This window comes from Microtus oregoni, unplaced genomic scaffold (genome assembly GCF_018167655.1).
Source record: "Microtus oregoni isolate MIOR12 unplaced genomic scaffold, Mior012 000079F_ref0000094, whole genome shotgun sequence".
In the NCBI taxonomy this organism is placed as follows: Eukaryota; Metazoa; Chordata; class Mammalia; order Rodentia; family Cricetidae; genus Microtus; species Microtus oregoni.
The window spans coordinates 4,423,043-4,495,131 of NW_024544537.1; positions in this window are offsets into that span (position 1 = coordinate 4,423,043).

The following is a 72,089-nucleotide window of genomic DNA, read 5'->3' on the forward strand; positions in this document are numbered from 1 at the left end:
TACTGGCAAATCGAATCCTAGAACACATTAGAAAAATTATCCATTATGATCAAGTAGGCTTCATTCCTGATATGGAGGGCTGGTTCAACATACGAAAATCTATCAATGTAATCCAGCATATAAATAAACTGAAAGAAAAAAAACCATATGATCATTTCATTAGATGCTGAAAAAGCATTTGACAAAATTCAACATACATTTATGTTAAAAGTCTTGGAGTGATTAGGGATACAAGGGTCATACCTAAATATAATAAAAGCTATATACAGCAAGCAGACAGCTAACATCAAATTAAACGGAGAGAAACTCAAAGCCATCCCACTTAACTCAGGAACACGACAAGGCTGTCCACTCTCGCCATACCTCTACAATATAGTGCTTGAAGTTCTAGCAATAAGACAACATAATGGGATCAAGGGGATTTGAATTGGAAAGGAAGAAGTTAAACTTTCATTATTTGCAGATGATATGATAGTGTACATAAGCGACACCCAAAACTCCACCAAAGAACTTTTACAGCTGATAAACAGCTTTAGTAATGTGGCTGGATACAAGATCAACTCCAAAAAATCAGTCGCCCTCTTATACACAAAGGATATGGAAGCAGAGAAGGAAATCAGAGAAGCTTCACAATTCACGATAGCCACAAACAGCGTAAAATATCTTGGGGTAAATCTAACCAAGGAAGTGAAAGGTCTATTTGACAAGAACTTTATGGCATTGAAGAAAGAAATTGAAGAGGATACCAAAAAATGGATGGACCTTCCTTGCTCTTGGATTGGGAGGATCAACATAGTAAAAATGGCAATACTACCAAGGGTAATCTATAGATTCAATGCAATCCCCATCAAGGTCCCATCAAAATTCTTCACAGATCTGGAGAGGACAATAAACAACTTTATATGGAAAAACAAAAAACCCAGGATAGCCAAAACAATCCTATACAATACAGGATCTTCTGGAGGCATTACCATCCCTGACTTCAAACTCTATTACAGAGCTACAGTGATGAAAACAGTGTGGTACTGGCATAAAAACAAAGAATTCGACCAATGGAACCATATAGAAGTCCCGGATTTCATCCCACAAACCTATGAACACCTCATTTTTGATAAAGGAGCTAAAAGTATACAATGGAAGAAAGAAAGCATCTTCAACAAATGGTGCTGGCACAACTGGATGTCAACCTGTAGAAGAATGAAAATAGACCCATATCTCTCACCGTGCACAAAACTCAAGTCCAAATGGATTAAAGACCTCAATATCAGCCCGAACACACTGAAAAGGATAGAAGAGAAAGTGGGAAATACCCTACAACAGATGGGCACAGGAGATCGCTTCCTATGTATAACCCCAGAAGCACAGACATTAAGGGCAACATTGAATAAATGGGACCTACTTAAACTGAGAAGCTTCTGTAAAGCAAAGGACATTGTCACTAAGACACAAAGGCAACCTACTGACTGGGAGAAGATCTTCACCAACCCCGCAACAGACAAAGGTCTGATCTCCAAAATATATAGAGAACTCAAGAAACTAGACTTTAAAATGCTAATTAACCCAATTAAAAAATGGGGCACTGAATTGAAAAGGGAATTCTCAACAGAAGAAGTTCAAATGGCCAAAAGACACTTAAGGTCATGCTCAACTTCCTTAGCAATCAGGGAAATGCAAATCAAAACAACTTTGAGATATCATCTTACACCTGTGAGAATGGCTAAAGTCAAAAACACTAAGGATAAACTTTGCTGGAGTGGCTGTGGAGGAACGGGTACCCTCATCCATTGCTGGTGGGAATGCAATCTTGTGCAACCACTGTGGAAGTCAGTGTTTCGGTTTCTCAGGAAATTCGGGATCAACTTACCCCTGGACCCAGCAATACCACTCTTGGGAATATACCCAAGAGATGCTCTATCATATGACAAAAGCATTTGTTCAACTATGTTCATAGCAGTATTATTTGTAATAGCCAGAACCTGGAAACAACCTAGATGCCCTTCAATGGAAGAATGGATGAAGAAAGTATGGAATATATACACGCTGGAGTACTACGCTGCGGTAAAAAACAATGACTTCTCGAATTTTGTATGCAAATGGATGGAAATAGAAAACACTATCCTGAGTGAGGTGTCCCAGAACCAAAAAGATGAATATGGGATGTACTCACTCATAATTGGTTTCTAGCCATAAATAAGGGCCATGGAGTCTACAATAGGTGAACCTAAAGAAGCTAAGTAATAAGGTGAACCCAAGGAAAAACATATGGTTATCCTCTTGGCTAAGGGAAGTAGACCAAATTGCCGGGGAGAAAATGGGATCTTGGGGGTGGGGTGGGATGGGGGTAAGGGGAGATGGGGTGAGAAAAGGTAGAAGGGAAGGAGGGGGGACCTGGGGAAACAGGAGAATTGGGATAAAGGAAAGGTGGATAGGGGAGCACGGAACCACAAATCTTAGTTAAGGGAGCCACTTTAGGGTGGGCAAGAGACTTGACCCTAGAGGGGCTCCCAAGTGCCCAAGATGAGGTTCCCAGTTAGTTCCTTGGCCAGCTGAGGATTGGGAACCTGAAATGACCCTACCCTAGAGCAATACTGACGAATATCTTGCATATCATCATAGAATCTTCATGTGGTGATGGATAGAGATAGAGACAGAGACCCACACAGGAGCACTGGACTGAGCTCCCAAGGTCCCAATGAGGAGCCGAAGGAGGGAGAACATGAGCAAAGAAGTCGGGGCCACGAGGCGTGCATCCACCCACTGAGACAGTGGAGCTGATCTACAGGGAGCTCTCCAAGGCCAGCTGGACTGTGACCGGAAAAGCATGGGATAAAACCGGACTCTCTGAACATGGCGAACAATGAGGGCTGATGAGACACCAAGGACAATGGCACGGGGTTTTGATCCTACTTAATGTGCTGGCTTTGTGGGAGCCTAGCCAGTTTGGATGTTCACCTTCCTAGATATGGACGGAGTGGGGAGGACCTAGGACTTACCACAGGGCAGGGAACCCAGACTGCTCTGTGGGCTGGAGAGGGAGGGAGAGAGGAGTGGGGGGAGGGGGAGAAGGGTGGGAGGAGGGGGAGAGAAATGGGAGGCTGGTAGGAGGTGGAAACTTGTTTTTTGTTTATGTTTTTTTCTTCTTTCCTCAATAAAAAAAAATAGAAAAAAGAAAAAAAAAGAATGAATCAAAGAAACTGAAGCAGAGAGAAGGTGACAAACACCTGCTTTTAGTTGTCTTATAATAATAAAAATATATAGAATATGAAATTAAGTTTCAAGTTTTCTCTTAATTTTAGGACTTGACATTATCCTATGCTTAAAAGCAAAGTTTAATTGTTAGTTTTTGCAACAGAGAAAATCAATAAGAAATAGTGATCACTTTAAGAAAGAAAGGTTTTCGATTTTGAACTTGCTGAAATTTAATTGATTTTAATTGGTTTTATTCTAGACAAATTTTAACATGTACACAGTGAAGCGTCATATTGACAACAATTTCTCCCTTGAACTCCCCTCCCATTTAGTGCTGCCCCTTTGTTTTTGTGTGTGGAAACATCCACTGAAGAAAAAGTATTTCTGGAGGCCACATTATCTTCTTTTCCTTAGTGGCTTTGAACTTAGAGTATCTCTCTCTCTCTCTCTCTCTCTCTCTCTCTCTCTCTCTATATATATATATATATATATATATATATATATATATATATTCCCATCTTTGCCCGGATTTAGCCCTGACCTGATCTTGTATTTGTCTTTTGTTGATATCCATATTTATTAGTAGCATAGGGTTGTAATAGTCACATCATCTCCAGACATCATTTCATTGCATTTCTCTATGTATATCATATGCATTTCCATAAACCCACATGCACATGCACATGCACACATGCATATATACATACACACTTATAATATACTTTAAATTTTTATTTCTTTATGTTAGATTCTGACCATAATGTCCCCTCATTCCACACCTCCCATTTCCTCCCCTACCTCCCCTCAACTCTACCAATCCACTTCTCCTCTGACTCTAATCAGAAAGGGACAGGGCTCTGATAGGTATCAACAAAACATGGTATATCAAGATTCCCTGAGACTAAATACCTCCCCTTGTGTTTATTAAGGCTGTATGAGGAATATGTTCCCAATAGACAGGCAAAACACTGAGGAAAGCTCTTGCTCCCATTTTTAAGAACCCTACAAGTAGACCAAGATGCACAACTGTAATATATATGTAGAAGGTATGTGATGGTCCCTTGTAGGCTCTCTAGTTATTCGTTTAGACTCTATGAGTTCCTACTAGCCATATTAGTTGTTTCTGTGGATTTTTTTGTGATATCCTTTACTGTTCAGGCTCTTAAAATTATTCCTCTCTCTCCTCAGTGTGATTTCCAAAACTCAGTCTGTTTGGTTGTTGGTCTGTGTATAAGTTCCATCACTTATTGGATTATGGCTCTCTGATTAGGTCACCAATCTGATCACAGTTAAGGCTAAGTATCTGGGTCAGGTGGTGGCACACACCTTTAATCCTAGCACTCAGGATGCAGAAGCAGGCTGATCTCTGTGAGTTCAAGGCCAACCTGGTCTACAAGAGCTAGTTCCAGAACAAGTTCCAAAGCAAGACAGAGAAACTCTGTCTCAAAAAGCAAACGAACAAACAAAAGAAAAGAATAAACATCCACTATTGCTGATAGATAACCCAGACCCAGAAAGACAAACTTGGTATGTACTCACTCAAAAGTGGGTACTAACTGTTAAAAAGTAAGTGATAATCATGATTCAACCCACAGACTCAGAAGGGTAACAAATAGGGCCCAAGAGGAGAATGCATGGTGATGTGGGCATGATTTCTTATTAATGAAGAAACTGCCTAGACGCATTTGATAGGCCAACCCTTAGGTAGGCAGAGTAAACAGAACAGAATGCTGGGAGAAAGAGCTGAGTCAGGGAGTTGCCATGATTCTCCCACTCCAGACAGAGGCAGGTTAAGATCATTCCTGGTAAGCCAGCTTGTGGGCTACACAGATTAATAGAAATGGGTTAGATCAATATGTAAAAGCTTTCCAATAAGAAACTGAAACTAATGGGTCAGGCAGTGTTTAAAAGAATACAATTTCCGTGTAATAATTTCAGGTAAAGCTAGCCATGCGGGTGGCAGGGTGCCGGGGAAGCAGCCCTGCCACTCCTATTACAACAGAGTGGCGCCCAACATGATGGACTAAATCCACTTAAAAACCTGAGAAGGCTTAAAAATAGGGAGAGAGAGTTTAACACAGGTTTTTGCTGTTTGTTGGTGGCGTGCTGAAGAGAGATTTCCTGATTCCGCAACAGCAGCAGAAAAAAGCTGCGTCATTTTAAAGTGCAGCTTCCTGGGACTGTGTGGCCAGTGCAACTCTGGCTTTAAAGCATTTCAACGGCTTTTATGGGACTGGATTTTGTATTCCCACTTGGGATCAAAAGGAGAATGCTCTGAGACCATGCCAATTGCTCAGTGCTCTCCGCCTGCACCTGGGCAGACTGCAGAATCAGGCTCAGGCAGGCTACTCTGTGTGTCAGATTTGGCTGTAACTTGGATGAAAAGAATTTCTGTGCTGCACGCTCAGTCTCAGAATTAAAGTGCTGAGTGTCGCTCCTACCTGGCGGCCCCAGAGCTAGTCAAAAATGGTACGTCCTCCATTTTGAAATTTTCCTGACTCAGCAGCAGGAAAAAACTGGCTGTTTTAAAATGCCAGCTTTCTGGGCTGTGCCACCATTGCAATCTCTGTCTGGCTCCTGTGGGAGACAGAGCTTTTGAATGGAGCATTTGGAGTAATGTGCTATGTCTTGGTTGATGGCAATGTGGACTGCTGTGTGCCTGGAACTGTGTGTGGCTCAGGGGCACCAAATGGCTCTGAGGCAGGAGCTGCTCAGCTCCACCATGATGAACTGTGCTGGTCTCAGACAGGAACTACTGTAATTACCATAAAAACAGCACAGTTAAGGTTTAGACTGGGCAGGAAACAGGCTGTACCTTATTACCGTATTACCTGTACATGGTGCAACTTCAGTTTTTAAGAACTGCTTAACATTTTAAGAATGCTCCTGGATAGTAAAAAAAAAAAATTCACAATAAAACAGATTCAGACATAAAAGACCACAGTGTTGGATGAGTGTACATAGGCTTGAGAGAGAGAAGAAAAGAATATAGAGAATAAAGTTAATGGTTAAAAAAAAAGGGTAAAGTCTTTAAAGAAACAGAGTACAGATAGTTAAGAGATTAAAAGAAATAAAGAAAAATAAGCCAGGTAAAAATGGAAAATTCACAGAGAGTCTGGATTATGTACATTGTGTTTTCTTTAAAATTTTTGACTGTGAAGGAGCTAAGTACAGAGAGACATTTCATTACGTGGGCTGCCAAGCTAAACCAGAATGGATATAAGGGTATTACGATTTCAAAATTTGGGTCTAAGGATATGATGCTTTGGAGAGGGTCTTCTTTTGTTTTCACAGAGGACCAGACCCTGTGGATTGATTCTATCCCGATGTTGTATGATAGACCACACCCTCCTGAAAGGTTGCTGTGAATGCCTTCAAAAAATTACTTCACTCAATTGACGACTGAGATGAAGCTAGCACACAGGTTATACCATGAAAGACCTAATTAACGATGCCCCCATTCAGCAGGAAGCAGTTTGGAGAGAAAAAAACTGCGCCCATGTTCCCAAATATGGTTTATAAACATTCTTTCACATTTAAAGTGGGATATGATATAGATATGAATAATTTGCATTAGTATAGATTTTGCTTTATTGATAGAGATTTAAGGTCAATTTTGTTATATGTATATGCATATTTCTGCTATTGATTAAGATATTGTGATTGTGTAGTTCATTAAAAATGTAATGTATAATTAAGAAATATAGGTTAATGGATAATCATCAGTAATAGTCAAGCTTGTAGTCATGTTAGTTAGATTTTCTAGATATATAGAGATACATTTCAGTTAGATAGACATCTTCATATCTTTCAAGAACTGCAGAATATGGCATTTAATGTTTTAATAACTTAGGACTTTTCATGACAATGAGACACTCTGCTCCTGGCAGCACCAATCTACTTCAAGAAGAAGATGGGCATCAAAGAGGATCCTTATGGAGTTTGATAGCCATTTGGGCAAGAAACTGTTCTTGCCTGGACTATTGCATAAACTGGACACAAAGAACCAGCAGAGAGAGGACTACTGAACTTGCCTAAAGGTGAGATGATCTTTCAGGGTTTCTGATTCATGAAAGAGTCTGCAAGACATTCTTCAGGACAAGCAGATAGTGACTGCCTTTAAAGTTTCCTGCTTCATGGAAATGTCTGCAGGAAACTATGGGCCTGTAGGCCGAAGATAGATGCCCCAATGGTGCAGAGAAACTTTGAATGACTGTCCAGGCAGCGAGATGTCTCTATCATTTCTAGAGTTTTGGATTTCTTGTTTGCTTGGGTAATATTATATCCTTCTGGAGTCTTTGATAGAGTAAAAGAATATATAGATAGTTATAGTTTTCCTTAGTTATGAAAAAGGATAAAATAGATGTAAATACTGTAACTTTTACTTGATAACTGTTTTGTTATATGTAATTTTACTATGTTAAAGTTAACGCCTTTCTTTTTTGTTTAAACAGAAAAAGGAGAAATGATGTGGGCGTGATTTCTTATTAATAAAGAAACTGTCTAGACCCATTTGATAGGCCAACCCTTAGGTAGGCAGAGTAAACAGAACAGAATGCAGGGAGAAAGAAACTGAGTCAAGGAGTCGCCATGATTCTCCCACTCCAGAAAGATGCAGGTTAAGATCTTCCCTGGTAAGCCACCTCGTGGGCTACACAGATTATTAGATATGGGTTAGATCGATATGTAAGAGCTAGCCAATAAGAAACTGAAACTAATGGGTCAGGCAGTGTTTAAAAGAATATAGTTTCCGTGTAATTATTTCGGGTAAAGCTAGCCGTGCGGGTGGCCGGGTGCTGGGGACGCAGCCCTGCCGCTCCTTTTACAATAGCATGGAACTTCCTGCAAAGCGAAAATAGAAGCTATCTCCTGGGTGAGGGGATGGGAACTTGGGGGATCATCTTGTGTAGTAATAGTAATCGGTGGGCTCTTTCCCACTATCCAACTAGCTTAATCCCGAAATAATTACATAGAAACTGTATTTATTTAAACACTGCCTGGACCATTAGTTCTAGCCTCTTATTGGCTCACTTTCACATTTTGATTTAACCCATTTCTATTAAATCTTTGTATCACCACGATGTTGTGGCTTACTGGGAAAGATTCAGCATGTCTGAACTGGCAGCTGGCTCCATGGTGGCTCTCTGCCTGCTTCTTTCCTCCCAACATTCAGTTCAGTCTTCCACCAACCCAACCTAACTTTCTGCCTTTTAAAAAGGCTAAGGTAGTTTCTTTATTCAACAAATGAAAGCAACACATAGAAAGAAGAACCTCCTACATCAATGTTGGGTAGTAAATGGAGGATGAGAATACTGAAAGAGATACCTTGAAAGATGGAGGCATTTCAGAGTCATATAGAAACCTGATACAAGGGAAAATCCCATGAATCTGTAAGAATGACCCTATCTAAAACCTCTACTCATAACTTCCTGTCCCCTTTTTATAGGAATCCTCTGAGGCTTGGGGCAATGCTTTGACATATGTTATATTTTCAGCTAATCATTAAATCTCTTGTTGAACAGTTATGCATCTCTCATCCAAAACTGTCTCAACTAAAAAAAAAATCTCTAGTAAAAACTGAGAACATCCCAGGTCTATGGTAATAAACATAAGTATTAATGTGGTTTGACAATATGGAAATTTATAAAATAAAGAGTAACAGGTTTTACTCTACAAAACTAAGATTTCACTCTCAAAGCATGAAATTCCTTCCTATGGAGTAGTCCTCAAACTCAATTAGAAAGCTATTAGTTACCTTTAAATGATAATACTTCTATTGTACCAGTGAGCACATCTTGTCTGGAAGGTCAGTATTGCAGTATGCAGTGTCTAGCACTGTCTCTTCAACATCTTTATCTACAAAGCAAATGATAACTAAAGCTACTTTAAGATTTCATATCACAGAGTCAGAATAACCATCATCAGAGTGAAGATAAAGAGATGAGTCTCAAAACCCCGTTTCTAACAAAACAAATCCATCCATCTGTGAAATAGACTTCATGACAATTCACCTCTATACAAATCCATGTATTCAGACAACTAGAGTGAAAAAAGAAATTCAGTACTAATGTTGGAGAGGTAAATTTTTATTTTTATTAATTTATTAGATTAAAAAATACCAATCCAAATTCCCACTTCCTCCCCTCCTCCCATTCCCTCCACATATCCTTACATCCCAATCTCTTCTAATCCAGAAAGGGTAACCATGTTGTTTTGTAGAAGGTTCGAGGCACTCTCTATTATATCTAGGAATGCAAGATATATATCCAAGGAGAATAGGATCCCAGAAAGTCAGTACGTGCAGTATTGATGAAACCTGGTGTCACTGCCTGTGGCCCCTCAGTCTGCCCCAGCCATGCAACTGTCAACCACATTCAGAGGGACTAGTTTCTTCCTATGCTTGTTGCTTCCCAGTCCAGCTGGAGTTGATGAGTTCCCATTAGCTCAGGTAAGCTGTTTCAGTAGATGAATCATCATGGTCTTGACCTCTATGCTCATATTCTCATTCCTTACAATCTTTAATTAGACCTTGGGAGGTCAATCCAGTGCTCCAATGTGGGTCTCTGCCTTTGTTTCTAACTGTTGTTGGATGAAGGTTCTATGGTGATATTTAAGATAATCATCAGTGTGACTGCAGGTTAAGTCAAGATCGGGCCCCCTCTCCTTTATTGTTTAAGGTCTTAGGCAGAGTCATGCTTGTGGATTTCTGGGTATAACTCTAGGGCCAGATTTCTGCTAACCCTATAATGGCTCCCCCTATCAAGATATCTCTTTCCTTGTTCTCATATCTGTCCTTCCTCCATCTCTACTATTTCATTACCTCAAATTCTCCTCAACCATTCCCTTCTCCTCTCCTCTTTCCTTGACCACATGCTCCCAATTTTGTCAGGTGATCTTATCTGTTTCCAATTTCCAGGTGAGGTTATATGTTTTCCTTTGGGTTCACTTTATTATTTAGCTTCTCTAGGATTATGAACTGAAGACTAGATGTCCTTTATAGCTAGTATCTACTTATGAATGAGTACATACTATATTCATCTTTTTGGGTCTGGGTTATATCACTCAGGACTCAGGATAGTGTTTTCTAATTCCATCCATTTGCATGCAAAATTCAAAATGTCACTTTTTATCCTACTGAGTACTACTCTAATGTGTAATTGTGCCACATTCTCTTTATCCATTCTACAGTAGAAGGGCATATAGGTTATTTCTAGGTTCTGGATATTACCAATAATGCTGCTAAGAACATAGTAGAACAAATGCTTTTGTAGTATAATTGAGGATATTTTGAGCATATGACAAAGAGTATTATTGCTGGATCCAGAGGTAAGTTGATTCCGAATTTTCTGAGAAGCAGCCATACTGATTTCCAAAGTGGTTGTACAAGTGTACATTCCAGAATGGATGAGTGTTTCCCTTACTTCATATCCTCTCCAGCATAAGCTATCATTAGTGATTTTTATCTTAGCCATTCTGAGAGTTGTATGAGTTGTTTTGATTTGCATTTCCCTGGTAGCTAAGGATGTTGAACATTTCCTTAAGTATCATTTGGCCATTTGAGATTGTTCTTTTGAGAAGTCTCTGTTTAGTTCAGTACCCCAATTTTTAAAATTGGGTTATTTAATTTTTTAATGTCTAATTTATTGAGTTCTTTATATATTTTGGAGATCAGTCCTTTGTCTGATGTGGGATTGATGAAGATGTTTTCCTATTCAGTAGGCTGCCTTTTTGTCTTATTGACTGTATCCTTTGCTTTACAGAATCTCCTCAGTTTCAGAAGGTCTCATTTATTTATTGGTGTTCTCAGTGTCTGTGCTACTGGGGTTATAATTAGAAAGTGGTCTCGTACCCATGCATTAAAGACTACTTCCCACTTTCTCTTCTGTCAGGTTCAGTGTAGTCAGAATTGATGTAGGAGGGTCTTCTGTTTTGTGTTTATTTCATTGGTCAAATAAAGAGTCAGTTTTGGCCTTTTAATAGGACAGCAGCTTAGATAGGCGGAGTAGACTGAACAGAATGCTGGGAGAAAGAAAGCAGAGTCAGGCAGATGCAGACGCCATGGCTCTCCTCTCTGAGATGCACATAGGTTTGACTCATCCCAGTAGCCACGGTCATGTGCTGATATATAGATTATTAGAAATGGGTGAATTAAGATGTGAGAGTTAGCCAAGAAGAGGCTAGATATAATGGGCCAGGCAGTGTTTAAATGAGTACAATTTGTGTGCTGTTATTTTGGGTATAATCTAGCCAGTTGGGAGCCAGGCAGCGGGAAAGCAGCCCACCGCTCCTTTTACTACATGAATTTGTATTAAGGACTTTAAAACATTTAGATTTGAGTTTTGTGCATAGCACAAAAGGATCTACTTTTCTTCTTCTACATGTTGACATCCAGTTATGCCAGCACCATTTGTTGAAGATGCTTTCTTTTTGCCATTGTATAATTTTAGTCTCTTTGTCAAAAATCAGTTGTTCATAGGCATGTGGATTAATATCTGGCTTTTCAATTTGATTCCATTGGTGAACATCTCTGTTTTTCTGTCAATACCAAGGTGGTTTATTTACTGTAGCTCTGTAATAGACCTTGATGTCAGGGATAGTGATGCCTCTGGAAGTTCCTATATTGTACAGGATTGTTTTGGCTATCCTATATTTTGTTCATTTGTTTGTTTTCTGTTTTTCCATATGATGTTGATTATTGTTCTTTCAAGGTCTGAGAAGGGTCATGTTGGGATTTAATGGGGATTACATTGAATCTTTAGATTGCTTTTGGTAGGATTGTCATTTTTGCTACATTGATCCTTTCTATCCAAGAGCATGGAAGATCTTTCCATTTTCTGGAATCTTCTTCAATTTCTTCAAAGACTTAAAGTTCTTGTCAAATAGGTCTTTCAATTATTTGGTTAGTGCTATTCCAGGATATTTTATGTTATTTGTGGCCATTGTAAAATGTGATGTTTCTCTGATTTTTATCATTTGTGTATAGGAAGGCTACTGATTCTTTTTTTGAGTTGATCTTCTATCCTGCCACATAACTGAAGGTATTTATTATCAGCTGTAGGAGTTCTCTGGTAGAGTATTTGGGTCACTTATGTACACTACCATACCATCTGCAAATAACAAAGTTTGTCTTCTTCCTTTCCAATTTGAATCCCCTTGATCTCTTTTTGTTGTCTTGTTGTTATTGCTAGAACTTCAAGAACTATGTTGAAGAGGTATGGAGAGAGTGGGAGCCTTGTCTTGTAGCTGATTTTAGTGGAATTGTTTTGAATTTCCATTTATTTGGATGTTAGATGTTGGCTTGCTGCATGTTGCATTTATTATATTTGCATATGTTGCTTGTATCCCTGATATCTCTAAGACCTTTACCGTGAAGTGGTATTGGGCTTTGTCAAATGATTTTTTAGTATCTAATTAAATGACCATATAGTTTTTTTCTTTCAGTTTATTTATATGAAGAATTATATTCATAGATTTTCATATGTTGAAGCAGCCCTGCATCTCTGGGATGAAGCAGACTTAATCATGGTGGATGATTTTTTTGAAGTGTTCTTGGATTCAGTTTGCCAGTATTTTATTGAGAATTTTTACATTCAAGCTCATGAGTGAGTTGGTCTGTAATTCTCTTTCATGATTGAGGCTTTGTGTGGTTTTGGTGTCAGGGTAACTCCAGCCTCATAAAAAGAGTTTGGCAATGTCCCTTTTGTTTTTATTATATGGAATACTTTGAGGAGTATGGGTATTAGCACTTCTTGGAAGGTCTGGTAGAATTCTGCACTAAAACCATACAGCTCTGGCTTTTTTTTGGCTGGGAGGTTTTTGATGACAGCTTCTGTTTCCTCACAGTTTATAGGTCTATTGAAATTATTCACCTGCTCTTGACTTAATTTTGGTATATGGTATCTCAAAAAATTGTACATTTTTGTACATTTTCTTGTTGTGTAGAGTACAGGTTTTTGTAGTATTTCCTAATGATTCTCTGAATTTCCTCAGTGTCTGTTGTTATGTCACCCTTTTCATTTTTGATTTTGTTAATTTGGATGAACTCTCTCTCTCTCTCTCTCTCTCTCTCTGCCTTTTGATTACTTTGGATAAGGGTTTGTTTATCTTGTTGATTTTCTCAAAGAACCAGCTCTTTGCTTCATTGATTCTTTGAATTGCTTTCATTATTTGTATTTTGCTGATATCTGGTTTCAATTTGATTATTTCCTGTCTTCTACCCTCTTGGCTGAGTCTACTTTTTATTTTAGAGATTTCAAATGTACTGTTAAATCACCAATGTATGCTTTCTCCATTTTCTTTATGCAGGTAATTAGTGTTATGAACTTTCCTTTTAGCACTGCTTTCAAAGTGTCCCATAGGTTTAGATATGCTGTGCCTTCATTTTGTTGAATTCAAGGAAGACTTTAATTTCTTTGTTTATTTCTTCCTTGACCCATGGCTGGTTCATTAGTTGACTGTTCACTGTTCAGTTTCCATGAGTTTGTATGCCTTCTAGGAGTAGTATTGTTGTTAAATTCTAACTTTAATCCCTGGTGATCTGGTAATACACAGGGGGATACCAAGTATTGTTTTTTTTTTTTTGTATCTGTAGAGGTTTCTTCATTACTGAGAATGTGATCAATTTTAGAGAAGGTTACATGAGGTGCTGAGAAGAAGATATATTCTTTTGATTTGGGGCGGAATGTCTGTTAAGTCCATTTGATTCATGACATCTGTTTGTTCTCTTATTTTCCATTAAGTTTCTGTCTGGTTGACCTGTACATTGGTTAGAGTGGAGTGTTAAAGTCTACTCTTAGTGTGTGGGGTGTGATGTGCGATATAAGTTTTAGCAATGTTTCTTTTCCATATGTAGGTGTTCTTGTATTAGAAGCATAGATGTTAAGTATTGAGACTTCATCTTGATGAATTGTTCCTGCTATGAGTATAAAGTGTCCTTCTCCATCTCTTCTGATTTATTTTAGTTTGAAATCAATTTTCTTAGATATTAGGATAGCTACACCCACTTGTTTCTTAGGTCCATTTGATTAGAAAACCTTTTCCCAACCCTTTACTTTGATGTAGTGTCTGTCTTTGAGGTGGAGGTATGTTTCTTGTATACAGCAGAAGGCTGGATCCTTTTTCAATATCCATTCTCTTAGCCTGTGTTGTTTTAGAGGTGAATTGTGTCCATTGATATTAAGCGATATTAATGACCAGTGGTTGTTAATTCCAGATAGTTTTTGGTAATAGCATTTGTGTGTTTCCCTTCTTTGGGTTATGCTGGTGGGGAGTTTATCAGATACATGTGTTTTTGTGGGTGCAGTTAGCTTCTATGGGTTGGGGTTTTACTTCAAGTACTTTATGACTGGGTTTTTGGATATGTGTTGTTTAAATCTGTTTTTGTCATGGAATATCTTGTTTTCTCCATCAATGGTGAATGAAAACATTGCTGGATATAGTAGTCTGTGCTTGCATCCATGGTCTCTTAGTGTCTGATGCACATCTATCCAGGACCTCTGGCTTTCATGGTTTCCATTGAGACGTTGGGTCTAATTCTGATAGGCTTACCTCTATACTTTACTTGCCATTTTTCCTTTGTAGCTCTTAATATTGGTTCTTTATTCTGTATGCTTTATGTTTTGATTATTATATAGTGAGGGGATTTTTTTATCCATCCTATTTGGTGTTTTGTAAGCTTCCTGTACCTTCATAGATATATCCTTCTTTAGGTTGGGAAAGTTTTCTGCTATAAGTTTGTTGAATATATTTTCTGTGCCTTTGAGCTAGAGTTCTTCTCCCTCTTCTTCCCATAGTTTTCTTAAGTTTGGTCTGTTCATGGTGTCCCCAATTTTCTGGATGTGTTCTGTTAAGAATTTGTTGGATTTAATGTTTTCTTTGACCAATGAGTGTATTTTCTCTATGGTATGTTCAGTGCCTGAGATTCTTTCTTCTATCTCTTTTATTCTGTTGGTTATACTGTCTCTGTAGTTCCTGTTCATTTACCCAGATTTTCCATATCCAGAATTCTCTCAGTTTGTGTTTTCTTTATTACACCTATTTCAGTCTTCAAGGCTTAAACTGCTTCACTTGTTTGATAGCTTTTTCTTGGTTTTCTTGGCTTTCTTTGAGGGATTTATTATTCTCTTCCAATTTATTGTTTGTCTTCTCCTCCATTTCTCTAAAGGAATTTTTCATTTCTTCTATAAAAGTCTCCATTATTTTCATAAATTTATGTTTAAAGTCATTTTCTTCTACTTCTTCTGGGATAGGGTGATCAAGTCTTGCTGTTTTGTGACAGCTTGGTTCTGGTGTTACCATATTGTTTTTTAGGTTGTTGGAGGAATTCTTGCCTTGGCGCCTATCCATCTCTTTCTTAAAAAGAGGACTGCAGTGTCTTTGTATCTTGGTTCAATCTTTTCAGTGGCTATCTGAATGTTTGGAAGTCTTCCTTAGTCTGCTATGTACTGTCAATGTCTCAGAATATCTCTGAGGTCTCTATACACCCACTCTCTTTATCTTCTCTCCTGTTTTTTTTGTCTTGGTGTTCTCTCTTAATTCCCTCAATGTTGTAGCAAGCTCTTGATTCCCTCAGTTTTATAGCAAGCTCTCAGCTCTTAGGCTGGGAGTGGCCCTTAGCTTCTGTGGGGGTGGGGGGGCTGGGGGTTCAAGTGGATGGGTTTGGGATTTGAGGAACTCTAGTCACAGGAAACTCCCTGCTGGCTGGCTAGAAAAACTAAGGGAGATGGGGGAGGTGCCCAGTGTTTTCCCACTGGGGGTGGACTAGAGAGTGGGGTGTCCTGCAGAGTGGCTGTTCACTCATCTATTAAGTCCTCTCAGTATTGGAGTAAGCTGTGTTTTAGAGTTTCACCAAGATTACAAGATGATAGGAATGTTTGGGGACCTGGTGTGCATATTAGTTTAGATGGCTACTGGATGTGTTTGTGTTTTGGGGTAGCTTGGTTGCAGGGAACTCCCTGCTGGCTGGCTAGAAAAGCCAAGGGAGTTGCAGGAGAGGCCCAGGATTTTGTCCCACTGGTAAATATCTAGAGGGTGGGGTGTCCTGCTGTCACTCAGAGAGGTATGCTTTTAAATGGTACCATAATGTTTGGCTACAGACTATACTGAAGAACTGGTAAAGTTTCAGAATAAACTTAAAAAACAATCATAATTAATTTGCTTATGATTTGTAATTTAATATTCTTCATATTATACTATGAAATATGTGGATGAAACTAGGTACATTAAACATAACAGATGTAGAAACAAAATCATCCTGTGGGAATATAATGAGGTTAGTGTAACTGAATAAATAATTGTGATTTACATAATAATATAACATGTGTCATCAGGAGTAATAGCAAATATAAAATAAGCAGTATATTCCAGTATAATTCAACAACCTCAAAGGCTTAATTAAAAGTATGTGTTGGTATTATACACATAAGGTGAAGATACATAATTAGAGCTCAAGAAACCATGAGCATCTGATTGAGTAATTTATGTAAGCTGTAGATAACTATGTACATAATAATCAGCCATGCTTTACAATAGTAAGGTTTTTATGCTTTACATTACACATTTTAGCCAAACCATCATTCTATTTTAAACTATATAATACCATTTTGTCGATAGGTGCTCCCTAACCTGTTATTACAAACTGTAGGATTTTGAACATTAATACAGGTGCGATACTTACTTTTTAATTTTTTTTTATTATTACCATTATTGTTATTACAAATTTTCACCTCCTCCCCTTCTCCCATTTTCCTCCCACTCCCCCATCCCCCCCCTCCGTCTCCAGTCCAAAGAGAAGTCAAGGTTCCCTGCCCTGTGGAAAGTCCAAAAACTTCTCCCCTCCATCCAGGTCTAGGAAGGTGAGGATCCAAACAGACTAGGTTCCAACAAAGCCAGTACACGGAGTAGAATCAAAACCCAGTGTTATTGCCCTTGGCTTCTCAGTCAGCCCTCCTTGTCAGCCATATTCAGAGAGTCCAGTTTGATCACATGTTCCATCAGTCCCAGTCCAGCTGGCCTTGGTGAGTTCCCATTAGATCAGCTTCACCGGCACAGTGGGTGAACGGACGCCTTGCAGCCCTGAATTCCTTGCTCATGTAGGCTGTAGGCTCCTTCTTCTCCTCATTTGGACCTTGGGAGTTCAGTCCAGTGCTCCAATGTGGGTCTCTGTCTCTATCTCCAACCTTTGCCAGATGAAGGTTCTATGGTGATGAGCAAGATATTCATCAGTATGGCTATAGGATAGGGCCATTTCAGGTTCCCTCTCTTCAGCTGCCCAAGGAACTAACTGAAGACATCTCCCTGGACACCTGGGAACCCCTCTAGAGTCCAGTCTCTTGCAAATCTTTAAATGACTCCATTAATTAATTAATTATTTCCCTGCTCCCATATCCACTCCTCCATCCCAACTGTCCCATTCTCCCAAGCTCTCCCCATCCTCCCCTTCTCATTTATCTCTCCCCATCTCCTCTTATCCCCATCCTACCCCCACCCCCAAGCATTCAATTTTTGCCTGGAAATCTTGTCTACTTCCAATATCCAGGAGGATAACTACATGCTTTTTTTTGGGGGGGGGGTTCAGCTTCCTATTTAGCTTCTCTAGGATCATGAATTATAGGCTCAATGTCCTTTTGTTATGGCTAGAATCCACTAATGAGTGAGTACATACCATATTCATCTTTTTGGGTCTAGGTTACCTCACTCAGGACAGTGTTCTCTATTTCCATCTATTTGCATAAAAAATTCAAGATGTCATTGTTTTTTTTTTTCCTCTGAGTAGTACTCTAATGCATATATATTCCACACTTTCTTTATCCATTCTTCCATTGAGGGGCATCTGGGTTGTTTCCAGGTTCTGGCTATTACAAATAATGCTGCTATGAACATAGTTGAACAATCTTGGGTATATTCCTAGGAGTGGTATTCCTGGATCCTGGGGTAGGTTGATAGAGAATTTCCTGATAAACCACCACACTGATTTCCAAAGTGGTTGCACAAGTTTGCATTCCCACCAGCAATGGAGGAGCTATACTTTCTGTATATTAAAGCTTGAATTGTTAATATTTTTCATTACAGTGTTTTTGCAAAAAAGTGTATCTTCAGATATTCAGAAAATTAATTATTTACCCACAGAATTAATTGACTCTTAAAGTGTGCCAATATTTCAATTAAAGTCTTTAAGTGATTCAAATCTATTTTAAGTAGATATTGGAATAATGGGTGCAATAAATCCAAATTATGACATTGTATCATGGCAATATCTCATCTCATACATAGAAAACAATACCACACTTTTGTGTAAAGAATGCTGTGATATATTAAAATTTTTACAATTATCCTGACACCCATACAATCAAAAAACATTAACAAATGCTGAAAGGCATACATCTATGTTGGCTGACTTAAGCATTCTGCCAATTAACTACCAGAATGTTTCCTAAATGCAAAATGGACACATATTGGCATTTTGTTATTGTTTTTGTTTATTTGATACCAGGTTTGGTTGTAGATAGAGCCTTTCCTGGAACTATACAGATCAGGCTGGCCTTGAACTCACAGAGACTACCTACCCCTGCATCCTGAGTACCTGGATTCAAGACGTTTGCTCCCATTGCTTGCTGGCATTTAATTTTTTAACTAATATTTCTTCTTTGGCCAGATGTTTATGATGAAAATTTTCTTGATCTGATGTATCACTACAAACTTTTTGACTAAAGCCATTTTCTTATGTCATCTCAGTGTTGTATTATTATTACGTGACTATGAGAAAACCACTGAAATGGGAGTACTAAATGTGAAATGTCTCTTCTGTTTCTAAAAGTGCAATTTATAACTATCAATAGTTTGCATTTCTATCCTTAATCTGGCATTTCAGAAAATCAACACCACTTAACACAAAGCAGGTAAAGACTACATACACATTTTTCCTGTAGATGCGAAGTTCCTTAATTTTTACATAAAAAATGAAAGCTCTTAAGTCTGAGAATGATTTAAATATGAAATTAGATGCTGATATTGAAATGGTAGATTAAGAAACAATAAAAGTTAATAATTCATGATGGTAAATAATCCATTAAAAATATTTTGGAATATATCATACAGAAAATATTTCTAATGTTTTACTAAGAAAGAAATTTACAAGCAAATTTTGCTTTGCACCTTCTTAATGGTTGGTTTTATGCAGAAACAAATAGGCCGTGAGGGTTATCTATAAAGCAAGTTCCTGTGAGAATGATAAAAATCATGAAGAAGGAAGAAAGAGAATGACCTAGAGAAGGGAATAAATAAAAGCAATAAATAGTGTTTGTCTAAGGTGCTTAGAATTTCAATAAAGAAATGTTCATTTTCACTTATTATTTACCAAAAAAGAAAATAACAGAGAACCTAAGATTTTAAAGGTTAGTATAGATCATAAATGTCTAATACAGAACTTGTCATGCAAAGGGTGAGTAAAGATATTACAAACTTATAGTCACGGAACCATAAAAGAATTTGAGTTTCTTGATGTATATCTAATCCTCTGGAAAGAAAAAGGATACTTTTTATTCTAACACACATGGAATCAATTGTGTAACAATAGTCACTTTAGTAAAGTTTTGAGTTTGAGTTTATTCATATATACAACACTACTACAAAAATTATCATACAAAATTACTGTGAATACAAGTATATGTCAAATAAATAAAATTCAATGTATACCAAGTGAAAAGATAAATGTGTAAATCAAAGCAGTGAGACTTTTGTCTAATTAATTTTGACTTTCTTTGATATTATACTCTTATTAGTGTATGATATAAACATTAAGAGGCTTAGTCATTAGGTACATGGACATTGGCGTATATTTCCTTTGAAAAGAAAAATAAAGTGGATAATTATTTTAAATGAACATATTATTCAGTATAAATATTAAAACATATTTGAATAAATACATTTTCTTTTATGACTTTACATAAATCCTATTCCTGTATTAAAAAAAAGGACTGGTAAAACTTTAAACTAAGCCATTGAATCGCTCTTGGAACTACAAAATGCCATTTTTTCACACTTAATACTCTCTTTGATAACATTTTCTGACTTCACAGCAAATTGGTTTTAGTTTTGTCTAATAGGTCATCTTTAGGGAGTCTATTGCAGCATTAATACATATAGGCATTATTATACTTAAATAAAATCACTGCCTGCTGAGGAAACAAGCAGAACTATTCTGAGATAAGCAACAGGAAAAGTAGAAAAAAATGGAAGAATTAAAAGAAAATGGGGTATTATCTCTATGTATAATTCTTGACAATTTGATTAAAATATGCAACACAGGGTTGTTTAAGATGGTAATGAAAACTTTTAAACTGAATTTTTAACTATACCCTCTTTTGCCCATTGTATTATTTTATTACCTTAAATATTATCTATAAGTTGTAGCAATTATAGCTTTAAAATTCAAAGAAAAGATGAATGAATTAAAGGCTGATTAAAAATAATTGAAAAAAGTTATAAAAGAGACACATATAATGAGAAGAATATGGCCACTGTCCATTTCTCTAATCCCACATAACTCTGAGGTAACACATACACTAATAAATGGTGGCTTAAAATCCATGGAAAGATAAATGTGTAAATCAAAGCAGTGAGACCTTTGTTGCTTGTCATGCTCAGCTTTAGTCCATGTTTCAAATGTAGGAAATGTGGGAAGAGAGACAGATTTGGGTAAGAAGGATGAAAATAAAATTGTCTAAAGGGTAACAAATTTGGATGGCTTTAACATGTTTTGTCAGCAGCAAGATTCTAGAACTGCTGACATATAGAAATGACACTCAATCAATGTCACGGCACACTATAAAGATTTTTTTCTATGTAACTTATTTTGTTCTGGTTTGATACTGTTTTGTCTCATAGAAAATTATATCTAGTAGGAAACAGAAATTTGAAGTACAACTGCACAATTGAAATTGTCAGGTTCTTCTTGCAGTTCCTCATTTGTCAAAATGGAAGACTTCAACTGGAGACATGAGCAAGGAAGGAACCTCACCACTACTTGAAATGAACATTATATAAACTGTCACTCCCTAATCATAGGTGTGGATGATCCTGGAAAATAAGTGTGAGGATAAGGAACTTACAACAGCCATGTCACTTAGATATTCAGTCAACACTCAGATGATTACTGACATAAAAGCTAGCAGCAAATGCACTTATGGTATCAAGTAAAGTCTTTACAAGGAGCACTCGTACAACAACCAAGTGTAACTCCATTTTTTTTCCTTTAGTAAAATATGAACGTGTCCTGGATTGACACCAACTAATATTGCCAAAATTATCACCTCTAGATAAAAAGTGATAGGCACAAATATATTGAGAATATATTACTGTGATGACAGATATCAACAGTCCTAACAAGGTATAAAATTCTGGAAAGGACAATAATCATGATTTAATGAGATATGCCCAATGGTATCTGAGTGGCAAGAATGTCATGAGGTAAAACATTATGTGTGTGCTTGGACTTATGGAACACTCACTAGGAATGAATTAATATCTGGTACTGTAAATCTAGTCAGGCCACTGAAGGTGTAGATGGAGAATCTCTCATTACCATTCAGTTAGCTAACATAACACAGTATTTAATATCCTTCTCTCTACTTATATTTATAGATAAAAACTGTTCGCACACTTCATCAAAAAACATTTTTTTAGGAGGAAGAGGTCATTACAGAGAACCACGATTGGTTAAATATAATAAATGGCAAATTCTATTTTTGAATAAATTTGTAAATACCAATCTGATTTACTTTTTTCTTGGATAGAATTAATGCTACATTCATTTGGCTTATAATTTTCTCTGATTTTGAAAAATCTACATTTCAGGTTATCATAGAATTGTCTAGTTGTTCAATAATTAATTTTGGTTTGTTATTTTCTAGTTTATTGAAGGTCATGTTTCTAAATAACCATAAGTATTTTTTACAACTACATTATAACAAAATATAATACTCACAATTGCCTTGTGGTCTGTAGTATAAAGAGGAAAGAAAAGGGGAAAATGCAATTTTATCCAGCAAATATTGAGAATTGTATGTGGTATGTAAAAGCTTATTTTAAAAATGTGTTTGAATGTTTTGTCTAAATTTAAGTTCATTAAGTGTGTGCCTTGCGCCAACAGAGGCCAGCAGAGAGCACAGGATACCCTGGAACTAGAGTTATCATTAGTTATGAGCCACCATATATATATGCTGGATACTCACCTGGGTCCTTTGTAAAATCAAACAAGCAAACAAGCCCCCCCCCCAAAAAAAAACAAATGAAAACAAAAATCTCAGGAAGTTAACAACCGAGCCATCTCTCCAGCCCCACTTTAAAAATCTTCAAATTATCTATTCAAACTAGTAGTTCATAATAACAAGAATGGCTGAGGGACAGATAATAGTATCCTTTACAAATGTGTGCATAATGATCTTCTATTCCCATTTACTTAATAAGCTTGATTTTACACATTAAGAGACTTAACTCTTTAATGATCTATTTTAAATTACATGGTCAATATAGCTATCACTGGAGTAACAGAGCAGTGTAAAATCATTGCTTTCAGTATAACTTCCCTTGCACTTTTCGGTACTATGCAAAAGTTTTCACTTATAATCCCGAAGGCATAATGGTGCATTATAATATTTTTAAAAAGACAATAAAATATCAAATAGCAGTACCACTTTTTGTCTATGCTGAATAATTTATTTGTTCTTTGTCTGTTTACTTGGCTCAAATACCCTATTGAGCAATACCTTAGTTACAGAAGTACTAAAATACAGGCAATAGATATGTGGTTAAATATCTGTTTATGATTTTCTTCTAGAACAATTAATAACATTTGTTGATTCTGATTTTAATGTTGATTTGGACAGCATTAAGAATAAGACAAAGGTTTAATTTTCACAGAACATCAATATTTCCTCTAGGTGTGTCACTAATATGTTTTCAAGTAATATTAGAGAATTTTACCTACAGTAATTAGCAATCTAGTGGGTGAGACAGCATTTTAGTCCATGATATATTTGAAACACTAGTTATACTACAGTTGCTATAAATTCAACTAGCATGAGAAGTATGGTGAAACAAATTTAATTGCTTATAAAAATCTTGATATCAAAAGAACAAATAATCCAACAAAAAATGAGGTGCAGACCTAAACAGAGAACTCTCAGCAGGCAAATCTCAAATGGATGAAATATACTTAAGAAAATGCTCAGTATCCTTAGACATCAGAGAAATGAAAATGAAAACAACTCTGAGATTCCATTTTACATTGATCAGAATGGCCACGATCAAAAATATTGATGACAGCTTAAGCTGGAGAGGATGTGGAATAAAGGGAATAATCTTCTATTGCTGGTTGAAGTTCAAATTTGTACAGCCACTTTGAAAATTAGTATGGCGATTTCTCAGAAAATTAAGAGACAACCTACCTCATGACCCGGAAGAAGTACTTTTGGTCTATATACAAAGGATGTTAATCATAACACAAAGATATTTGCTCAACTATGTTCATAAAATCATTTTTCATAATAGCCAGATCCTGGAAATAACCTAGATACCTATCAGCAAAAGAATGGATATAGAAAATGTGGTACATTTACACAATGTTGTAGTACACTGTGGTAGAAAATAATCACATCTTGAAATTTGAAGCCAGATGAATGGATCTAGAAAAAGTCATATTGAGTGAGGTACCCAGACCCAGAAAGACAAATGTAATATATACACACTCATAAATGACTTCTAGACATAAAGCAAAATAAAATAAAACAGCCTATAGTCCATAATTCCTGAGATCCTAGACAACAAAGAGGACCCTAAGTCAGACATACATGGATCTACATAGGAAAGAGAAAAAGAAAAGATCTCCTGATTAAAGTGGGAGCATGGGCATCATGGGAAACAGTAGAACGGGAGAGGGTTGTGAAGGAAGGGAACGAAGAAAATTATATAGTTCAATAAAAAAGAAATTAACATAAAACACAAGTTGAATGAAATTTATAGGGTTATGATAAATTTTTCTCAGCTTTATTAAGACATTGAAATCTCTACTACAGTAAGGTACCTATGGTGGATGTCTTCCAAATAATCCTGAAAGATATATCATAATGATGGTGAAAATATTAGGTATTTAAAATTACTCTCTTATGCATCAGTTACATTCTTCCTCATACTTCCTAAAATAATTTGAGGATTTAGTCTAACATACAATTAAAATTTTATGTATAAAGCAAATTGTTAATAATATTTTATTTTTTCCTTTGCTTAGTTTACAGCTCAGGGCATTATGTGTGAATTAATATTAAGTGTAATAAAAATTTTAACTTTCTTCTCTCTTAAAATATTGCTTTAATATTCATTGAATTTCATATTAAAATCTTCCTCTAAAAATATTAATTGGTAAGACCTCTATAGTCTAAAATATAGATTTCTCATTTTTTAAATAATAAATATGGCAACTTAAAAATTCAAGATGTTACTATGGATTTTACTTTTGCAGGAGTAAGAAAACAGAAATATTTATTCATTTCAGATGTGTCATCAACAACAAATTAAAGAAATAAATTCAAACTAAAGTCTAACTTTACCATAAATAACTTATTTGGTTATTTAATGGAGTAAGAGAGGTGGCCAGTACTATGGCTGCATCATTGAAAGGTACCACTTCGGAAAGAATATTCATTGAGGGGCCGGGCGGTGGTGGCGCACGCCTTTAATCCCAGCACTCAGGAGGCAGAGGCAGGCGGATCTCTGTGAGTTCGAGACCAGCCTGGTCTACAAGAGCTAGTTCCAGGACAGGCTCCAAAACCACAGAGAAACCCTGTCTCGAAAAACCAAAAAAAAAAAAGAAAAGAATATTCTTTGAGAAAATATACCTCATTGGAGTTCTATATACAGACAGTGGGTGACTCCAGTGGGGTGTTTCTCTTTGCCTATTATTTTTTGCACATATAACAATGGAGAGTTCCATAAACTTCCCAAGACTTTTAAGCATCTCCCATCCATATATGAGGGACTGCTTCAATTAAAAAAAACACAATACCTTGTCAGGTATTCTTTATCACATTAATATAAAATTATTTAACTGTTTTTTGCATGAATCATGGAAAAATACCAATATTTTCATTGAAACATATGCACACACTTTGCGAAATGAAAAAATGAGCACATTATTATAGTTAGAAATTTTAACATATTTTATTATCAAATGTATTACATTATTTTCTATTGCCCTGTTTCTATTGTACTTTAAAGTAAAACTTTCTACGACAAGTCGCTGTGGTTGATGTCCTGATAGATCAACGCGTTCTATATTTAAAGATATACTTAAAAACTATTATAAAATATATTACATTTACCAAATGAACTGAGTGAAGAACTTATTCAGATCAAACTTTGTTGACTTAGAGGATGTTTCATATACTATTATATCACATAAATGGTAAAGTTCCATTGTCTTCATTTACAGGACCCTTAATTACTGTGAAGCATAATCATAAATATAGCTACATTGAAATAAATTAATCAGTAATCTAAATGGAAAAAATCCAGGAATAATGCTAACTACTGTGTTGATACTATCTATTGTCACCGTTAGAAAATCTGCACTAGAATAGTTCAGTTAAATAATGATTTGAATTTTTTTTATTACTTTTACCTACATGCTATAGAAACATGGGAAGAATTATATTGCTACCATTTCCTTTTTCTCTCTCTAATTGGAAAGTATTACATTTATGCTGATTACATGCATAGGTGATATCATGCATCTGCTTTTTGTATTACTTCTAGTAAAATTAAGCCTAACAAAATACTGCAATGAAATGTTGAATATAAGTTAAATTTTGCCATAAATATCACTATTATTTATATTCTAATTTTGAATTTTACATAAGAAATTGGGCATTATGCAATGCTTTTCCCCACAATTTTGTATGGATATTATTTTGCTCAGTAATATTTACAGAAGAATTTTCAACATCCATAAAATGCTGAGAAGTTTTCTGTTATTGCTCAATAATATTAAAAATTATTAAGATGAAAGACTTTTATTTTCACTGGCAAAAAAAAAATAATTGTTTTGCTTGTGCCTAAGCCTATAGTTAGTTTATCTCAATTTTTGGCCATATTGTACTTCATGGGATACTAGTCAATGCCAAGTAATTCTTTTGGTTGAGACAGCTGAGATTGCTGCTGGCACCTTGTTGGAAGATATTTTTTGAACACCTGGAAATTTACAGGATACTTCTAAGAGCAAAGAATTATCCACACTCAATTTCCAAAGTCTCCAGTCTGAGAAGTTTTCTACTCACTGTCTTCTTCCAATAATATATTCAATTGAAAAGAAAAGATTTCAAATGTTCTTTTCTAAGACCTTTTTCTTAATGAAAGAATGAAATACATTAAACATGAAATTATTAATAACTTACTTTAATTGTTTCAATGACATCTTTTGTTTCTTTGCTGTCATATCTTAGTAGGCCTACCACAGTAAAAAGAAAACATAAAGGATGTATTTTTTTTATTGAAAAAAAAATTCCGCCTCCTCCCAGCCTCCCATCTCCCTCCACCTCCTCCCACTCCTCTCCCCCTCCCCCCACTCCTCTCCCCCTCCATCTCCAGTCTGAAGAGCAGTCAGGGTTCCCTGCCCTGTGGAAAGTCCAAAGTCCTCCCCCTTCCATCCTGGTCTAGGAAGGTGAACATCCAAAATGGCTAGGCTCCCACAAAGCCAGAATATGAAGTAGGATCAAAACCCAGTGCCATTGTCCTTGGCTTCTCAGCAGCCCTCATTGTCTGCCATATTCAGAGAGTCCGGTTTTATCCCATGCTTTTTCAGTCACAGTCCAGCTGGCCTTGGTGAGCTCCCAATAGATCAGCCCCACTGTCTCCGTGGGTGGGTGCACCCCTTGTGGTCCTGACTTCTTTGTTCATGTTCTCCCTCCTTCTGCTCCTCCTTGGGACATTGGTAGCTCAATCCGGGGCTCCAGAGTGGGTCTCTGTCTCTATCTCCATCCATTGCCAGATGAAGGTTCTATGGTGATACGCAATATATTCATCAGTATGGCTATAGGGTAGGGTCATTTCAGGTTCCCTATCCTCAGCTCCTCCAGGAACTAACTGGGGACATCACCCTGGGCACCTGGGAGCCCCTCTAGGTCCAAGTCTCTTGCCAACCCTAAGATGGCTCCCTTAATTAAGATATGTGCTTCCCTGCTCCCCTAACCAACCTTCCTTTATCCCAATCATCCCATTTCCCCAAGTTCCCCCCATCCTCCCCTTCTCACTTTTCTCTTCCCATCTCCCCTTACCCTCCTCCCACCCCTCCCTCAAGATCCCAATTTTTTGCCCGGCAATCTTGTCTATTTCCCATAACCAGGAGGATAGCTGTATGTTTTTCTTTGGGTTCACCTTCTTATTTAGCTTCTTTAGGATATCAAATTATAGACTCACTGACCTTTATTTATAGCTAGAAACCAATTATGAGTGAGTACATCCCATGTTCCTCTTTTTGGGTCTGGGTTACCTCACTCAGGATAGTGTTTTCTATTTCCATCCATTTGCATGCAAAATTCAAGAAGTCATTGTTTTTTACCGCTGAGTAGTACTCTAATGTGTATATATTCCACACTTTCTTCATCCATTCTTCCATTGAAGGGCATCTAGGTTGTTTCCAGGTTCTGGCTATTACAAATAATACTGCTATGAACATAGTTGAACAAATGCCCTTGTCATATGATCGGGCATCTCTTGGGTATATTCCCAAGAGTGGCACTGCCGCAGCTTCAGCTTGTGCAGCAGGGTGTCCTGTGTTCTACTCGTCCCCGTCCTGCCCCCCAAGTCCCCCCTTTTGTCTGCAGGTCATTGGACTACCAGGCGTCCATATTTTGGTGCTGAGGAGTTCCATCTGGACGGGACGGTTCCTGCTTCTACACTGAAGAGATACACCCAGAGAGTCAGTCACAGCAAAGACTGGACCAAGACACCAGGCCTCTCCTGGCTCCATTTGAAGGAAGAGATGGGAAGGCGCCAATTCAAGAATTCCTCCAACAACCTGCAAGGCAACATGACATCACCAGAATCCAGGGATCCTGAAATAAGAAGAATTGTACACCCTACTCCAGAAGAATTAGAAGAAATCGACTCAAAAGTGAATTATATGAAAATAATAGAAGACCTTAAACAGGAGGTGAAAAACTGCCATAAACAATTAGAGATTACAAACAAAAACGTAGAGGAAATGAATAAATCGCTCAAAGATACCCAAGAAAACCAAGAGAAACAAGAAAAAGCAATCAAACAGGTAAGGGAAGTGGTTCAAGACTTGAAGAATGACATGGAAGTAATGAAGAAAACACAAACAGAGGGAAAGGTAGAGATGGAAAATCTGGGTAAACGAAGAGGAACTACAGAGACAAGTACTACCAACAGATTACAAGAGATAGAAGAAAGAATGTCAGACAGTGAAGATCCCATAGAGAAAATAAACACACCGATCAAAGAAAACAGCAAAACCAACAAATTCTCATCACAAAACATTCAGGAAATCTGGGACACAACAAAAAGACCAAACCTAAGAATAATTGGGATAGAAGAAAGAGAAGAAGTACAGCTCAACGGTCCAGAAAATATATTTAATAAAGGATATGATATTAATTTGAAGTTTCTAGTTAATCCTATGTTCTAGTTGTAGGGCTCAGAGGGAAGTAGGAAATGTGAATTTATAATAAGATATGTAAAGAAATAAGATTTTAAAAAGTGATGAAAATCAAAATTTAAAGCTACTTGGAAAAAATCATGTAAATGTACTAAATGTACATTGGTATGAGAAAATAATTCAACAATTCCACATCCAATATTTGTGATATCAAAGTTAAATTAAAAATGTCACTGTTTTTTGATGAAATTATATGGCATCATTTCATAATATATATATATATATATATGCATTTCTTTTAGTTTCTTTTTAAAAATTCAAGTTAAAGTCTCATCCTTGTTCTCAAATGCAACCCAATTATATAGCATTTTAAATGAGTAATACAAAACGAGTGCACAGTACTTTCAAAAATTAGAGCTCAATCAGGATAATACTATTGGAGACATTTTCTGAAGTTATGAAAATATTCACATGCTACTACTCAATTAGAAAAAAATATGTTCATCAATTTTAAAACTAAAAAAAAATAAAACAGAAATTTATAAAGAGGGAAATGCTTAAACCTTATGAGTAGAAAGTTGTCTTCAGACTAGTTTTCCCAGGATTTGACCATTATCTCACTTTTCTCAGGTTCCTTAAAGATGCTGTCATCCCCAGAAAACAAGAAAGAATCTTGAGAACACAAGGCCCACATTCTCAAGAAGTGGGGTGGTTGGTTTTCGGTCATTTTCTGGGCTATGGATGTTTGTCCTCAATTATGGGGAATATAAGATTATAGGATTAAAAGACAACTATTAACCTCAAATACTTTACATTGATTTGGATTTCAGTATTTTAACAAAAACTTAAATTATTTTTGTTATATTATACGTATGTTTCTACTCTTGTTTGGTGTATTATGCTCATGCAGACCTTTTAAAATATAATATATAACTAAGAAATATAGGTTAGTAGTTAGTCATTTATAATAAATAAACTTGTAATCATATTATGTATGTTTTCAAAGTTAAAATATAAATTTAAGGGGCTGGAGAGATGGTTCAGAGGTTAAGAACATTGCCTGCTCTTCTAAAGGTCCTGAGTTCAATTCCCAGCAACACATGGTGGCTCACAACCATCTGTGATGAAGTCTGTTGCCCTCTTCTGGCCTTCAGGCATACACACAGAAAGAATATTGTATACATAATAAATTAATTAATTAATTAAATAGGTGATTACCAAAAAAAAAAACTTACTTTACTTTATCTTACTCAGACATATCAGAACCCTCTACTAATTGCAAATGCAGATATTAAAATAGTCAACTATGAAGTGGCATACTATATGTATTTTGTATTCTAAATGACTTCTGGCATGTGTAACAATATTTAATTAATATTATGCTAGCCTAATATTCATCAATAGTAAGAAATACAAGTAAATAAAAATAATGTGTTTTCTTAAGTGTATTAATAACACACACATACACACACTCTACACACTACATGTTATCATGTCCTTAATTCCTCTTTAATTATCATTAAGTATGCTTGTGTGTATAGAACTTTTAATGCAGCAAAGCAATTAGTACATGTGTTTGCTAATTTGTAAGTCTTCAAATTCAGAACATTTATTTCAGATCATTGACAATATTTTTGTCTAGGTAGAGCTCATGTCAAAGACACAAAGGATGTCATTATATATCAATGATGCACTTTGGACATTTAATTTCAGGATAGTTCGAAGCAGACTTTTATAAAGCTAGATTGAATCAAAAGCCTACCATTAACATTCCACATTTCAATAACAGCCAAAATAGCTAAATGAATCAGAAGGGTGAAGGACAATGGCAGGGGTATTACAATTATTGACATCAAATTATACTACCGAGTCATAACAAAAGAGACATGAAAAAAATTATAAGAACATAAGTATCAGTGAAATAAGAGAAAATAAAAAAAAAATAAGTAAACACTCAGTGCCACACTTCCAATGCTGATTATCTATCTTGATGGGAAAGCTGTTAGAGGCTTGGTGGACACAGGTGTCCTTCAGAAATTCACCAAGTTTGAGCCTTCTAGCCCCATTTTATTGACATGGCTCTCCAATCAATACATCTGGATGAAATAGAGAGTGGCCTTCAATTGAACTCAAGTTGTCAATACTAAAGAAATCAGTTACAAAACAGTTAAAAATGGGTCACATAGAACTGAACATAATACCCTTATATTTGTTATTCCCAAGAGATCATGATGCTACTACCTCCTACAGGATCTTCACACTGTTACTTGTTAAGTGGAAAAAATGGTGTCCATGCAACCAGGCCTCCTCAACCCTAACACTATTTCTCGATATTTTTATATTTTAGTTTTGGATATTAAGAGTTGCTTTTTCAAATTCCTCTGGTGCTACAGGATCGAGACAACTTTGATTTTATATTATGGGAACTAAATATGCATAATCCTGCCCCAGACATATCTAGGGATTTTTATCCCAGGAACTGAAAAATAGATTCACAACTTACCAGTTATATGTTTTTCGGGCCTTTGTGAATATTCCCAAGGACATCCTATTAATCCATTACATGGATGGTCTCTTTCTGGCACATCTAGATATAGTCTATCTGCAAAAGACTGCTGAAAAAGTGTTAAAATGTCTCATGTCATTACAACTGAAGGTGGCACCAGATAAAGTTGAAATGGTATCCCTCTTTGCCTTTCTAGTTTTTTTCCATTGCTATGCAAGTTTGCTTCCTTTCCTTTAAATGAAAATGAAGAAACTGTACTCATTTTCAGAATTACAACAATTATGTGGCACAATTAATTCACTTAAACCCTTACAGCCCATCCATGATCAAGAAATAAGATAACTCTCTCCATTGTTGGAGGGCTTATCTGCCTGTCCATCAAGGTTAGGCTTCCTCTTGAAGCTTGAGGTCAATTCCAAAGTTTGTGACCATTCTAGCTACATCTAGCCTGCACCACCATGATCCCCAGAGGGCCTTGTTGGCAATGATCCTAGAGTCACACAAGTAGTTTTAGAAGCATTGTGGCAATCTTGGTCTTCATTATGGATACATCAACACATACTGATCTATGCAAAGTTACCACTAAGATTTATTAATCCTTTCAACTTGGCCTTACAGCATGAGTACTGGCACAGAGAACATATGGATGAGAGCCAGATTAGTTTTGTCTTCCTTTTTTCTTTAAGGAATAATCAGTTTCTCTGGGTGGATTCTATCTGACTCCAGGAAATAGTTGCAGGAAGCACAAAAGCTATTGACAATCACTTGCCAAAAATAAGACCTTAGCAGGGCTCCCTAAACTTCCAATAATAATAGAGCCCTTTATGACCCCTTCTTCCACTCCTATATGTCACATTATCCCGTGTTCTTCAGATTTCAATAAAAACAGATACAGTGTTCTTATCCAGTGTCCTGGCAAAAAGTTTTTACATATCTTATACCTAACCCTGGTTTCATTAAATTGCGAGAAATACTGACCCTCCTCAACATTCTAGTGGAGTGATGGACTGAGCCCATAAACATTTTTCCTGACAGTCATTATGCTATACAGGTAGTTTTTATGCTGATATTTTCTCAAGTCAAAGACTCACTGGCCCCCTTTGTCAGCACTATGCTGCTCATACAAGATGTCATAAATCATAGGAGTGATCCCTGGTATATGCCAGATATTAAATCTTGCTCCAAATTATACAGAATACTGACTCAAAGAAATGAGGTCACCGACTTGATGATATTAAAAGGCATTATGGATATGCTAGTGCAGGGCTCTTCACCAGCAGTTCCATCAGTCTCCATCAAATTTGCATAGACTTCTTTCAGAATTACCAGGTTAACCATGCAAACAATTGTCTTGTGCATGTGCCACTTGTGCCTCTATTGCCCTCTTAGGATCATTTAAATGTGCATGGGTTAATCCCTGGGGCTTGTTTCCTAACACCTGACAGATGGATGTTACACATTATGCACCATTTGGCAATCTTAAATATTTTCATGTGATAATAGACACCTGTTCCTCCTTTGTTTATGCTCTCACCCTTTCTGGGGAGAAAGCCATGAAAGCTATCAAGGCTGTTAAGTCAGTCATGGTAGCTATGGTAAAAGTTGGACACATAAGACTGACTATGGTCCTGCCTATTTCTCTCAACAATTCAATGACTCTCTGGGGTCCTGGCAGATTTCCCATATCACTGTCATCCCCTACAATTCTCAGGGACAAACCACTGTGGAAAGGAACAACAGATGACCAAAAATAAGGAATTATTAGCCAGGATTATCTTGACAGAGGCTAAGAGAGATCGTCATCTCTTCTTAATAGAGCTTCTATTTTTCTTTTCTTTTTTTTTTTTGATATTTTTAGGAAAATATTCTTTTTCTTTCTTTCTTTTTTTATTGAGAAAAGGAGAAAAAAAACAAGTTTCCACCTCCTCCCAGCCTCCCATTTCCCTCCCCTCCTACCACCCTTCTCCCCCTCCTCCCACCCTTCGCCCCGTCCCCCCACTCCTCTCCTCCTTCCTCTCCAGTCCAAAGAGCAGTCAGGGTCCCCTGCCCTGTGGTAAGTCCTAGGTCCTCCCCTCTCCGTCCATTCCTAGGAAGGTGAACATCCAAACTGGCTAGGCTCCCACAAAGCCAGCACATTACGTAGGATCAAAACCCCGTGCCATTGTCCTTGGCTTCTCATCAGCCCTCATTGTTCGCCATGTTCAGAGAGTCCAGTTTTATCCCATGCTTTTTCAGTCACAGTCCAGCTGGCCTTGGTGAGCTCCCAATAGATCAGCTCCACTGTCTCAGTGGGTGGGTGCACCCCTCGTGGTCCCGACTTCTTTGCTCATGTTCTCCCTCATTCTGCTCCTCATTGGGACCTTAGGAGTTCAGTCCAGTGCTCCAGTGTGGGTCTCTGTCTCTGTCTCCATCCATCACCAGATGAAGGTTCTATGATGATATGCAAAATATTCGTCAGTATTGCTATAGGATAGGGTCATTTCAGATTCCCTATCCTCAGCTGCCCAAGGAACTAACTGGGGACCTCGGCTTGGGCACCTGGGAGCCACTCTAGGTTCAAGTCTCTTGCCAACACGAAAGTGGCTCACTTAACTAAGAATTGTGCCTCTGTGCTCCCCTATCCAACCTTCCTTTATCCCAATCCTCCTTTTTCCCCAAGTTCCCCCCATCCTCCCCTTCTCACTTTTCTCTCCCCATCTCCCCTTAACCCCATTCCACCCCACCCCCAGGATCCCAATTTTCTCCCCGGCAATTTTGTCTACTTCCCATAGCCAAGAGGACAACTATATGTTTTTCCTTTGGTTCACCTTCTTACTTAGCTTCTTTAGGATCACCAATTGTAGACTCCGTGACCCTTATTTATGGCTAGAAACCAATTATGAGTGAGTACATCCCATATTCATCTTTTTGGGTCTGGGTTACATCACTCAGGAAAGTGTTTTCTATTTCCATCCATTTGCATGCAAAATTCGAGAAGTCATTGTTTTTTACCACAGCATAGTACCCTAATGTGTACATATTCCACACTTTCTTCATCCATTCTTCCATTGAAGGGCATCTAGGTTGTTTCCAGGTTCTGGCTATTACAAATAATACTGCTATGAACATAGTTGAACAAATGCTCTTGTCAGATGATACGGCATCTCTTGAGTATATTCCCAGGAGTGGTATTGCTGTGTTCAGGGGTAGGTTGATCCCGAATTTCCTGAGAAACCGAAACACAGATTTCCACAGTGGTTGCACAAGATTGCATTCCCACCAGCAATGGATGAGGGTACCCCTTCCTCCACAGCCTCTCCAGCAAAGGCTATCATTGGAATTTTTTATTTTAGCCATTCTGACAGGTGTAAGATGATATCTCAAAGTTGTTTTGATTTGCATTTCCCTGATCTCTAAGGAGGTTGAGCATGACCTTAAGTGTCTTTTGGCCATTTGAACTTCCTCTGCTGACAATTCTCTGTTCAGTTCAGTGCCCCATTTTTTAATTGGGTTAATTAGCATTTTAAAGTCTATTTTCCTGAGTTCTCTATATATTTTGGAGATCAGACCTTTGTCTGTTGCTGGGTTGTTGAAGATCTTCTCCCAGTCAGTAGGTTGCCTTTTTGTCTTGGTGACAGTGTCCTTTGCATTACAGAAGCTTCTCAGTTTTAGTAGGTCCCATTTATTCAATGTTGCCCTTAATATCTGTGCTGTTGGGATTACACATAGGAAGCGATCTCCTGTGCCCATCTGTTGTAGGGTACTTCCGAATTTCTCTTCTATCAGGTTCAATGTGTTCTGACTGATAGTGAAGTCTTTAATCCATTTGGACTTGAGTTTTTTGCATGGTGATAGATATGGGTCTATTTTCATTCTTCTACAAGTTGACATCCAGTTATGCCAGCACCATTTGTTAAAGATGCTTTCTTTCTTCCATTGTATACTTTTGGCTCCTTTATCAAAAATGAGGTGTTCATAGGTTTGTGGGTTAAAATTCGAGTCTTCTATTTGATTCCATTGGTCGACTTCTCTGTTTTTATGCCAGTACCACGCTGTTTTCATCACTGTAGCTCTGTAATAGAGTTTGAAGTCAGGGATGGTAATGCCTCCAGACAATCCTTTATTGTATAAGATTGTTTTGGCTATCCTGTGTTTTTTTGTTTTTCCATATAAAGTTGATTATTGTCCTCTCAAGATCTGTGAAGAATTTTGATGGGACCTTGATGGGGATTGCATTGAATCTATAAATATCCATTGGTAGAATTGCCATTTTTACTATGTTGATCCTCCCAAACCCAGAGCAAGGGAGGTCCTTCCATTTTCTGGTATACTCCTCAGTTTCTTTCTTCAATGCCTTAAAGTTCTTGTCAAATAGATCTTTCACTTCCTTGGTTAGATTTTCCCCAAGATATTTTATGCTGTTTGTGGCTATCGTGAAAGTTGAAGTTTCTCTGATTTCCCTCTCTGCTTCCATATCCTTTGTATATAAGAGGGCAACTGATTTTTGGAGTTGATCTTGTATCCTGCCACATTACTAAAGCTGTTTATCAGGTGTATAAGTTCTTTGGTGGAGTTTTGGGGGTCGCTTATGTACACTATCATATCATCTGCAAATAACGAAAGTTTCACTTCTTCCTTTCCAATTCGAATCCCCTTGATCCCCTTATGTTGTCTTATTGCTATTACTAGAACTTCAAGCACTATATTGAAGAGGCATGGCGAGAGTGGACAGCCTTGTCGTGTTCCTGAGTTTAGTGGGTTGGATTTGAGTTTCTCTCCATTTTATTTGATGTTAGCTGTCAGCTTGCTCTATATAGCTTTTATTATATTTAGGTACTACCATTGTATCCCTAATCTCTCCAATACTTTTATCATAAAGGGATGTTTAATTTTGTCAAATGCTTTTTCAGCACCTAATGAAATGATCATATGTTTTTTTTTCTTTCAGTTTATTTATATGATGGATTACATTGATAGATTTTCGTATGTTGAACCAGCCCTGCATCCCTGGGATGAAGCCTACTTGATCATAATGGATAATTTTTCTAATGTGTTCTTGGATTCAGTTTGCCAGTATTTTGTTGAGGATTTTTGCATCGATGTTCATGAGTGAGATTGGTCTATAATTCTCTTTCTTGGTTGAGTCTTTGTGCGGTTTTGGTATCAGAGTAATTGTAGCTTCATAAAAGGAATTTCACAATGCCTCTTCTGTTTCTATATTGTGAAATACATTAAGGAGTATAGGTATTAGGTCTTCTTGGAAGTTCTGGTAGAATTCCACAATGAAACCATCTGGTCCTGGGCTTTTTTTGGTAGGGAGGTTTTTGATAACCTCTTCTATTTCTTCGCGACTAACAGGTCTATTTATATTGTTCACCTGGTCCTGGTTTAACTTTGGTATATGGTATTTATCTAAAAAAGTGTCCATTTCCTTTACATTTTCCAGTTTTGTGGCATATAGGCTTTTGTAGTAAGATCTAATGATTCTCTGAAGATGTGGTTTAATTTGCAAATTCTCTCTCTGCCGTTTGATTAGTTTGGATAGGGGTTTGTCAATCTTGTTGATTTTCTCCAGGAACCAGCTTTTTGTTTCATTGCTTCTTTGTATTCTTTTCTGTGTTTCTATTTTGTTGATTTCAGCCCTCAGTTTGATTATTTCCAGTCTTCTACTCCTCCTAGGTGAGTCTGCTTCTTTTTTTTTCTAGAGCTTTCAGGTGGGCTGTTAAGTCTCCAATGTGAGCTTTCTCTGTTTTCTTTAAGTGGCCACTTAGTGCTATGAACTTTCCTCTTAGGACTGCTTTCATAGTGTCCCATAATTTTAAGTATGTTGTTTCTTTATTTTCATTGAATTCCAGGAAGACTTTAATTTTAATTTTTTTTTCTTAATTTCTTCCTTAATCCAGGTATGGTTCAGTAGTTGACTGTTTAGTTTGCGTGAATTTGTAGGCTTTCTGGGGGTAGCATTGTTGTTGAATTCTAACTTTAATCCATGATGATCTGATAAGACACAGGCGGGTACTAATATTTTTTTGTAACTGTGGATGTTTGCTTTGTTACCGACTATGTGGTCGATTTTTGAGAAGGTTCCATGACCTGCAGAGAAGAAGGTATATTCTTTCCTATTTGGGTGGAATGTTCTATAGATGTCTGTTAAGTCCATTTGCTTCATTACCTCCATTAATTCTCTTATTTCTCTGTTAGGTTTCTGTCTGATTGACCTGTCCATTGGTGAGAGAGGAGTGTTGAAGTCTTCTACTATTAGTGTTTGCGGTTTGATGGCTGCCTTGAGTTTTAGCAATGTTTCTTTTATGTATGTGGGTGCTTTTATATTAGGGGCATAGATATTCAGGATTGAGACTTCATCCTGATGAATTGTTCCTGTTATGAGTATAAAATATCCCTCTCTACATTTTCTGATTGATTTAAATTTGAAGTCCAGTTTGTTAGAAATTAGTATGGCCACACCTGCTTGTTTCTTGGGTCCATTTGCTTGATAAACCTTTTCCCAGCCCTTTACTCTGAGTAGGGGCCTGTCTTTGTGGTTGAGGTGTGTTTCTTGTAAACAGCAGAATGTTGGATCCTGTTTTCTTATCCAATCTCTTAGCCTGTGCCTTTTTATAGGTGGGTTGAGTCCATTGACATTAAGTGATATTAATGACCAGTGGTTGTTCAATCTGGTCACTTTTTTAGTAGTAGAGTTTGTGTGTTTCCCTTCTTTGAGTTGTGCTGGTGAAGGGTCTCTAGATTTTTGAGTTATTGTAGTCATTGTTGGACTCCTTGGTTTGTGATTTTCCTTCTATTACTTTCTGTAAGGCTGCATTTGTGGCTACGTATTGTTTAAATTTGTTTTTATCTTGGAAAATTTTGTTTTCTCCATTTATAGTGAACGAAAGCTTGGCTGGGTATAGTAATCTGGGCTTGCATCCATTGTCTCTCAGTTTCTGCAGTACATCTATCCAGGACCTTCTGGATTTCATGGTTTCCATGGAGAAGTCAGGTGTAAGTCTGATAGGTTTACCTTTATAAGTAACTTGGCCTTTTTCCTTTGCAGCTCTTAATATTCTTTCCTTATTCTGTATGCTTTGTGTTTTGATAATTATATGGCGAGGGGATTTTTTTTTTTTTGATCCAGCCTATTCGGTGTTCTGTATGCTTCTTGAACCTTCGTAGGTATATCTTTCTTTAGGTTTGGAAAGTTTTCTTCTATGATTTTATTAAATATATTTTCTGGACCATTGAGCTGCACTTCTTTTCCTTCTTCTACTCCTATTATTCTTAGGTTTGGTCTTTTTATTGTGTCCCATATTTCCTGAATGTTTTGTGATAAGAGGTTGTTGAACTTGCTGTTTTCTTTGATCAGTGTGTTTATTTTCTCTATGGTATCTTCCGAATCTGAGATTCTTTCTTCTAACTCTTGTATTCTGTTGGTTATGCTTGTTTCTGTAGACTCTGTTTGTTTACTTAAATTTTCCATGTCCAGCCCCCTCTGTTTGTGTTTTCTTCTTTGCCTCCATTTCAGTTTTCAAGTCTTGAAGTGTTTCCATTATCTGTTTGATTGTTTTTCCTTGGTTTTCTAGGGTATCATTCACTGATTTATTCAATTCTTCATACTTTCTGTTATATTTCTCATCCATTTCTATAAGGGCATTTTTTACATGCTGTTTAAGGGCATCAATCACTTTCATGAAGTCAATCTTTTCTACTTCTTCTTGATTAAGGTGTTCATGTCCTCCCATTGTGAGGTCGCTGGTTTCTGGTGGCTTCATGTTGCTTTTCAGCTTATTGGGCAAATTCTTGCCTTGGTGTCTGCCCATCTCTTCTTCCAAATGCTCCCTTATGGATCTTCTTTTACCGGATCTGGTCTCCTTGCCTACCCAACGCTGGCTCTCCCCAACGTTGGCTCTCCTGGCGCCGAGAGATCAGGCCTCCGTGCTGGTTGGGCAGGTCGCAAACAAAGCACCTACCCTGCTTGGTGCAGGCAGGCCATAGAATCAAAGGAACTCCTGCCCGCTTGGGTGCCCCGAGGATTCTGACCCAGTGCCCAGACAGGCTGGGCTGGGTGATGTTATGTGACAAAAGAGGGCGGTGGGGCCAAAGTGGGGAGGGTTCTGGATAGAATCTGGGTGGGCTAGGAAGAAAGAGGCGGTATGCAGGGAATAGAGGCCCTGCAGATAGCCCAGGAAGGATAGGGGGCCGAGGAACCTCTGAGCTCCCCTGTCCCAGGCTGTCGCCGCGGGGCCAGAAACTCACCCCAACACTTGCTCTCTTGGCACCGAGAGATCAGGCCTCCGTGATGGCTGGGCATTTCGCAAACAAAGCACCTACCCTGCTTGGTGTAGGCAGGCCATAGAAGCAAAGGAACTCCCGCCTGCTTGGGTGCCCCGAGGATTCGAACCCAGTGCCCAGACAGGCTTGGCTGGGTGATATTATGTGCCAAAAGAGGGTGGTTGGGCCGAAGTGCGGAGGGTTCTCGATGGAAGCTGGGTGGGCTAGGAAGAAAGAGGCAGTATGCAGGGAGTAGAGGCCCTGCAGAGAGCCCAAGAAGGATAGGGGGCCAAGGAACCTCTGAGCTCCCCGTCCCAGGCTGGCCGAGCTTCTATTTTTCATGAACTTTCTCAGTTTTGATGACAAGCGGCTCAGGCCAGTCTACAAGCACTGGACATCTTTGTCAAGGCATACACCCGTCTCTGGTGGAATAGAGAGATTCTATCTCCCTCCAAAGACTGTTGCCAGACCCCTTGCTGACACTTAGGAGAAGGTATGTTTGTTTTTTACTGCAGATTGCCATGGCACCAACATGGGTCCCAGTAAGAGATGTTACACCCAGCCATCATAAGCCTGATTCCGCCCAGGAGACACAATTGTGACCCTTGATTTTCCTCATTTTGTATTACACCTTTTGAGATGAGAAATGTTAATTTAGCATGATGGGAGCTGGATAAATATATTAAGGCACATGGTCAGCTAAGATTCTACATTATTCGTTGTAGCTAATACATGCAAATTTTTCAATTAGATCAGATAAGGGAAGAGGTTATTGCCCTTGACTCTTCATTTTTTTGAAAAAGTTTGGTCCAGGATAAAACATTCACTCTTGAATGTTCACATATACATTAATTTATAGGATGTTATTGTTAATCTTTATTCTTTTTAAATGTTTCCTGCAGCATATTTGACACCAGCAGGCAGCAACTGAAGTGACTCTTCAGGTGCTAATTTCTCTTTAGTATTCTTTTTGCAGTATTCTGTAGAAGGTAATGTATGCCTAATTACCTCAAATTTGATAGGCTACCATCTAGTCCCCCCTCCCTGATAGCTGTCCATGAAGGAATGTTCTTTGTGGGTTGGTAGTCAATGATGGGTAAGAGCTTGCTTGGCAGCCCAACCTAAGACAGACATAAGTCAAGCCACTGAGCCCTTCTGGGGCAGGATCAACAAGCTCCAAGCAAAGAACTCTGGGTCCCACTGAGCACCTATGTAATAAATCTGGTGCTCAGTGGGACCCAGAGTTCTTTGCTTGGGCCTTGAGGAGGTGGAAACTTGTTTTTTGTTTATGTTTTTTTCTCTCCTTTTCTCATTAAAAAACTTTTTTTTTTTAAAAAAAAAGAATGGATATATAGAAAGATAAGTCCTATAAGGCCAAGGGATTAACCAACCTGGAATTTGCCTGAGAGCCTAAAAGCATGTGTTATCAGATGTCCAGATCTTGCCTAGCCAGCAAAGGACAACCATGTGATGCTGCCCAAGGGCCTAGCAACATATGCTGTCAGATGTCCTCATAGTGACTATTCAATGAGGAGTGACCACAGTATGTTAATGGATTGAAATGCAGCCTGGGAGTTAAGAGGAGGGTATATAAGTCTCTCCCCATTGTTGAATAAAAGAGTCTGCTGATTTTCTTTTACTTGATTGCTGATGTCTATGCCATTGACATGGTACTTTCTCACCCCCTCCCCCAAGTGAGCCAATAGAACCCAGAAACATATATAAGCACAGGAAAAGACTTAAAGAAGAGAACACAGTTAATACAGGCACTATAGTTAAAAATTAATAAATGGGATGTCAAAAAACTGAAAAAAATGTGATTGTAAATTAACCAGAGAAGAATTTTGGGACAAGAGTTTAAGTCAATAGAAATTCTTATTAGTAATCTGGTAACTATGTTTGGTCTTTCAGATACCATGGAAGCCCTGATCTTTTTCCAGAATGAGATTTTAAGTTCAAAAGTCATGTTATGTGTCTACATAATTCAATTAGCAAGATCAGTTAGGCAGAATGAGAATGAGAGAATATAAAAGGCAAGGTTAATGAGTTTAGAGAATTTCCCATAACTTTGGACTTTGAAGCATTAGGGCATTGTTTTCGTCTTGGCATGTGATGATGTCTACATGATGAGTTTTACACCCTTAATAATACCATGGATTGTCATTTTACCATGAAGTTATTTGTGCTAAGATTTCATGGCCTATGAAGTTGGGTTTCTCTTATGAAAGCTTCTGAAAGGTGAGGGACATCATCATTCTGACAAAGTGGCAGACATCAGAATGGGAAATAATTTTTATCAACTCCACATTTGACAGCAGCTAATATACAATGTGTTGCAATGGAAACTTCTTGTAATGCATCAAAGTGATTCTAAACATGCCCCCAAACTACTAGGGACATGCAACATGTACTGGCCAAATCTTGTCACTAAATAAAGTTTCCAATTTGGGGACAGAGTTCAACCTAATTGAATTGTTGGCTGAAAGGGTAACATAGAAATCCACAAAAAGCCTAGGCTATTGATTATGCAGTAGTTTGCTCATGAAAAACAAACAGCAAGGTCCCATTGTTGAAGACAGCAGCTATACAATTCGTTGAACATGGAAAGGGTGAGCTGGTGGCAACATAGAATATTAATATCCATGTTCCTCTGTCTATCATATGGAAGGGTATTCTGAAGGCTACCAAATGAGAAAAGTGAAATGTAAACCAACTACAAAACATTAGATCTATCATCTGTACTGCCTGCAAAATATGCAAGGCAACGTTGGTATAAAGCCCGTGAGAATAACAAACAATGTTTGATTTGAAGTAAGGGCCACTCCATAAGATGTAACTCATACCTGAAACAGATTGACCAAACTGCTGAAACTGGATGACCAATAACCAGAGTCAAGGTATCTCAGAGACCAAGGATAAAAGGAAATATTGCTGCTCTAAAAATAAAATACAACTATAAAATGACTCCAAGTGATAATTTACTATACTCATAGATTGGTGCATTATTTATTCATTATCAGAGGGTTCCTCCTGCAGGAAATAGAGACCCACAGAAACACATTATAGTATCTTATTTATCACCAAAATATAATTTTTATTATATGGAAGAGGAAAACTTTCTGGAAAAATAATATTTTATTTAACATAGTCTGCAAAAATGTTTTGTGAGCTATAATCCTTTTATTTATATTTGACCAATTTGTTTCAAATAAATTATAAAAATATTTTTAACAACTAATGTCTGCAAGCAGAACATTTGCTGTCTATGGCCACCCACTTGTTAGTGTAGCCTAAGTATTCTTAGAGACTCTCTTTCAATAGCAAATATATTGAAGTTTCTAAATCCTTAATTTATATGACAATGCAATTTATATCAGTTCTTTCCATTACTGAAGATCAGGTCAAAGGCAATAACAGTAATGGCTTTCTTTGGTAAAAGCAGATGCCTACCCTGTGGTATTATTTCACAGTAAAATGATTAAGAAAATTTTCTCATACAAATATACGATGGAAAAAAATCAAGAAGGAACAACTCTGAAGATATTATAACCTGTGAAAAGAAGAAAGTATTTTCTTCTGCCCTATTATATATTGCCACTTCTGACACTGGAATTATGCTAACTGTAAATAAAGTTGCTTATTAGAAACATGTTTAGCAATATTATCCAAAATAATATGTAGGCTTTGAGTACTATGCTAAGTTGCTCTATTGGGAGAACTATTAAAAATATTAATATGTTTACCTGGAAAACAACAAAGTATTTTTCTTTTGAATTTTGTTTTTTTCATGTATATATTGTTTGAGTTTCATACATATATGATATTTATATTATGTATATGAAGCTAAAGCAAATTTCAATTAAAATACATGAATATATAAAATCCAACAAAATTAAGTTCTGATATATTTTATCATAAATATATATTGTATTTTGTATTATAATAATCAAAACCTACTTCTATATTTTATGGAAGAACTGAAAGGATAGTTAGATATATTATTATTATTTTTTTTTTTTGGTTTTTCAAGACAGGGTTTCTCTGTGGCTTTGGAGCCTGTTCTGGAACTAGCTCTGTAGACCAGGCTGGTCTCGAACTCACAGAGATCCACCTGCCTCTGCCTCCCGAGTGCTGGGATTAAAGGCGTGCGCCACCATCGCCCGGCTAGATATATTATTGTAAGTTAATGATATAATGCAGTTTAAGGAACACCTGAGAAAATTAATTTGATCATGTTCACAATAGTGAAGAACTTAATCAAACTGGAATTTTGTAAACAAATAAAATAATTCTAAGAAGAAAACAAGGAATATCTTTTTGATTTATTACATTGCATTATCTATATTAGATTGTATCTGAATGAATTCTTCGTGGTAATTTGGAAAATAGTATTTTAAAACTGTGTTTATTATAAATTCCAATGATTAGAATGGAAATAAAATTAGTGTATACTATGTAATTGCATTACTAACTGTGAAAATATTTTTCTAAATTCCCAAGAAAAATAATTTATTATTGAACTATTTGTGAATGATGTTCAATTCGAAATCATTGCTTCTCAATTATATTTGACTTATGCATCAAGTTAATATATATATTGCCACCTCCTATTAGAATTTAACCAAACTTCTGGGCAGTGGAGAGACACACCTTTAATCCAAGAACACAGAAGTCAGAGGCAGGCAAGTCTCTGTATGAGACAAGTCTGGTCTATAAGAGCTAGTTCCAGGACAGGTTTCAAAGCTGCAGAGAAACTTTGTCTAGAAAAAAAATCATCAATTACATAAAACCAAAAAAATTAATATTAGGAAATGATTTTGCCTTTTGACATCATTACAAAATAGATTTCAAAGCTTCCTATTGTGACAATTGTTTCCATATCTCTAAGTACTACAGAGTTTTAGAAGTAATAATAATGTTAATTATTATAGAGCAAATAAAAATATGATAATACCTGTCATTAATTTAACCATATAACCGGTTCTATTTCAAAACTTGTTCACTAAATCTATTTGTAAATGGACACTAAAAAGATATCCCACACTGACTCAGAATTGAGTATAAAAATTGTTATTTATTTAGGGGTAGGCTTACAGATCACAGTCTTCTGCTTGAATGGGGAACAGCAACTGAATCCAGGTGCTGGAAGAGAGTGGAAGTGCAAGCTTTACAGTGGATTTTAGGATAAGAGACCATGCCCATGTGGGTGCATAGTTCAAAGGCTACTGGCTGAAGGATTTCCTACAGCACCTCCCCCTTTTGTTTAAATAAGAGATTTCGAAGTCTAATACAAAATTTTATATAATAAGAACAAATATCAAGTATAAATACTAGAATTACAACCAGCATAAACAATATCAAGCAATAACTATGTGATAAATGTTTCAATAATTCACTTATCCTAAGGAGTCTAAGTCTTGTATTATAAATAACTTGGTCAATAATGAGAGGAAAGTAACAATGACTATCTAGTCCTGAACCCCATAGATGACCTGAGAAGGGAAATAATATTACTTGAGTAAGCATGAAGTACAATCAAGCAACTTCCAAAATGTGCAACAAATGACAGAGACAACTCGCTACTTGGGCAATCACCCAAAGTCTCATTTGCAATGTTGGAGCAACCAACTTTGACCAATTCCTAGAGTAACTGACAAATAATTTTCAGAGGCAGGATTGGACAGTCTTTTTTCTTGTATACTGCTTGTCCTGTCTGGACATCATGCATTTTGTCAGTGGTCAATGCATGGTCAATTCCTTGAACAAAGGCCAGTTTTTTCCAAGAAATATACAAGTTCCAAGTGGAGTGTCTTTGGTGTTCAACATTCTCTATGGAATAGATCAGTTTGCCAGGAACAATCATGTCTCACGTCAACAGAACCCTACATTAATTAAATGCCATATTTTATAGCCTTTTGAAGTGATTGAAGATATCCTATCTATGCAGAAGACAATATCTATCTAAAGAACCTATGCACTCAACTTAATATTCCAGACTCTTTAGATATAGGAATGACAGAAAATTGAAGTGATAATTATTAAAAACATTTAGGTTCTCCTTGGAATAAAAAAAGGCATAGACTCATATCTGAGCCTGGAGAGATAGTACCAGCATGGGTGCCCCAAGAGCTTGGAAACCAAGGGGGTGGTGAGGATTACCATGTGAGATCCTGTCCATCGATGTTTGAGAGACCTAGGAGTTAACTGTTTGAGAAGTACTCTGTCAATTGGGGAGAGCGTGGCAGGTTTAGGAGCATTTGTGTCCACTGGTGTGGGGGCAGGGGACAGCTATCAACATGCGAACAGAGAAAGGTCCTTAAAGGGGAGAGATAAGGTAGGTACCTCACCAGTGGAGAAGTTTGCACTGGGAGATGATGGTTAAGGAAAAAAGGCCTGCCATAACGCAGGTCAAAAGGGCTCAGGCCCATAGGGGAACATGGGGTGGCCCTGAGGTGAGTCAGGGTCATGGGGAGAAGGGAGGGCCAAGATAACCTGAGTTCAATATAGAGCTTGGTTAGTTGTTTTTTGATGAGTCCATATTTCATCTGAATGGTAGGAGGTGTGGGATTTTTAGGTGATGTTGAGAGCTTCTGACATGAGCTCCATGACCCTGAGCTACCACATCTGCCATTTCCGTGGAGGCTAGAAATACTTTTATCCATCCTGCTAATCTTTGCCCAGTGGGTGTCCTTAGCTGCGTACAGACTGATGTATGTGGAGAGACCCTTGTGGGTTGAGCTGGGCACACATCTGGCAGGAGGAATGAAGCTGTAAAATGTGATCTTGGAGATGGTTGGGGTCAAAAGGGGCTCCAAGAAGCAGAACAAATCTTTGGAGAAGTGCCTAAGAATTTCTCCACTACAACCTGGCATCACTAAGAAAGAATGAGAGAAAAATTGTCCTGCAAGAATGTAGTGCAGTAGCAAAGTTTTAAGTGGGGAGGAACGGGTCCTGTCTACCCCCATAACTGAAATTGGTGAGAGAAACATAAGGACTGAGTGAGAATAAAAGTACTGGATTTACCTGCTACTTGCAGCTTCACCTTAGGATTGGATAGGGTTATGGGATAAACTAAGTCTGGGCAGTGCCAATTCTCTGCAAGGCTAAGAAGTTCGAGGGCTGGCACAGTTTCACTTACTGATGGTGATGCTGGACCTCCATAGCATGGCATAGAGGACAAGCCTGCATGGGGACATTGTGATTTCAAGTGTTCAGGTTGCTGGCAGATACGGCATAACCTCGGAAGACGCATAGTGCAATATCATGTCACATGACCATTTAGGCCACACTTGAAATAGCTTGCCTGTGAGGTTGACTTCCCTTGATTCCCTTCCTGTGATGTTAGGGTAGCTGCTAAGGTTTGGGCCTGGAGATTATTGTAGCTTTGTCTGTTGGGAAGACTCAAATAAAGAGACTGCCTTCACCTTTGATAGGACAGCAGCTTATATAGGTGGAGTAGACAGAACAGAATGCTGGGAGAAAGAAGCAGAGTCAGGCAGACGCTATGCTTCTCCTACCCAAGACTTATGGTGGTTAGACTTATGCCAGTATGCCACAGTCAAGTGGCAACACACATTAATAGAAATGGGTTAATCAAGATGTGAGAGTTAGCCAGTAAGAGGCTAGAGCTAATGGGCCAGGAAGTGTTTGAATGAATGTAATTTGTGTGTTGTTATTTCGGGTGTAAAGCTAGCTCTGCAGGAGCTGGGCAGGACAAAAAGCAGGCCTGCTCTCCTAGTCACTACACCAATCTTTGAAAGTCATTCAATGTCCGCAATTTGTCTCTCCTAATTTGTGCCTATTGTGTTCTAATTTTCTGTAATCCTATTTTATATCCTAGGTAATTGACAGAAGCTCCTTGCTCCTCTTTGTATTTTTTCAGGATCCATTTATAATCCCATTTTTACAAACTTCCCTAACTTCTTCAAAGATTCTTTCTAAAGTACCCATATTTGAATCAGATAGCAAAATGTCATCCATGCAATGCTAAGTTATTGATTTAAGAATTTTTTTACTTATTGTTTCCAACAGCTAACTAAAAAGAACTGACATAGGATGGGGGTATTGAGCATCCCCCGTGGGAGGGTGGTCCACTGGTATCTCCTAATAGGCTGAGAAATATTATAAGTAGGTACCAAGAAAGCAAATTTTTCTCTGTCCTTTCTTGTAAAGATATAGTGAAAGAACTATCTTCTAAATCAAGTATAAGAGACCATCCTTTGGGCCATAGAGAAGGCCTGAGAGGATGAATTTGATGGAGACTTCCTATTTTGGACTATGCTTTCCAAGGTTTTTCATTTTCTGCACATTTTCAACTGTGAGTTTCTGCATTTTCCCCTATTTATTTCATAAGGCACCTTCACTGATGATGGCTCAACAAGGCACTTACCTATAAGCACAGAATAATATCATTTAGTCATTTTATTGCTATCTTCATTTAGTAGAAGAGTATTATTTGGTTTCCCCATATATCTGTGGCTTAGCTGTTATAAAATTTATTGTTTCTCAAGAAGTTATTGAACTGATTGCATCTCATGAAGTGGGCCAAAAATTCAATCACATGTTGGTTGGTTATTCCTACGTCTTTTATGCACTATGGCACTAGTACATTTTGCAGGCAGGTTATCATTGTATATCCAAATGTTGGTGGGTTGGTGTTTACCTTTATTCATTGGTAGCATGTAGAACATCTTCCAATACCCTGAACACTAGTCAGTAATGGTGAAGGTGCTAGGTAGGTAAGCTCTGTTTATCAAGTTCAATTAGAGTACAAGTGTTGTCTTTAGAATTACAGTCTTTACATCAGTTTATGGACACCAATCAACAGCCTTGAGAATATGGGATTCCTATGGAGGCCTTGTCCAAAAATTCCATTGAGTGTAACCCATCCTGGAACTTGTCAATGACTTAACAGCTAGCATCTGAATAACAGCAAATGTATACTACCTTACTGCTTTAGTTATAGTCTATTTTTGCTTTGAATAGACAATTGTAACCACAAAATCATTATAAATAAAAACATTAAATTGGTACTGGTTTAAAATTTTAGAGGTTTAGTCCATTATAGTCATGGTGACATGCAGGCAGAAGTGGTGTGTAAGAAGGATCAAAGAGTTTGATATCTTGATCAACAGGCAGTAGAAATACCTATGTTCCACAATGTGAATAGCTGGATCATGCAAAATTTTCAAGCTCATCTTCACAATAATATATCTCCTCCCAGAACGTCACACCTTCTCCGATAAGGCTACATCTTTCAATCGTGCCATTCCCTTTTGACTAAGTATTCAACCATCTGAGTCTATTGTGTCCGTATCTGTTCAAACCACCCCATTCTATGCCCTGGCCTTCATAGGTTTGTCACCAAATCATAATGCCAAATACATTTATTTTAACTCCCAAAACACCCATAATCTTCCATGGTCTCAAAAATGTTTATATTTTCAATGTCTCTTCTGAGATCCATGCAATCTCTTAACTGTAATTTCCAACCAAATCAAAATAAAAAAGAACAGATTACATGCTTCCAATATGTAATGGCACAGGATTCACATTACTATTACAAAATGGAGGAAAGGTAGGATATTAAGAAAACACTGGACAAGGAAAGACCAAACAGCAGCTAGCCAAACTTCAAACTCTGTATCTCCATGTCTGATGTTGAAAACTTTTCATATCTGCAACTCTATTCAGCTCTGTTGACTATAAAACACTTTTGGGGATGGGAGGTTTATTCCACTCCTTGTTAGCACCTTTCCATGGCAAGTATCCAATGACTCTGGCATCTACAACATTACGGGGTTTCCATGGCAATTCAGGTTTCACCTTCACAGCTTCACACAACAGTCTCTCTGGGCCTGCCTGCAGGAACACTCCTGAAAAAAAATCCTGGTTCCGTAGCCTTCCTTAGTTATGAAGGAAGGTTTTGTAACACCTTTCTTCTATTCTTGACTCTAAAGCCAGAACCACATGGCTGAAGCTTCCAAGTTGTCTTGCTTATTGTGGTTTGAAACTGGCATCTTCATACAATTGCATCTTCACCTACTTTCATTTTTTCTCCGTGTTTAACTTCCCAATGTTGGCTATTTTAGAGCTCAATATGTAGACCAAACTGTACTCAAACTCAATGACCTGCCAACTCTGCTTCTGAGTACTGGGATTAACGGAGAACATCACCACACATGGATATAAACTGTTCTTTAATTTCTTTTCACCAATGCCTTCAGGTCAACTTTCCCTTTATTTAATTGCATATTGTTTATCTTCTTGAACACATAATTCAGCTTCATCCTAATTCCCGGTGTCCCTTTTCTTCAACACCTTTATAATTTGTATTTTTCCTTGTAGTTTGTCCCTTTCCATTATAAATCACTAGAGCTAAATCTAATAATCACACAACAGAATCTAAACTTGGCTGTTTTGAGATTTTCCTTTGCCTAGGGATTTAATCCAAATCCTTTCATTTTTTTTTCTGCAGGCACATTCTTCAGGCAAGGCTAAAAGCAGGCTTAATCTTCATCAAAATATTACAAACCCAGTCTCTGGGCAGCATACTAAAATTCTTCTCCTCTCAAACCTCTTGAGCCTGTCCACATAGATAAAATCACCCTCAGCACCAGTGTTTTCCATGTTCCTGATTGTATAGTACATTATGCAGTACCTAAAGAATTTCACTGCTTTTCTAACCAAAAGCAACAAATCCCAAATTCTCCCAAAGCAAAACATGGTCAGAACAATCACAACACTCCCCCAGGCCCTGGTACCAACTTCTGTTTTAGTTATGGCTTCTATTGCTGTGAAGAAACACAATGATTACAAAAAGTCTTATAAAACAGTAAATAATTAGTGCTGGCTTACAGTTTCGGATATCTAGTCCTTTATTGTCATGGTGGTATGCAGGTATATGGTGCTAGAGATGGAGATAAGAGTTCCACGTCATGATTTGAAGGCACTCTGTGTAGCTTGAGCACAGAAGAGTTCAAATCCCACCTCAAGAGTGACATACTTCCTCCAAAAGACCACACCTCAAAAGAGTATCACTCCTTATGAGTCAAGCATTTAAACGTGAGTCCATGGGGTCCATTCCTATTCAAGCCAACACACTTACTTAGGAAGATTTTTGTAGCTCTGTTTATCTGTACATTTCACGATTTCATTTTATATTTTAAAAATTTCCACTTTCTCCCCTCCTCCCATTTCCCTCTCAGTCTCCTCACTCTATCTCCCCCTCCCTCTCCAGTCCTAAGAGCAGTCAGGTTTTCCTGCCCTGTGGGAAGTCCAAGGTCCTCCCCACTCCATCCAGGTCTAGGAAGGTGAGCATCCAAACAGACTAGGCTCCCACAAGGCCAGACCATTCAGTAGAATCAAAACTCAGTGTCATTGTCCTTGGCTTCTCAGTCAGCCTCCACTGTCAGCCACATTCAGAGATTCCAGTTTGATCACATGCTCCATCAGTCCCAGTCCAGCTGGCCTTAGTGAGTTCCCACTAGATCAGTCCCATTGTCTCAGTGGGTGGACACACCCCTCGTGTTCCTGACTTTCTTGCTCATGTTCTCCCTCCTTCTGCTCCTCATTTGGACCTTGGGAGCTCAGTCCAGTGCTCCAATATGGGTCTCTGTCTCTATCTCCATCCATAGCCGGATGAAAGTTCTATGATGATATACAAGGTATTCATCAGTGTGGCTATAGGCTAAGGCCAGTTCAGGCACCCTCTCATTTGCTGCCCATGGAACTAGTTGGGGAAATCCCCTTGGACACCTGGGAATCCCTCTAGAGCCAAGACTCTAGCCAACCCTAAAATGGCTTCCTTGTTTAGGATAACTTCTTCCCTGTTCCCATATCCACCCTTCCTCCATCTCAATTATCCCATCCCCCAAGAATTGATAAACATAATCCATTGTATAAATGTAGCCCATTATACTTCCCCATGCTTATATTGATGAACATTTATCCATTTACCAGGTTTGGGATATTATAAGTAGAACAACAATGATCATGGTTGTATTAGTTTCTCTGAAGTAGGATAAAGTTCCATTAGAGTAAATGTTCAAGAATGATATAGCTGTATCTTGTCCATGTTGGAACTTCATCTGGTTTAAAGTTGCACAATTCTAGATGCTATCAAAGCTATTTTTGAGTTTATGTATTCAATCAACCTGCTCTGTCTGCCTTATGGTGTTTCCTTGCAGTCATACACCACCTCTGACAATTAAGCTATTTCTCTCTCCTCTTTTACAATGACCTTATGCTTTGCCGGAGAGGATTTAATATAGATGTGCCAATTAGTAGAAAAATTCTGCAATAAACATCATCACCACAAACCACAGTTTATTTTTGTTGTTGATCAATATCATGAGTAAATTTTTGTAGTTTCAAATTCTTCAATGCATATAATTGTGGGGGCAAGATTCTGGGGACTGAAGTCTTGTCACCATACATGATAGGAGGCATATTCTTTCTCACTGAGTTATATACCTGAAATGATTAACTAATATTTACTATAATATCCATTTTGCAAAGCACTAAAACTTTTAAACTGGCATCCAATTGTCTTCTTTTACACACAGGATTATTAGGAGGATATACTTTATTTCAAATATTTAAACTTTATGTTAATACATAAAAGTTTGCAGTTCTGTTTAATACAGTATCCAACTGGTATAGAACCATATATAGTTTCAAGAAGACTTGAAGTTATATTTTTTCCTAAAACTATTTTTTATGAGCAGTTTTGTCCTAGGACAGAATAGTACTTCCAAGACATTAAGAACAAGTAGATTTTCTGCTGAAAACTTACCTGGATCTTTTCTTTAAGCTCAGATGAAATGGTGAACACTAAGAAAGAATTTCAGAGTTTTCAGAATTTAAGGTGAGATATTCCTTGGTCCTCATGTCTTATCACTAAACCTTTTGATCTAAGAAAACTGTCCTTTTTGCTGAAATTCACTACTTGTTTTCTTTTCCTTTTTCTGGAACCAGAGTTTTTAGTTTCCTGGGCCAAGAATCCTATTCACTGAATCATCAAAAAGCTTCCTGCTTTATTTTGTTTGGATTTGCTGAAATGTCATCATATCCATAAAATTTCTTTGAACACCATGTTCTAAATTTCTCTGGCTTCATTCTTGTCCTCTATCTGTGTGTTATACCATATTACCTACTACAGCACACTTGAAAACATACAAATATAACACATTTATTGTGTATTCTCTCTTTTCAAACTGTAAGTGTATATATTCGCTTCAAATATTTTCAGTTGATTTTTAAATGTTATAACTTTAATTGTCAAAGAATTATTCATATTTATTGCTTAATGAATAATTAACTCTATGCAGTTCAAATAATGATAAAAAAGAATTCCTTGTTTTGTTAAATATTCAATTGAATTAATGATGTACAATATTACACACTAATGGCCAGACTCCTCCAATACCCAAAAACACTGTGGCAATAAAGTTAGTTTATATTAGAACCTAAACAATAATATAAAAGGTTTTCCTCTAAATTTGCCAATAGTATCTGCAATTTTTTTTATTTCAATCTCTATTTCAGCTTGATTTTTCTTCAGTGTTACTATCCTTATATTCAATTCAATTTTCAAATTCTATATTTTCTTTGGAATATTATTCACCTATGTGAATTTTCTTGAACTGTATTTAAGGATTTATTTATTGAATACAAGTAGAATGAGGTATGTAGAGTCGAAAATCAGGACTGGGAAATAAAATAGAGGAATTGAACTAGTCAATAAAACAATAAATTCTAAAAGCACAAAAGTGAAATATAGAAGAATTTTGAATCATCATAAAATCACAAAATCTATAAATTAGAGACATGGAAGGAGAGGAATCACTAGGCAATGGTATAGGCCCTATCTTCAGCAGAATCACAAAGTAAAGTTGAAGAAAGGTATAGTGATACAGATGCAAGATACACAGTATAGGAGATGCAGAGGCCATTATGCTCATTGATAAACACCAGAAAATCATGAATGCTAAACATGTAGGCTTGAATCTTCTAAGAGAGAGATGTATAGCCTGTATTCCACCCAGAAGGCTGGGAATGGGGGTGGTTAATAGCCTGTAAACCTCTGTGCTATCTATATGGCCAGGCAACATCTGCGCTCCAAGATTCTTATGTTTCTCTCAGTCAATCTACAGTGCCGTTTTCCCTGCAACTCCAATCATACATTTTGTTTATATTGATTCTCTTTCCTTGCTTAATCCATAGAAAATTCATTTTTATTGTCTTGAGTTTCTATATAATTATGATTTTAGCTTTAGTGTGTACATGGACTTGAGTTAACATATGAAACTTTTTATCCTAGTTTAGTGCTGTGCTTAAATATGTCTGAAATAAACTTTCAAATTTTTCACCAACATGGGTTGCCGAGTCATGTTGAAAATGACTTCCTTCTTGCTTCACAAAGATGGACACTATGCTGACCAGAGTGTTTGCATGGACTCTGACAACACAGAGAATCTAATAGGCATGGAAAGAAACTTTCCAAGGCATTTTATATTTAACATTCCAAATACACAAGACAAAGGAAGGATATTGAAAGCTGTAAGAAAAAAGGCAAACGTCACATATAATAGAAAACATCAGAGCAATGACTGACTTCTTAGTGAAAATTAGTTATCAAGTACCAAATTTTTAGCCCTGAAAACATTCATGTAAGTAACATTATACAGACTGAGCATGTTATAATTAGGATTGTGTACATATGTATGTATAATATATATATATATATGTGTGTGTGTGTGTGTGTGTGTGTGTATAAATAGATAGATATACATAGATAGATATTCAAATTTACTTGTAACAATAATTAATGAAAAGAGTATTCAAGAATCAGAAAGAGAACAAGGAGAGATTCATGAGAGCATTTTGAGGGATGACAAAGCATGGGAAATTTATGCAATTATACTATAACATCAAAATATAAAAGTAATGATTAAAAAGGAAACCATCTAAAGAGGAAAATTAATACCTATAAGGGTCTGCATCAAAAAGTTAGGAATATCACAAATAATTGTCTTAATGATGCAGCTCCTTTTACTTTTGAGTTATGTTTTTGTATTGCCTTGAGTATAATGGTACACACTGTGTAGTCGAAGCTTTGCTCAAGATCATAATAATAGTTCTATTTCTACTTAATGAATGCTAGAATTATAGCATTGCTACCATGTCTCTCATTAGAAAGCACTCATGAATTTAAATGCCTTGATCATGATATTTTTTAACATAGGATGAAAAAACTCAGTTTAATCGAAACTGTTATACTATATCTATTAAACCATCCCTTAGTGATTTTTTATAGTTACATTTTATTATACATACCCCAATAAAATCCCAGTTTAATAACAATGTGCGTAGTATAATAGGATTGTTCTAGTTTAGTTTGTACCTATTCTTTAAGATTATATTTTGTATAGTCCAATAATAATGTGATGGGCTTGTATTAGGTTGTTTTTAACCATTTGGTCTGCTTTGTACAGCATTTGTTTCTTTTAAATTTCAAATATATAAAACATACAGTTTCCTCTATTTAGCAACATTTAATTTAATTTTACATGTTTTTGATAAATGTGCTCAATCATTTAATAAATGCTTTCAAGGGAAATTTAATTTCACAATCTACTCCTTCCCAGAATTCTCCTGTTCTCATTGACCCACATCTACTTCCTGTCTGGTTGTCCCACCTATACTTCCTGCCTGGCTACTGGCCAATCAGTATTTATTTGAAATATAACTAATAGAATATTGACAATTGTCTTGCACCAATTATTGGCTATGGGAAGTTTAGATGTTGGACTGACGTATTCTTTGTTTTTGGATATGGCTACAAGCCTTTGGCAGTCAGGGAGTGGAATGAGGTAGTTTTAAAGAAAATAGGCCCTAAAGGTAGTGGCACTATTGGCTGTGGCTTTGTTGGAGTAGGTGTGGTCTTGTTGGAAAAAAATGTGTCACTGTAGAAGCAGAATTGAGGTCTCATATATGCTCAAGAAACCACATAACATCTCAAACACACTTCTCTGGCCTGCAAGTCAAGATTAGGACACTCAGCTACTTCTCCAGTACTGTGGCTGTCTATATCCCACCATCTTGCACCATGTTGATCATGGACTAAATCTCTGAAAATGTAGGCCACACTAATTAAATGTGTTTCCATAATAAGCCTTTTGTGTTCATGATGTCAGTGTCTCTTCACAGCAATAGAAGCCCTAAGTAAAACATATAGCAAACACACTCACAAAATTATTCACAAATAATAGGTAGTTCCTAAAACTTTAGGAGGCAAATCAGGAATCCCAGCCAGGAAAGATTTAGGTATTGGCATGCTGATAATTAAATATATTTCAGGTACTTTTAATCAGTTGGTAATATGATTTTCCTCATTTGCCTTGTTGGGAAATAGTAGAAGGTATAAAAATGTGCTCCCCCCATCAGTTCCTTTCTTAAATTTGATGAATGCTAAGTTATAATTATAACTAAGAATGTTTTAAATAAAACTTTTACTAGTAAGATAGATACTCTCTGATTTATAAAACATTATATTCAATTACATTATATACTACTTGCAAGATATATAGTTAAATAGGAATAAACATCTTAAAATAGAAACTACAAAATCTAAAACTTAAGCAGGGGAGCACACATTCTTATAATAACTTTTCACAGAAAAAAGAAAACAAAGATTATTATAGATAAAAGGAAAATTTCATAATAAATATTCTGCAAAAATCACAGCAACTCTGCTTATGTATTATTTAATATCAAAGCTTAAAGCAGTGTGAAGCAGAAACTGTTAAATGTTCAGATAAAAAGAGAGATATTCACAGCTACAGTTAAAGACACATCACTGCTCTATCAGTAGTGGACAGGTACAGCAGGCAGAAAATCAGTATGATATGGTTGAACTGAACAGCATCATCAATCAATTGCATCTGATTGACATTCAGTGAACTTTTCATACAACAGCAAAAAATGCATTATTTCTCATACTTGCATAGAAAACTCATCAATATAGAACAAAGCTTAAGTGATATGAGAAATCTGCCAGGACCCCAGAGAGTCATTGAATTGTTGAGAGGAATAGGCAGGACCATAGTCAGTCTTAAGTGCCCAAGCTATTATCTCTAACGTGATAGATACTGTTAATAATCTAAAAATTATGTCGTCTTAATGCTTTGTAATGCTATAGCCTTACAATATTAATTTAAATATCAAGTTTTTAGCAAAAGTGGGTTGGTTGACTATTTCAGATCGAAATTGAAGCAGATCACCATGTTATTAAAACAAAGCATTATCCAGATGTCTAGAAGCCCTAGAAAAAACAGTTCTAAATTGCCTTTGTCTGTACATATTTCCAATATATAATTCAATGCTGTGAATGAAGATGAAAATGCTACTTATCAATTTTTAACACAATGAATATATATAATAAGAAAAATTTGTAACATTGAATGTATTAGAAAAGAACAAATCTCTAAATTTATTGACCTATAATTTTATTTTAGAAGCTATAAAACTAACTGAAATAAATACATAAAGCAAATTTAAAGACAGAAAACAAATAGACAAGAAAAACTCAGAAATCAATTCCCTTATAAAAATTTAGTAAAGAATATCTATGAACTCAAAATCTGAAACCTTAAAAATATCAATACAATTGATACAATTATTTCTAAGATAACCAGGAAGAAAGAAACTCCAATTATTATTTTAAAATGATCCCTATCATTATTTAGTTTATGCCATTAAAAGACCATAAAATTCTGCCTCCACATTCAGGATCACATTATACAAATAGATAAACTGATATTTTGTATAAAAGTAAAATTATAAAGAGAAACCAAATTAACAATCTATTTCTTGAATTGATTTTATAAAATTCAGATGAATTGAGGAGTAAATTTGTTTTTAACACAGAAATTATATAAGTATTCTGCAATCTTTACAGGGAAATAGAAATAAATAAACTATATTTCAGCTTATTTTTCAAAGTCTAAATTTCTCTAATAATGAGAAAATGACATTGTAAGAAAAGAAAGCTGCAAAATAATTTCATTTGCAAATGTAAATTAGGAAAATTACAACATAATATTAGTGAGTCAAATTCAAGAATACATAAAATAATTATATGCCAAGCATGATAAATTGCAGATATCCAAAATTGGATTAAATGTGAAATTTAATTTTAAAGTCATATGCCATTATAATAATAGATGAGGAAAGAGAATTTGAAATACCTCAAAATAATTTAAACTGTTTTCTCAGTTACTTTAGACTGTGTATATACTCTATGATTGTAAAAATAAAATCTATAAAATTCAGGAGTTGGATATGGCTCAGATGTTAAGAGAATTTGGTTTCTTTCAGAGGACTAAATTTCAAGATTTGAACACACACAATGAGCCAGTTATTCAAAACAGGGATCTCAATTCCCCATGGACAACATTAAATATATATACATAGATGCACACACATATAATAATTATAATTAATAATAGTTCAAATCAAAATATAATTCAAGAAAAATAATATAAGTAACATTTAAAGAAAATTATAAAGAACATTGATGCTGATATGCTATATTTTTAAAATATTGTCTGTCACTAATATTATTTAACATGATACTGGCATACATATTTAATGAAATAAGTGAAAGCTTAAAATCTAGATTAATAACTTAGTGGATAGCAGAAATTAGTACTTTTACAGAGAATGTGATTCACTCCTTCTAACTGTTCATAACTCCAGTTTCAGAAGACCCCACATCCTTTTATTCCTTCTAAGAGCACCCAAATGTATGTGGCATAATACATTCACAAAAGTACATGTTGGTAAAAATAAAACTAAATAATTAAATACAAGCTATTGGCTGAAGGAACAGAATGTGCTCCTACAGCACATCCCCCTTCTGTTTAAATAAGAGGGTTCCAAGCCTAATAAAAAACTATATACACTAGGAATAGATATCAAGTATAATTAGAATTATAACCAGCATAAACATATTAAACAAGGAATGAATGATAAATGTTTTAATAAACATCCTATCCCAAAGAATCTAAGTCATGTATAGCAAATGGCTTGGATAGCTCATAAGAGTACAGCAACTACAACGCTCTAATCTTCAACCCCATTGAAGGCTTGAGAAGGGAAATAATATTACTTGAACAGGCAGGAAGTACAATCAAGCCTCCAGAGAGAGCAATATATTAGAGAGATAATTAACTACCTGAGCAATCACCCAAAGTCTAATTTTGCAACATTAAAGCAACCTACTTTGGATAAGGCCTAGCATATCTAACAGACCATTTTCAGAGGCAGGAAATTTCTTAGAACTGTCTAACCCTGTCTTGGCAAGATTTAACAGTCTTTTTCCTTGTGTCCTGCTTATCCATTTCTGGATTCCATGTACTTTGTCAGAGGATGAGGTATGGGCAATTCCTTAGCCAAAGGCCAATTGTGCCAAGAAAAAAACATCTCCGAGTGGCGTGTCTTTAGTGCTCAACATTCTATCGGGAGTAGATTGGTGCTGTCAGAAGCAATCATGTCTCAAGTCAACAAAACCCTACGTTATTTAAATGCCATGTTCTACAGATCCTTGAGGTGGCTGAAGATTACCTATCTAGACAGTATACAATCTCTATGTATCTAAAGAACCTAGTTTATCTGACTGTATGTACAACAAACATGAATAACTATTACTTTTAATATTTAATACCTGTATAACTTAAAGACTAAAACTTCATGTCAGAATATTAAATAATTTGTAAACAAATGTGCAACAAATGAGGACAATGAGGATAAACAATATGTAAGTATCTTGATCAGAGATAGGAGTAATATATAACACTGAGTGAAAATATATCCTAAAAGTTATACCAATATACAAAATGTTCTAAACAGAGGTAGAAACATGCATATATATATATATATATATATATATGCATGCACATATATATGTATGTATATATATATACAATCTGACAGAATAACTGTGCATAGGTGTGCAAATAATGTAAACAAAAATAACAAATATATTTCAAACTTGTATTATTATGTCAAAACTATTCCAATGTAAATTATTCATAAATAATAACTCACAAGTATTCACTCTTTTACCCACTATTATTATCCCCTTTTTTGGAGAGCAAACATTGTTTTTACCCCAATCATCTATATAATATAAGTAATAATCAACAACCCCTAAACTGTGTTCCCAACCCTAAGGACAAACGATTTTGGCATAGGAGGCATCATTCTCTAGAATTGCTTCCTGCTCTCATAGGGTTGATGTTCTCTTAATGGGATCCTGCAAGAGTAAAGTGATGATTCATTTTCAAAGTCACTGTCTAGTATAGTTACAAACAATTTCCAAGCAGTCAATATGTTTTTTTATTCAAAGTTCTTATTTGGAGTTCTGACCAGAACATCATGAGAAGGTTCACCATTTCAACAGCTGATACCCCAAAATCCTGTCTTATAGTAGTGCTGTCAGCATCATGTCATCTCAACTAGGTGAAGTGTGGCTATAGGGCTCCATCTTTTTTCTGGAAAATTCAAAGATTACTGCAGGAAAAGGATCTGTAGGAAAATCTATTGTTTATCATGAAAAACAAAAACATCATTCATATATACATACATTCAATGAAGAATATAATATAAACAAAATGGAGATGGAGAAAGTAAAGTTTTCTCTAAAGTCTTCCTTCTGTCCCATGCCAGATAGCTTCTGACATGAGACAGAAACTCTGAATGTACCTTTTAACAACAACCTTGGATTTAGAGAAGTACAGAGAAATTGTTCAACTGCAAAACCAGCTGAATATATTAATAAATATACATTTGTGTGTAAATATGTGTGTAACCATTAAATAGCCTCATAATCCATATTTAGTTTTCTAGATAATCCTTAGTAGATAGTTTTTTTTCCTTCTGTTAGCATTCAAACATCCAGGGTCTCTTGAATTTTTGATGATGTGTATTTTCCTGTAAAGATTATAGCAGAACCCTGCCTCAACACTTATGAGGTTTCCTTACCTGTATTTAGTCACCATTGTGGATGAGCTGTCATTTTTCTTTATCAAGATGTTTCTCCTTTTCAAAGCAAATCTTTATTAATTTTGATAGTATCCATATTTTTTTTCTTCTCTTGTGGAAACAAGAGCGAAAACACTTCCCCAAAAGTAGCACATCTCCTTGTTTCCATTGTGAGTTTAACACATCCTTGAAGTATAGTGGTTGATTCAATTCAGAAGTTTTTTCCTTTATCTAATGCCTCTCTGCTGTTGTTGTCCTTTCTCATTAGCATTAAGAAAATTCAAGTTTAATAAAGTATGATGCAATATATTTCGGGGCTATTTTCCATCCCTTTCTGTTTCTTCAGCATATTCTTTATAGTACGATTTGACCTTTCTATAACTTCCTGACCTGTAGGATTGTTGGGTATACCTGTAATATGTGCTTTATATTATATAAGCAAAAAAGTTTCACTTTCTTAGATACATATGCTGTACTATTGTCTGTCTTTATTTGTGCAGGAATTCCCACGATGGCCATAACTTCTAATGAATGCATGATTACCAAATCAGCCTTTTCCGAGCTCAAGGCAGTTGCCCATTGAAAACCTGAAAACATGTCTCTATATTAAAATATATTTTAATTTACCAAATTATACAAAGTGGAACACATCTATCTGTCAGATTTCATTCATTTGAGTACCCTTAGCGTTACTCTCTGCAGACAAGGGTGTTTGGTTATAGAAAGAGCAAGTAGTACATCTCTTTATAATCCCCTTATCTTGGTGCCATGTAATAAAAAACTCTTACTTTAAGCCTTTGCTATTGACATAATTTTTTTTATAAAATTCAGAAGCCTGCAACACACTTCCAATCAGTAATTGATCTATTTCTGCAGTACCTTGTGCTAGAGGACCTGGCTGACCTGTATGGGATTGGATGTATATTACATATATAGAACAAAGCATATTCCTGATTATGTCTTGCACCTGGATGAATAATGAAGTCAATTCCATATCATCTGATATAAATTCAGTGGTTTCAATATGCAAGACGACTCTTTCTTAATATTGCAAATCAGTAACTATATTGAGAGGTTCTTTATAATCCCGTAGTACCAAAAGAATAGTATATAATTCTGCCACTTGGGCAGAATTATAAGGGATTGTTCCACCTTACTTAATTTTTCTGATTTGTAACCTGCCTTCCCTGATTTTTTTTGCATCAGTATAAAATATATGGGCTCCAGGCATTGGTGCATCACATACAATTTAAGAAAGAATCCAAGAAGTTCTCTTTATAAGGTTAAGTCTATTGGTTTTGGGATAATTGTTATTAATTTCTCCCAAAATATTAGTGTAAGCTCTTTGCCAGGGTTCATTGTCTTTCCATAACTTTTGTATTTCTTTGGCAGGAAAAGGCATTATAATCTCTGCTCGGTCTATACCTGCTAGTTGATGAGGTCTCAATTTACCCTTTATGATTAATTCAGAAACTTTTTCATATAAGTTTTTAATTTTTTACTTGGTTTATGTAATCAAAAAAGATCCAGATTAAGATAATATCATCCCTCTGCATCAAAATTCCTGTAGAAGAAATTCTGGAAGGCAATATGAGTAGAATATCATTAAAATTTAGATTCACCCTATCCACATGTGCCTTCTGTAATTTCTGCTCAACAATTGTCTATTCCTTTTTTGTTTCAGCTGTTAATTATCTGAGACTATTTAAGGCTTTATCACCATCTAAGGTTTTGTTTAAATGAATTATCAGATCAGGAGTTTTCCTAACAGCCAGTCATAGGCTGGAAATGTCTTCTAATATTTTTTGAATGTCATTACAAGTCTGCAACCAGTCTCTCCTAATTTGTGCCTTTTGTGGTCTAATATTCTGTAAACCTATTAAGTAACCTAAGTAATTAACAGAATCTCCTCTTTGAATCTTTTCAGGATTAATTTGTAATCCACATTAAGGCAAGATGTTCTTTTCTTCTTCAAACATCCTTTCTAAAGTATCTGTATTTGAATCAGATAACAAATTTTTTTTCACATAATGGTAGATTATAGACTTAGAAAATTGCTTATGTATTATTTCCAATGCCTGGCTGACAAAGTATTGGCACAAGTTGGGGCTATTGAGCATTCTCTGTGGAAGGATACTCCACTGATATCTACTAGTAGGCTGAGAATTATTAGAAGTAGGCACTATAAAGGCAAACTTTTCTCTATCCTTTTCTTGTAACAGTATAGTGAAGAAAGTCTTTCAAACCAATAACTATGAGAGGCCATCGCTTTGGTAACAGATAAGACAAAAGAATTCCAGATTGTAGAGGACCCATAGTTTGAATAACCTTGTTGATAGCTCTAAGATCTGTCACCATTCTCCATTTTCCAGATTTCTTTTTAACAAAAAATACAGGGGAATTCCAAGGGTTGGTAGATTCTTCTATATGTTCAGCATCTAGTTTCTCTTGTACCAGCTGTTCTAAAGCCTGCAACATTTCCTCAGCTAAAGGCCACTTCTTAGCCAATATTAGTTTCACAGTTATCAATTTTAAAGGTAGGGCTTTTGGTACCTCTGAAGGTTTATCAATTGCTTTGTTTTCTTCTACAGCCTGAATGGTTTGTTCCATCATCTATAATACCTTCTAATATTTTCCTCAGAAACATAATTTTTGGGGACTGCACAAATGTTAATCTGGGTATTCCTTGATGCAATAGATCACAACCCCAAAATTCACTGCAACACTGGCTGTATATGGCCTCAGTCTACCCATTTGCCCATCTGAATTCAACCCATCTAATGCTTTGCTTTACATGAGGTCAGGTTCTAGTTCCCAGGAAATGAACATTTGCCTCTTAAAGAGGTCAATTCAGATGCCAAGATTCTGGAGTAATGATACTTACATCCACACCCATGTCTAATAAGCCTTCAATAAAAATGCCATTTATACATCCTCTTAGCTTTGGTCTTCGAACATCTATAGAAGTCTTCCAGAATATACATTTCCTACATCCTACTAGAGTGTTTGGTTCTTCTTCCACATCTAGTCCATCATCCATACCAGTATGTTGTTTCACAATAGACACTAGATATCTTAATTTTCCTGGTGAGACATCTTCTCCACAGTAAGTGGGAATGATTGGACCACATTCATTATGGGGACCTGTGAGAGGCCCACTAAGGAGCTTCCCAATGGTATTGGGTTGCCCTGTCTGTCTTTTGTTGACCTACATTCATCGGTCTAATGCTGACCTTTGCCACACCTGCTACATATACCTGAAGGCTGAGTCCTCCTATTTTTGACATTCCCAGAAGAGACATTATTACTAGGTATTCCTTGTCTACAACCCATTTTTAGATGTCCTATTCTATCACAAATAAAACATTTGGCATTTTGATGCCCCCTCATACCATTGGAAATTGTTTCTCCTACCCAAGCTTTCATACTAGAGTCAAATGTCTCAACATTTATTATATGCAAGATCCATTTATCTATTGATGCTGATTTGACCTGTAGAGTCACAATGATCTTTTTGCATTCTACGTTGGCATTCTCAAAAGACAAAGATTCAATTAGTACATGTCTAGCTTCTGGGGCTGTTATCCCTATCTGTAGAGCCTAAGTTAATCTATGAAAAATTCACTAAAGGGTTCTCTCTGACCCTGTTTAACTCTAATATATGATTCAGATTTTACCTAGATCCTGCATCCTGTCCCAAAAACTTAAAGCTGCTGTGCTACATAGGGACAAGTTGTGTTCATTGTAAAGTGCCTGATCCTGAGGATCAGAGTAAAGTCTCTAGCCCAGAATTTGAACTTGGGAAGTCTCAAGTTTTTTGCTTTTCCCTGTTGCTCTAAATTTTTTACTTCTTCTCTCTAGGAACACTTCCAAAGCAACTGATGTCCAAAGTATAGGACTGCTGAGATTAACTGAATCCAGTCTGTGGCATTGCTTTGTTGCTTGATGCCCATGATTTAACCATTTCCCTAATGAAGGATGAATGTATTTCATAAGATATCATTGTTGGTTTAATTTCCTGTAGATCAGTCATTCATATAGGCTCCCATGTATATTCTTTGACTACCTTAGGGTATTTGGTGCCAGATCCTCTTTATGATGATATCACTGGAAAAGAAGGTAAAACTCTGAGTAATCTATCCCAGATTTCCGTATGTACTGATGAGACTAAATTTTGTCTTTGTACCTTTTATGTCTCTTCATCAAATTTTTTTAATCTTTTTAAATCTATTTACCAATGCCTTTTGTAGAGTCTGGATCTCTTGTCCAGTGTGTTGTTTTAAGGCCCTCATTGAGGATTCCAAGGTGTAAAGTCTGTCCAGTAAAGATAATGGCTCATCTTTGGACATAAGTTTTTTTCTTCTCTTTTATTTTTTTGTTGAAAATTTCCACCTCCTCCCCTCCTCCCACTTCCCTCCCCTCCCCCGAGATTCCCCTCCCCCTCCCTCTCAAATCCAAGCAGCAATCAGGGTTTCCTACACTATGGGAAGTCCAAGGTCCTCCCCACTCCCCCCAGGTCCAGGAAGGTGAGCATCAAAATAGACTAGGCTCCCACAACGTCCATCCATGAAGTAGAATCAAAACCGAGTGCCATTGTCCTTGGCTTCTCAGTCAGCCTCCACCATCAGCCACATTCAGAGAGTCTGGTTTGATCACATGCTCCATCAATTCCAGTCCAACTGGTTTTGTTGATCTCCCATTAGATCAGTCTCACCATCTCAGTGGGAGGACACATCCCTCACGGTCCTGACTTCATTGCTCATGTTCTTCCTCCTACTGCTCATCATTTGGACCTTAAGAGCTCAGTCCAGTGCTCCAATGTGGGTCTCTTTCTCTATCTCCATACATCGCCAGATGAAGTTTCTATGGTGATATGCAACATATTCATCAGTGTGGCTATAATATAAGGCCGGTTCAGGCACCCTCTCTGCTGCCCAAGGAACAAGCTGGGGACATATCCTTGGACACCTGGTAACCCCTCCAGAGTCCAGTCTCTTGCCAACCCTAAAATGGCTCCCTTAATTAAGATATCTATTTCCTTGTTCCCATATCCACCCCTCCTCCATCCCAACCATTCCATTTCCTCAAGTTCTCCCCATTTTTCCCTTCTCCCTTCTCTCTCCCCATCTCCCCATATCCCAACCCCACCCCATGCTCCCAACCCCTGTCCGGCAATCTTGTCCACTTCCAATATTCAGGAAAATAACTATATGTTTATCTTTGGGTTCAACTTCTCATTTAGCTTCTGTAGGATCAGGAATTATAAGCTCAATGTCCTTTGTTTATTGCTAGAATCAATTTATGAGTGAATACATACCATAGCATGCATATTGCCTTCCTGGAGAGATATTTCATCAGTCAATCTATTGTAACCCTTGGACAAATTCTGATTAATATGTTTAGCAGTATAAATTTTCTCAGACAATGTTTCAGCATGCTCTGTCATTGACTGGCCTTTGTTTGTCAAATTGGTGGTAACCTTCTCCAGAGTGCTGAATTTCCTTTTTAGTTGGCCATTATCAGTATGTAAAGACTGGATCATTTCAAAAACTGCCTCATTCTTGGTCCTATTATCAAACTATATTTTTAAGGAGAAAATACGAAGGACAAAGCTAATCCCCAGAATCAAATAGTAGGATATAGGAGGGGAATCATGTAAACCTTGAATAACATCATACATGGCAAAATCTTGACCTTTTAAATTATAAACTTATAATTTATATTTTAAATTATAAATCCTACCTGTGGTTGAGTTTGAGCTGAAGTAGCTACAATAACCATTACCTGCCAGTAGGTATTGAAGCACACTTTTAGCCGTGTGATTGGTTTTAATCTGCTTTTAGCATTAATGCTTAACGATATGCTCATTTTTAAAAAAAGTTATTTAGTGTAAATTATAGACTGTTTACTCTGTGGAAGTGCACTGGTCTGCAGGTGGAAGAGCACAAAGAAATCAAGAAAACAAGGAAGCCTGTGTCCTGCACTGGACCCAGAAGCCAGACATGCAGTCACGGGTGGCCAAGGCTCTCTGAGATATTTAATGACACAATATGAAAGACACTGGCTAACAGCTATTCAGGGCTGATAGCAGAAATTCTGTTCACAAATCAATGGCGTGAACCCTGACGGGAGCTGGCTGCAGCTGCTGGAGACCTGAGCCTCACTTCAGAATTGAACTGTAGAAGTAGCTTCATTTGGGAAATAACAAGGCTAGCTAAAAGATAAAGCTATTATATTTTTTATTTATTATAAGGGAAAAACTTCTGAAATAGGAACAAGAAGTCCAAGCACATCTGTGCTGTGTGGGAAACACAGAGAGAGCACCTGGGCCATGTGCCCATTTCTCTCTAGGTCCCAAGAAAGCCACAACCTAACTTGGTCCCACCTCTTGAAGATAACTTGTTAACAAAACTTCACCATATCCTGGCTTTCCTATTCTCCTAAAATTGCACATTTTAAAGTTTTTCCTTACTTAGCTTGTTCCTTTTCATTATATATCTGCAGAAGACTGCTCACTAATTGCTACATAACACATTCAAAGCTAGGTTATTTGGAAATGTGTTCTGCCAAAACAGTTATTGCATAATTCTTCAATTAAGCCTCATACAGATTTTTGTGGGGCAAGGATAGAAATCAGCCAAGTTATTCCTTAAAAAGTTAGATAGGCTTCTGAGACACAAACTAATATCCTTCTCTTTTGAAACATCTTGAGCTAGATTTCTACTATTCAAATCACCCTCAGAACCAATTAATTCCATGCTCTGAAGATATGGATCATTAAGCCACAATTAAAGTGTTCAACTGCTTTTCTAATCCAAATCCCTGTTCCATTTTTTTTTCTTTTTTTTTTTTATTAACAGAACTTGCCTCAAGTTTATTTGTAAAAACAGCATAAGGTGGGCTGGAGAGATGGTTCAGAGGGTAAGAGCCCTGGCTGCTCTTCCAGAGGTCCTGAGTTTAATTCCCAGCAACCACATGGTGGCTCACAACCATCTGTAATGAGACCTGGTGCCTTCCTTGCCAGCAGTACATTGGATGCTTAATAAATAAATCTTAAAAAAAAAAAAACATAAGGTCCTGAACATCTGCAAATACTGTGTAGGTGTTCACACCAGTCCACCTGTCTTCACATTGGCAGACTGAGACCTTTTTTATGGGGCCTTCACAGGGGCCTGGGAACCTTTGGGGGCCTGAGCTGCAGCAGAGGCCTCTGCCTTGGCTTGAACCTTGGGCTTTGTTTTTTGGAGCCTAAGACCCCTGGCCATGTAGCTTCTAATCTGCTTCCCAAGCTTGGGGTGAGCAATTAAAGCCAGACGGGTGAGTTTGCGGCTCGGGCCTTTGGCACCTTGGGCTTCACCACCTGGGACTTCACCAGGGCCTTGATGGCCTACACACGTGCACTCATGGCCTTTGCATTATTTGCCTGCATCTTCTTCAGGCCTTTCTTGTTGTGCTTCTCGGCAAAGCATATGTTCCTCAGGAACTTGGGGTCAACCCCCTTGAGAGATTCTTATCTTTGTGACCGGGTTTCTTGATGCCGTTTCTGTGCTATTTCCGGGACTGGTTGTGTGTGGTGTCGTTCTTGGACTTGGCCATGGCTGGATGGTAATCAGTGACTCCCGAAGTGCCTGCGACCGGAAGAGCCCCTCTTCCATTTTCCTTCAAGCAAAAGTATAGCCAGGCCTATCAAAGCAATACCTCACTGCTGGTCCCAACTTCTGTTTCAGTTGGGGTTTCTATTCCTTTGAAGAAACATCATGACTATGGAAACTGTAATAAAGAAAATTATTTCAGTCAGGCTGTCTTAAAGTTCAGAGGTTTAGTTCATTATCACCATGGCAGGAAGCATGGTGACATGTAGGCAGAATGGTGTTGGAGAGGTAGCTGAGAATTCTACAGCTGGGTTGATAGCCAGAAGGAAGAAAACAATACTGGGCCTTGCTTGAACATTTAAAATCATAAAGCCTACCACCTGTGACATAGTTCCTCGAACAAGACAAAACTTACATGAGCAAGGCCCTACTTCCTAAGATTGCTGCCCCTTTAAGAGCCTATGGAGTTCATTTTGTATATCACAGAAAGCATAAAATAAAAAATATTCATTTTCATGCACTTTTTGATAAAAATCAAACTAGGGTTTGTTCTTTTACATTTTTTCTCATGATACTGAGTAATTGTTTGTATATTTCCACTATTAAGCTCATTTATTTACATATACATTGTGTGTTGTCAGGTACTTTCTAGAGGCCACAGTTCTGTGTTGTATAGCCCGTCTATGAGGTTAGCTACAAGTAATAATGGATTTCTACAGCTCTCCACATCAAGTGAAGGAAGAGGGAGAGAATAGAGATAAAAGATAGATAGATAGATAGATAGATAGATAGATAGATAGATAGATGGATGGATGGATGGATGGATGGATGGATGGATGGATGGATAGATAGATAGATAGATAGATAGATAGATAGATAGATAGATACTGCTGGATGGATAGAATGACAGATGGATATACTATAGAAAGACCAGTGACAAAGCACAATATCCTTTTTCTTATACACTTTTTATTATTTATACATATCAACATAATAGAAACATTTGCACATCTTCATATCTGTGATGTAGGAGTGTCTTCTATCTATCTGTTGTGCAGTTCCTTCTACATATCTGTATATGTTTATTGACATAGATGGACTGTATGTGGAGGAATTATTAGAGCAAATTTTATTTTTTCAACATTTTTCTGAGATTTGGCAAAATCCTCCTTCTGAAGAGCTTCCATTCATATGTTACATCCAAAGTAGTATAATAGAAAGTTTACCTCATCATTTTCTTTGGCACTGTAACAATCAGTCATGATCCAGTTTAGCATTACTTTAAATAACCAAGAGTCTTCCTTCACACGCATTGTACCTACTTCAGGTTTCATGGTATGGTGTAAGATTCCATTTGGAGCAGGACAGAGCAGTAATCCAAAATGTGTGCCCTGGAAATTTGTTTTGGTTTCTTGAAACCTGACACCAAATATGTCCTGATACCACATCCTTAAGGATGCCACTGGATGTTCTCTGAATGTAACAACTGTTACATGAAAATATATAGCCCTAGACTAATGAATTTTTATATTCTAGTCCATGTCAACTGTGGCAGATTCAATATCTATCTCAAGAATAGTAAGTCCATATGAATTCGAATCTTTGTATCAATCCAGTGTTTGTAGATTTTGATTAGCTGAATAACTAGGGTTCACATGAGTTGGTAGCTTTGGTGATCACAAGAAAGAAAAAAGACAAAGATCTACATATGTGGTGAACTGAAATGTGTGACACCATATCAGTTGCCATGAATGAGAAATAGAGGTCTTTTTTCACTCATATGAGAGAAATATGGTTTCAGGGTACTTTCTACATACCTTAAATCTTCTTTCTGAGCAATAAAAAAGTAGTGGAGAAAAACCAGATTTGGTTTTAATGCATATTAATAACTTAGGCCATACCAAAATCAGGTCAACTCAATAATTGCTATTAACTTGCCAAGCAAAGCCTATTTATCAGTTTTTAGGCAGGAACCAAAGCGGGAATGTTCAAGCTGCCACTGGTCATGACACTAAGTCACGTAGCTACAACCGTGACACCTGCTGGCAAATAAAAATTATTACAGCTACAACAATTTATGAAATTTCTTAAGGAATGTAAGTGAATTAATATATTTGAAAGTTATATGATTATAGATAATATAACCATTCAGGACTCTAATAACCATTTTGCTTACACTGTGGATGGTATTCTGCAAGGTGTCTGTGATTTTTCTTACACATTCATTAATATTATTCTGGGATTTAGTTTTTTTTTCAGATTATAGTCTTAAAAATTGTTTGATAACAGAGACAAGAATGAATAAATTTAAAAATGATACAGTCCTTACAGATGAATAATGACGAGCAAGCTGAAAAAAATTAATATCTTTGAAAATGATAACATTAATTTTAGAGACAAATTTTAATCTATGGCAAATGGCGAAGGGAAATTATCTGAAAGAATTCATACTGTTGAATTTAATAATCAAAATAGGTTAAAAAATAGCGATAGATTAACAAATAGGGTATCTCTCCAGGAAGGCAATCTGCACGCCATCCAAATAATGTCCAAGGATGAGATGTTATCTTTACTGGAAAAAAAATCATACCTTGGAATCATATGTGGAGAAGAAGGACCAGAAGCTAAGTTACTCAAGGAAGGCACTAAAACTATACACAGGAAAAGAAATTCAGACTTCACAAACAGCAGTGGTAAAAACATTTGAAATGATGGAGAAAGTTATCATTACTGATGAGCAGGGAGAGAAGGTACAAGGACAGTACATAACAATATATGTCAGAGTCAGGGATGACTCATCCAAGAGTCTAGCTAGGTATCCTGCAGTCTCCCCTGACAAGCCATCCAGTACCACATGCACAAAAGGTTTCAAAGGATGTAAATGGCAACCTATAAGTATGAATGTTCTACAGGAAATTAAGCAAGCAATAGTATCCTATGCCTTGCATTCTTCATTTGTTAGGGAAATGGTAAAAAAGGTGGACTTCAAGCAAAAAGGATATCACATAAAATTGACTCCAATTAGTCTCAGAAGTTCTTGAAGACAGACCCAAGCAATTATGGAAATGCTATTGGCAAAAAAGGCAAAAATTTCAGAACAATAGGGAAAAACAAAAGAATTTGAAGCTTCCCAAAAGCAAATTCTTGGCGAGGGCTATTAAAAGGATCCACAGGATTGGGATATATGTGATGAAAACAGTTTGTCCCTATGTCACACAACGGCCTTATATGTTTGGGACAGGATTCAAGAACTAAGAAAAATAATTGGATAGTATACCCGGAATAAAAGGGGACTGAGAGACCCTTTTCGTGACTTTTAAGAAAGGTTAAATAAGGCTGTACAAATAGCAGTAACAGATTCAGAAGCTAGATAACTACTTATTAAATCTTTGGCATTTGAAGATGCCAACTAATAAGGCAAAAATGTACTTGGACCTTTAATGATCAGATCAGCACCAGAAAATAAATGGATCCTACATACAGTGAATGTTGAAACATTTGACTATAATACTAAGGTTTGGGTAGGAAAAGCAATTTCCAAAGGCATGAGGAGACACCAAAATGCTAAGTATTTTAATTGTAGTAAAATAAGATACCTGAGAAGCAATTGTAGGCAAGGAATTCCTAGAAATAATGTCTCCCCTAGAGATGGCAAAATTAGAAGGTCTCAATCTCCGGGATTATGTAGATGAGGTGGCAAAAGCCCACATTGGATCAATGATTGTAGATTGAGAAAGACGGACAAAACAATCTTGTACCATTGGGAAACTCCTTGGGGGGCCTCATGCAGGTCTCCATGTCAAACATGTTTGAGTCTTTCCCATTCATTGTAGAGAAAATA